Source organism: Lepeophtheirus salmonis, chromosome 10, assembly GCF_016086655.4.
Source record: "Lepeophtheirus salmonis chromosome 10, UVic_Lsal_1.4, whole genome shotgun sequence".
NCBI lineage: Eukaryota > Metazoa > Arthropoda > Copepoda > Siphonostomatoida > Caligidae > Lepeophtheirus > Lepeophtheirus salmonis.
Genome location: NC_052140.2, coordinates 821,287 through 893,375, shown reverse-complemented (window position 1 = coordinate 893,375; position 72,089 = coordinate 821,287). Strand labels below are relative to the sequence as shown.

Sequence of the window (72,089 nt, the reverse complement as noted above, 5' to 3'; positions counted from 1 at the left end):
CACGGAGATGGTCTCTGCCTGTATTCATATAAAATTTTAGTTATCTTATAATATAAATAATAAAGGGTATCTGTTCCAAATCCTAGACCTTATTTTGATTTCCGTTCACTAAAAGTTTTCAGGTATACAAATCTGTAAATAAAATTAATTTGGACTAAATATGTATTTCTTTATTTTCTGTTGTATCTGATGATGTAAGCATATTTGTAAAGCAATTAAATATTATCCAATAATTCATATTCATAGAATACTACTTTGATGATATTAAAGCATGTACGAATTAAATCAATACAAGTGGGTATCCAATCGTTCCATTGCTTTAATAAATAATAGTCTAATTGATTTTTTTATTACATAAAAGAATTGAAGGAGTTAGTATCCCCCCCATGAAAATGTAGGGATCATTACTAAATAAATGAATAAAAAATATTGATTTTTATCATCATATTTATGTACTTGAAGTACATTAGGGTGTATCAAAAGCCCTTATGTCCTTGAATTGTCTTACCTATTAAAAAGTACTCAAAATCGGAGGCTGTCCTGTGTAGCCACAGGAAAATCATAACATACTTTTTTGTTAACACATTATGAAGATTATTGTTTGTCAATTTTATTCATAAGCTTCAATTGCAGCCTCCAGACGAGTTCAGAAGGTAACTTTAGCAATGTAAGGCCTGGATATCGTCCTCTAATGAGACTCCACAGAGGCTTTGAGGTATGTGATGTAGTTGTGGTGGACTCAATATGCCACCATATTTCGACACCCTTACTTTATTGCTGTCCTAAAGTAACGGCAGTAGTACAACTGTGTAGTCTATAAGTTAGAGGAAAGCTTGACAGCTGGTATAAAAGAAATTGACTAGGTCATAGGAACCAGTCCCTATTCACCAAATGTTTTCAAAGTAGAAGCAATTTTATTGAAGAAATAATTTATTTTACTAAATACCTTCAGATTCGTAGTCGTACATAGAGAGCTCGATATTTTGGGGTACTTGTGAGATAACAGACAACATTTACTTCATACCAAGAATCTTCAACATCTAAGAATCAAGAACACGAATGAAGAATTTCAAAGTTTTCATAAACAAATGTATTTACCTCTGTTTGTTGGTTTGTCACCAAGATTACACCAAAGGTTACATATCGTAGCTAGCCTTCTGTATTTTTCTTTATTGCCAACTGTTAATTATTATTTAGAGAATAGTTATTAATTATTACATATGTTACCAGCAATATGTATTATTCGGCATTATATAGAATGCCTAGGTAATGTACATCATGCCTGATAGTGTCAGGCAAACAATATAATAAATAATATTTTTCCAAGGTATTCTATTTAATATCTAGGTATTATATATAATGACCAGTAACTGTTTAGGAAAAGTATTAAATGTTGACAAGATGGGGTTATAAAACTTTATATGAATTAGGCATTTGAAATAATAAATCTTAAAAAGAGATATTATTAAAACTGAAACAGAAAATGGAAAAGCTGGTATTGTACTTGTTAATATATTATTCGCAAAAAACTATTCTGACACTCTGATGTTATACACACATACATATTTCGATTAAAAAATCTTGTTACATTCGGAAAAAACTGACTTAAACATTTTTTTTTTTTTGTACCGAGGTACGACTTTATTAATATTCCGGTCTGGTTTAATAGAGGAAAACGTCAATATAAATATCTCCATTCAAATACATAATCGTAAGTAAAAACAAAACAGAAATTCATTCCTACTAATTATCAAAATAAGGTTTGCAGATTTTAAGATACATCTGTAATCCTAAGGATAATTAGGGGGCTTTAAGTGTCACTCATAGGTGAGTCTAATAAAGTATGACATGTTTGTAATAAAAAAAAAATCATTAAAAAAATGTAACAAAAAAAAATTACATCCATTGCTCAATACTTTTTATTGTGTTTATCAGAACGTCCTCTTTGTTCTCTGGTAGGGGGATCTTTGTCAATCTAAATTTATATAAAATTAATATAAATTTGGTTAACATATAGTTTATTATGCCCTGTTCTGATCCTATATATATAAAAGAAAAGTGACTCGGGTTTAAGAGTGTTCTGAACTTCTGAAATAATTTGTTGGGCAGTTGAGCACGGATCTCTATTGTCCCTTCGGATTTTGTGAGCAAGTGACTTGGTGTTTCTCTACATACCTTGCAGAAGAAGCATTATTGCATCTCTTCCAGAGATCTACAAAATATATTTCCTCTTGTGAGAGTATTGGTGACTATACGGTATTTCATCCAATATCGAAAAGTCTATTAGATAGACTTTTTATTATGGCGGATATAGAAGCTGTTTATCAAAGTGCATCTCTCTTTCTCTCTATCTGTCGCAAAAAATGCTTTTTGACCTCATCAGGCAACTGTAATAAGCGCGCATTTGAAATAACACGAATTTTAAACATAGGCCCTTGATTTTGTATATCAATATAAAAATCTTATTTAATAACTTTTTTGAGTTATAATACGTAGAGTAAGTCGTACAAGAGTAGTGTTGGATCCGTCTAAAAAGACTGCAGTTCTGTTAGTCGTATCCTAATAAAATTTAGTTGTACTAGGAACGGTCGTCCTTATCGGTCTTTTACGGTAATTACAACGGCTGGAATGACGTTATTCTATGTTTTTTTTTGTAGCTGTTCAACATAACCCATTTCAAAGATACAAGGTATCTGAAGTTTAATTCAATATTTTCTTCGTTTTTATATTATACATTCCTAGCTAGGAGGGAAGAAAATAAAAAAACCGTACGACTGAAGTATCAAAGTATTGGTTTTTAGGTCCGTTGAATGATAAAAAAGTTTGGACCGTTATTAAAATTGTAGACGGGCGAGGGGGGAGACTGATTTGTAAATCATCAGCTCTAGGACCGATCCAACACTATACAAGAGTCAACTTATAAAATGTAATGAAATACTGCTCAAAGGAAAATACACTACATCAAAAAGCGAGTCTTGAGAAAAGCAGCACGTCAACCAAATGAAAGTCCCAAACAGCATAAAGAAAGAACAAATGATATTCATTAGTGATGGGACAATTAATCGGAATCGGAAAATCGGGGTTTTATCTGGAATAGGGATAAGGAAAATAATGTTCAATTTGTGATTCAATTTCTTATTTATTACTGGTATTAAACAGTTTTTTAATTTTCTAAGTTATGAAAAAAATAGCCATCCCAAAATGAAGCAATTTTTACCTTTTTCAAAAAATTTTATATATTTAATTTTTGAAATTTTTTCCAGAAAAAAATTAATATTTTAAATTTTTTGACAAAAAAATTTATTTTAATTGAACAGCTGTGGATTTTTGAAACAGTTTTAAATATCAATTTGTATATTTGAAAAAAAAAAATCAAAAAATTTAATATTTAAATTTTCATTTTATAATTTTTTTTCTTCAATAAATATCAATTTTGTGTCTTTTTTTCAAATTAATTCTGATAGCCAAGCCCTCCTTCAAATATAAGTCTGATAGCAAAATAGAGTGTACTTTAATTTCGTATTATTTTGAATATTAAAGAATCGGAATCAAAATCTCTAATTTTTATTAGAATCGCATCGGCATTGGGATTTTTTTTTTTTTGGAACCATCCCATAACGAATATTCATAAAGATAGATTATTAATACTTTATATTCAGTGGATAGCCTCTATTTCAACTTTTAAATACGCTACAACACAAGGTGTCCATTTCATCTGACGTGATATAATAAAAGATACATCTTGCTTTGACAAAAGATATCACGACGACCAGGTATATCTTCACCCTACTTTTTTTTAAACTTTACACAGAACCACCGGAAATATCTATTACTTTTTGAGTCACATCTGAAAGAATAGGAAATAAATTCCAGGAACACCCTAAAGTATGTACATCCATACCTTGGATGATATATTATGTATATATATCTTACAAATGTAATTACCAAATGAACATAGTCCATCAATACAAATTACATTGATCCATTTCTAAAAGGATATTTATTGGTTGTTTTTCTTTCTTAGTATTTACCATGAAGTAAACATCTTTGCTACGATTGAATCTCCTCAAATAATACCAAAAATCAGTTTCACACTTCCCCCATAGAGGGAAAAAACATAGAGATGACCATAGTGATCATATATGTTGGTAACAACTTTTTTGATGACGGCATAAAGGAGCCAAGCTCAGTGTTCCTGACTAGTGTTAACTCCTGTTATTACAAGACCTATGTTTTCTTCTAGAGGTACTAGGCGTATTTGTCCTGTGGCAACCTATAGAAAGCCATCAAATGACCATTATTTTTGTTTGTATATTTATTTGAAAATGTATGTTTTGACCTATTTTTCATTAAAAACAACTATTTTTTTAAATAATTTTAGTACCGAAATCGTTGGAGGGTAAAAAATTTACACTAATAGTATAGTTTGATGATAAAATAAAAGACTATATGAAGAATCGAAACAATTTGTTCCATTAAATTACCTCCTAAATTGGCTCCTCTGTAACGTCATCAAAATAGCGAGTGCAATTGCTAACAAAAGCAAAGGAATCTCTTATCAACACACCTTATATATATAGTCACCTTGGAGATGACAAGGTTTGTGAAAGACCGGTCCATTGTCTTCAGTTGTTAACTTTGGAATAGTATTTTGTCGAAACAGCTCTGTGAATTTAGTAGGTTCCTTTTTTTCACTCCAGAAACAATCTGGAACACAAATCAAGAAAAATTTATATTTGACTTCATTCCCCATGCGATATATTTAAGTATACACATAAAAAAATACTCACAGTTTGAGTTTTGATACAAATTTTATCAAATCCATTAACTCCTGGAACGGAAAATTACAATAAACATATACCGTACAAACTTCCATGATTATCTGATCCTACGTGGAAATTTTTTAAAGCAATTGTAATCGATTGAGTCCAGATCCCTCTTCTCTTTATCCAAGAATATATTCTTCGCTTTGCAAAGTTATTTAATTTTTATTAAAAGGTTGCAATAATTGATTTTCAACTATGCACTATTGCTGACTCCAATTTAGATTATAGAAAGATGACTTGCATGTGTATCTTCAAAGACGACAAAATGGAAGCCAAAATCATTCTTGTCCTGGAAATACTCGTGCGCCAGAAGACCCTAACCGATATACCTTTTGACTTCAAGATTGGCCGTGTATTGTATTAAAAAGCGATTTGAAACCCTAGAAACATTTTGGCAGAAAGTCTAGGCATGGTCAGAAACGAACAGAAGGAACAAATGCCATGATCATGCATGTCAAAATGTTATGTGTCTAAGAACATGTGGCCTCTAGGGTCTCCGATCTTAATCTTTTAGATTACTCCATCTAGGCAAAGATCGAGGAATCTGCCTGGAAAAGGCCTCACGGGTCTGCGAGATCTTTGGAGTACGTCGTAAAGGCTGCATGGGTTGACTTGTGAGAAGATTACTTATTACATTGAGGCTGATGGAGGCAATATTGAATCAAAAATGTCAATTTCAGTTATAATTCACTAGAATTCAACTTAGTTTTGTTCTGACTGTCATCATGAATTAATTTCAATAAAATTTGAAAAACAATCTTCAATGTAAATTTAAATTTGTCCAAGAACACATTAATTTCAGAGAGTGTCATATTAGCAACATTCATTTGAGTAATTATTTATTTGGGGGAGCTTTATTTTCCGCGTCGTTCATTTCAGTGTAGTTTTCATATAGCTATTATACAAGATGTATTACGTCATTATTAAACGTCATCACTCACCAGAGCAGTGTTTAAAATCAAATGGAAGAAATCTATCAAGAGCAACTGAGGCTCACCTTGGATTTCGTCTCAACACCATAAGCTTTTGTGGAGGGATGAGATAACAAAACTTGTTGAGTTGGATGGCATTAAAACACTTCCATCGATAGGTACGTATGGATCTTTAAAAAAGGATGTGCATTCTCCAATCATTTTCGTTATCATATGTTATGATAGTAAACCTTTGATTCATGAGCCATTTTTGACTTTGTTCAAAACTATGTTTATTTAGTTTTTTTTAAGGAAAAGGTGTGAAGGGAGTTGGGCCGGATATTTTTGAATGCTCCTTTATCACCCTGTTAGCTTCATTAAATGAAGAAATATTAAGTATGCTTAAAGAAAAAAAATAAACCATAGATAGTCCCTATGATGAATAGCTAGTCTTGCTTTACGATATATGAAAATGTAGCTGAAATGAACGACGCTAAAAAGAAGTTCGCCCAATGAAATTTTTTTTCGTTTTTTTTTTTGTTTGAATTAATTTTCTTTTCCATAGCCGTTGACATTATTATTTCATTCCAAAGTAGTAAAAATTATTTCTTAAAAAGATTCAATCATATTCAAAACCTGATTGAACATTCCATGTGCTCATAAAAGACGGAGCCATAACCTTGACTATTTGTTGTGGAGTTATAATTGTAAGTCCTTGTTGGACTAAGAGGTGAATTGGGGATTGGCATCGGTGACATTCTTGCCAAATTCCTTTTTATTTCCTTCTCCCCTCCTCCTTTATTGCAGCTGATTGCTCTCCTTCCAAAACATTCTACAAATTTTCAGGCTGACCATGTAGATTTTCGGTTTCTTTTTTTAACATACCCCTGATACACACGATTTTCATAACTACTTATAGTCTACAATTACTCTCGGTTGACTATATGAATATGTCGCTGAAATCAACGACGCTTTTAAAAAAGAAGCTCGCCAAAATAAATACTTGCTCAAATGAATGAATTGCTAACATTAAACTCTCCGAATTGAATGTTGCTCAAATGAATGAATGAACACCGATAATATATATTTTGTAAGACATAAAAAAGTCATTACCCTAATGTACTTATTACATATTTCTCCGCTTGATAATTATAAAAGAAAATCTCTTGATACCTCTTCACGAATACAAATCTTATTGATAATTTAGAGGGGAATCCCTAATGGGTATTTGTACAACAACAAGATCTATACATTATGTAAAAATATATCTAAACATAGGTCTGCTAATGACAGTATTAATATAAAAACCCATATAAAAAGTTTATTGAAAAGTTAGGCTAATTTGGAATTATACCCTTCAAATTATTTTTGTTATAATGTGAATTTATTATTCCATAGAAGCAATTATTTCTTAGAAAAGAGTCACTTCACACTTATTTATTCTAAGTATAAGAACTGTTTAACGTTCTTCACGACTTATTTGCAGATGTACGTACGTATCACGGTAATACTCATTAGGATTTTAAACGAAAACATTATGAAATATAAAAGTCCCAGCATAAAGCAAAGTTTATATCAAAAGGAAATGATGCCATGTAATCATTAAATTTTCCGAGGGAAATACAACTTCCAGATTTTGATTGGATAAAGGGCGCCATAGTAGCTATTCTTGAGCATCAAACCGTCCCTATTGAACCGCGTTCCGTAGACCGGTACAGGTCATTGGATCAATCAGCACCGGGTCACACAAGAATTAATTATTAAATTTTCAGGTTTTATTTATTATCTATGTCTGAGACGATAATAAAGAAGGACTTACTACTCCATCTACAGTTGGTAGAAGAAATAGAAGTATTAAGTATAAATAGGTAACACATCGGTCAATAAGTCCCAGGCCTATCTACCAGATTGCACGATTAACAAAAATATTTTCCGTAAGTGCAAACATTTCATGACGTTTGGTTTATTATTTATCGAGTTACAGGGGTTTAAGTGAGGCTACTTTTGTGATTCTTAAAAACTATGGATTCAAAGCAATTTCGTGTGTTGATTTATTATTGCTTTTGATGGGAAAAAACTCCGTTCAAGCCCAAGTTTGGCTTGAAAAATGCTATCCGGACTCTGCCTCATCGAAAACGACCATTAAACGATTGCTTGCCAATTTTAAATGTAGGTGTACAACACAAATAATGCTGAACTCCCTGGTCGGCCAAATTAGGCGGTTATTCCCAAAAAACATTGAAAAACACCCTGAAAATCATCATGGGCAATCGTAAAATGAAGTTGCAAGAGATAGCTGACACTCTGAACTTATCAAAAGGTAGTGTTTACAGCATCAAACACGAATATTTGGGTATGAAAAGCTTTTTTCCAAATGAGTGCCGCGTTTACTCATACCAAAGCAAAAACAATTACGAGAAGATGATTCAAAGAGCTGTTTGGAGATGTTCACGCGAAATAAGAAGAAGTTTTTACGTTGGTACATCACAATCGATGAAACATAGATTCCCACTTCACTCTAGAATCAAAACGGCAGTCTGCTGAGTGGTGTGCACACGGAGAAAGCTATCCAAAGACTCAAACTTCGGCTGTGAAGGTCATTGCCTCTGTATTTTGGGATTCAGATGGAATTTTATTCATTGACTACTTGGAACATGGAAAAACAATCAACAGCGACTATTATATCGGTTTGTTGGATCGTTTGAAGGCCGAAATTACCCGGAAAATACCTCAATTGAAGAAGAAAAAGGTGCTCTTTCTCCAAGACAATAGACCGTGTCACAAGTCAATAGAAACACCCGCAAAATTGGTGGAATTGCTACTGCACCCACCATATTCTCCAGATCTGTCCCCCAGCGACTATTGGCTCTTCGCAGAACTCAAAAAGTTGTTCCTTGGAATGATATTTGGCTCAGATGAGGAAGCGATTGTCGAAACTGGAGCATATTTTGAAGGTCTCGATAAATCGTTCTACACCCGTTGTATGGAAAAGCTAGAGAAACTACATGACATGATTATATCGTCCTGAAAGGAGATTATATTGTTGAATAAAAATAATTTTTGCCAAAATATGTTGTTTTCCTATATAGGCCCGGGAGTTATTGACCGATTTGTTATGTTACAAAAGAGGGAGTGCTCGAATCTTTTTTCTCAATCACGTATTAAGTTGCTCCAACAACTGTTCGATAAGAAGTTTCGTGATGCATAAATTGCCATAAATGTATACATCTTTTAAATCATACATTTGATGACTTTTTCTTAAAGACATTACAAAAAAAATTCAATAATAATGGGCTGGAGGGCTTAAACTATATTGGCATTGCAAAGATTCAAGGAAAGGCGAATATATACAGTTTCATTTAATAACTTAAAATGACCTCTGAATTTTGTTCAACGTTTTTGGGCTAATAATGATGCTTCTAATTAATAAAGATTTTTTTTTTAAACTTAAGAAAGGTCAAGCATTTTTTCATTCACTAGTGAATAAAATAATAAAAACTGAGAGCATCAGTTTTTATGAGATGAAATAGTTTGTAGTCGCTAATAAATTAGGAGAAGAGTGGGATGTTTGTGCTATGCTCATTCTTTTCTGGTCACTGAACCTCGTACAATTTACATATAGGAAAGTGTAGGTTCTGTAATTGAAACTAGGACAGTTTTAAATATAGAGGGACATAATTTGAGGTAAATAATAATTAATATTTAATATGACAGTTTTAAGAAACCAGTTCTTAGTACGTGTGACTCAAGGAGAAGACGGATTAAATTTTCGACCACGAATCTCCGGATTTCTCAGTGTAAAGACAATGGATCTTAATAATTGAGGGGTTTAGGGGAAGAAACATTTCATACAGAGCAGCGTAAGAGCCCATTTTTGAATTCATGTTTTGACTTTTTTCAGACTTTGTAACATACCTAGTATAAATGCAAATCACAAAAAATAATTAATTGTGAGAGATAGTTGTTAATTATTTTTAGAGTTGATCATTTTTAATTGACTCATTGGATTTCCGAGGCAAAGAGAAGCTACAATGCCTTTTTTGTTATTTGCATTCATACTTAATGCTTACCTCTTCTTCGATCAACTGTAGATAGAGTAATAAGTAGTGCTGGGCATCGAGCGAGTTTGAAAAAACCGGGGGAGCGAGGCATATGGTACTAATGATTCATGTTGTGGTTTTGGAGTATATAATATCACGTGATTCTGCTATAGAAATGAGAATTTCAAGTAACACGAGAACAGTTCATATAAAAAGTAGTCGAAATTTTAAAAATTCAGGAATACCTGATTTACGTACTTCGTGAAACTCATAACAAGAACTTTCATATTTCTATATTATTGGTCTATTAACACTGAGTTCTCCTAAATTTCTTTGCTTCAAGTCGTTCATATGATATGTTTTATAATGAGTAATCAAAAAATAATGACTAACACTTTAGCCAAAGTAGTAGATTACTATTAAATTAACAATTTAAAGTATTATAACGTATATTTGTGATATGAAGTTAAAAAAGTATGAGTAAAATAGAAAGCAACTGAAAAAACAATTCACTATTACAAAAAATATTAATTAGAAATTTGAATAGAAGTGATTCATTGAAAATTTAACAAATTAATAATGACAAATGATACAACATAGAAATTATTAATATTAATTATTACAAATGGATTCAGCCAATTATTAGCGAGAAATGTAAATTATATAATGAGGCATTTTTACTCAGAAATAAATATACTAATTATTAATGGAAATAAAATCCGTCTTCATCCTATCATACTTCAAATACACTCAAAATACATAAAATTATCTTAAATTAATGTATACATCTACATGTTTGAATGCATGGAGCATACCAAAGTGTGTACCCTAAGAAACAGATCTTAGACAAACACTTTGTACACCATTTGAAGTTAAGACCCCCTTTGAGACCATTCAGGCAGTTGTTCTTCGTTGTTTGTAAGTCCAGATACAACTTAACTTACAGCTGCGATAATCTGGGCTTGTATTTTGGATGGTACGAAAATACAAAACTCTTTAGATAAGTTCTCCAAGAGAAGGACCAAAGCCAGATAGAGGAAATCGAAGGAAAATGCTTCTAACTTGATTATTTATCTCAAGAGAGTAGATTGGACTCCGTCCTTGCAAAGAAGATTAAAAGATAGTACCATGGAAGAGTTCCATTCACGATGAGTAGATAATTTCAATATTTCAAATATATCGCATTATTATTTACTTTATTTGAATTTGTACGAAGCACGTTATTATATAGAAATATTAATTATTACGGAGTATGACGTCTTTATCGTTACATTGAAATAGTGAACATAATTTTTGAAAGTATTATAACGTATGCTTATAATAGTAAGCTAAATAGTTATAGGTAAATTAAAAAAAAAAACTAAAAGAACAATTATATAAATTATAAGTAGAATTCATATGCAGAGAATCAGATAAATTTAAAAGGGCAAATTATACGATAAACAAGTTATTAATATAAAATAAAACAAATAGTTTTAACAAATTATTAGGGACATTATATATATACAAAATGAAATAAGACACTTTTATAAGGAAATAAATATACTTATTAGGAGAATAGAACATGTAGACAAAACTATCGAGAAAATAAGGCATATTATCTTTAGGAGTCTAGAATTATATTCCACTCGTTTTCCAATGACAAGGGTCCAGGTTGCATAACTATCCATATAGACTATACATCAAAAACTTCAACTTAGAAATGGAATTATGATTGAGATATGTTATATCTGCGTTATATACATCAAGGAAACTGAAGGACTCTTATAAATGAAATACTTTTCATACAGTAAGAGACGAAGCAGAGTTGACTTAAGAACAATAGGACTTCAGAATGTCAATGAAGGTGCAGCGGATGGAGGACTAGAACTTTTTCTGTTCCTCACTTGGGATTTCAGTGGATTATTCTGTCTTTTTATAGAACTCATGAGTTCTTATTGCAGTATATGATTATTCCGTAGAAGATTTATGAGGAATTTATGGATTTTTAAGTATAGATGCAACTATTCACGATGTCAGAAGTCACAATCAGAGACCTTGATGAGAAGGAGTATCAAAACAATGTACGTCCCTTCCATTAAAGAAGATAAGATCCACCAAGTGAGGCACACAGAGACGAGATCCCTTGAACAGAAGGAGGATCAGAAGGCGTGTGGCTAGGATATCCAAATGGAAAATATTAACTCCTAGAGAAAATGGATAGATGTAGATCCAATGAATTGCAATCCAGGCGGAGGGGAAACTTTTTTAAGGCTCTTGATTTATAAAATTAATTACATTTAATATTACACTAATGTAAGCGGTAAACTATAGTCTTTATTAGAAGGAAATGTTGTACAACATTTATAAATAAATAATGAATAAGAAAATAAGAAAAAAAAAAAAGGATACGAAACAACCATTGTTGACCTTTTCTAATCTCAAAACAGTAATTTATTTGACCAAACGCAACGAGTCTTAAAGATTATATAGTCTTTTTTTTTTTTAAGTAACAGTAGTAGTTTTTAACAAGTCTCAAAGGCGTGCATTCATTGGAGCTAGGTTATTTTCAGCGAGTGCTATGTTAGCATTATTTATTTGGGGAGCTACTTTTCAGCGACACTTTAATTTAGTAAATATTAAAAGGTAAATGACGTCTTTATTAAACGTCATTACTCACCAGAGTACTGACGTTGGTCCGACTAGAAATTGAGAGTCCTATGGAATTTCGTCTCCATTACACAAGCTTCTGTGGAGGGACGAATTTATTGAGTTGAAGGGCGTTCAAACCCTTTTATCGATGGGTTCTTGTGAAGTAGGATCTTTTAAAAAGGATGTGCATTCTTTGATCATTTTCGTTGTCGAAAGTACAGCTTTGATTCAACAACCGTTTTCCTCTTCTAATCTCCAAAAAAAGTAATTTATTTGACCCAACGTGCCCAGCCTTATTTATAAGTCCCCCTCCATTACAGTCCCAATCTACTAAGTCAAGTGGGTTTTCCTTTCTTTTAAATGATCGTATTCTCCTCACTTGCACCCGAAAATTAAAACCTGGCTAGCAAAATGAGAAATAAACTGACCTCCAGATGACACCATCTAGTTGCAAAGAAACAATTTCAGGCTGTTCATTTATTTAGCCCTACAGATAGTTTTTGATGTTATAGTAGCGTTGTGTTGTTGGAGCAATGGGCTAATAAAGCTCCATTTGACTAAACAGTGGAATCACGTTGGGGGACCACTACTATGGAGCGTTTTGATGTGACGTCAGCATTTTTGATGTCGGGCTTTTTGTGAGAGGTATAAACAACCAACTGTATTAATAATAAAAATCCCATTTACATTCCTAAGGAAGGAAAATAGTGAACTATTGAATGTCAAAACAAGACCAACAAATAAAAGGACTTCAACCTTTACTGTCTATCAAAAATATATCTCTCTATCGCCTAATTATATTAAATATGTATAAGACCAAATTATGTTTTAAAAACATGTCATAATATCGTTATACAATCTTACGATTATATTTACATTGTAGACATTAAGTTAATGGAAAGAATACATTATTTGATAGAAAATAAAGGCTTAAATCCTTTTATTTATCTACTTAAGAAAGGCCCCATATATTTATATACATATTATGCCTATGTGTATATTAAAATGGAGGATAGTCTCTTAGAAGTCATTTTACGTGATATTAAAAGAGCAAGAAGTCGTGATGAAAATTGTTTGTATAATGGGCATGCTCAAAAAAATCAACCAAAAATCAACATGGTCACCCTGACAATTGGAAGAATGTCTTGGACGAGATCAGCTAGAATCAGCTGTGACAAGGGAGAAGGAAATTGGCAAGAATTACTCCGATGACCATCCTCAATTCTACTCTGAGTCCAACAAGGACTTACAATTATACCTCCGCAATAAATCCTCAAGGTCCGTCTTTTATGAGCACACACGAATGTTTAATCAAGTTTTGTCACAGCCAAGCTAATCAAACGTCATGGCAGCTAAGCTGCTGTCTTTCAAAATTGGCTACAAATTGTAAGGGGTTACAATGTTTATTTTCAGTTTCAGTTTCTTTTTTAACATGATCAAAATACATACACAAGATTTTCATCACTGGATATATATGGGTAAAGTAGAAATCGTTTCTATATGCATTAAACATTTAATATATGTATATTGGATCACAAGAGGGGATTGTCTACTTCATTTTAAGAAAGTAGGCATTGTAAAACAGAACAGTTTTAATACAACCATTCTACTCTAATCAATTTCGGAGAACCTATAAAGGACATAATATATCAGTACACACAAACTGTATAATTAATCCATAAATAAAAATACAAATATTATATATTATAATGGACAAATCCGAAAAGTTGTTCTAATGCTTTAAGTGCTTTCCTAACTCATTAGTTTTTTTTATTTTTATAATGTATTTATATCTTTTCGAAAATAAATCCATTTTTGAAGAAAGTTATTACAAATAAGTCTTAAAATCGATACCATTATCTATCTTTGTTTCTATAATACATGTCGCAATTCCTCAACTCATCAGCATTTCCTCAAGAGCAGCTATAATTACATCTCTTGGTTGCTTGAAGGGGAGGGTGGAACTTTTCTTAACATATGACATCGTTATCAATTTTTTTAAGCAGTATATTATTAGACTTAGAATGAGTGAGCGATCACTCAGTCCCTCAAAAATTTGCTCACTTTGCACATTTAATGTGAAAATTCCTCATTTTTCTAGACTGGTATGGAAATAAATAGAGACAATTTGGGTTCAATTTAGAATACACAACACCTTTTGATGATTATTTTATAATATACTTTAAGAGGGGAAACCCTCCTTCCTTAGGTTCTCTCTAAAAATATGTATTGACTGTTTAATAATCTCCATTGGATCTGGGAAGAACGGAAAAATATATAAAATGATGAGATTCCTCTATTTAACAAAACTCCTGAAGATTACACAAACTTCGAATTCAGTCCTACTACTAATGTGGACGTTGAAGGGTCTTTAGGTATGTTTAAAACTGCCATTACTGATGGAAGGCAACATTTAACGAAGGAACTAAAATCTTTATTTGTCGATATAATATAGCAAAATATATGAATAAATTATGATAATATAAAGTAACACTAATAAATTTAAATTATTTTTATCAAACTGTATTTTTGTTAAGATACAAATAACTCAATTTTGTCTATACATTATATATGTAAACAGCTGTAGGGAATATAAACTCACGAGGTCTTGAGTTCCTTCAAAAACGAATCTATATGTTGAGGATTTCCATTTCTATCTATTGAAATTGTTGAATCATTTTATGAGCTCCTGCTACAACATTTGGTTCCTTTTTTGGAAATGGAATGAACGATATATTATACCCAGCAATAAATTAAATAATATTTTTTACAATTGAAACTTTATTACAATCTGAGATATCAAAATGAGATATTGTAGAAATAAATTCTGCCTTATCATTTTGGATGATATTAATGCCTTCTCATTTGACAAATTGAGGAGGAAAAAAAAATCTGGAACAAGAAGTAACGCAAGTTATAAACTTATGAACAGAGTGATGATGTAGGTCTACAACTGTAAGTAAACAAAATAACCTAATCCTTAATATTTCTAGACCTCCATGAATAGGGGGTGCGATTAAACTTTTGTTAAAATTACACCTAAGATTAAATTTTTTTGTTTTTGCTAAATATGGAAAGATTTAAAAGAGTATCAACGCTTGACGTGGGTTTGCTGGAAGATGGTCATCGCCAACCACCTGAACAACAGCCGTAATTTTGTATACAACTTGGAAAAGCTAAACAAGTCAATTTCAAGATCTCCAACAAAACCCCACTACCATCAATAACTTCCTAAAAAACTACACGAACATGGATTTGGGTCTTCATAAATCCCCAAGAAATGAAGAAAATGTATAGTAAAACTCTCAGACTGGTTGAAAGGCCACTATTCTAAAAAAAAGTCAGTGCTAAACAAGGCTGAATATGTCAAAGAAGCTCTCGAGCTCCTTGAACTCAAATGGAGTGCGTATCACCTTTCATCTTCGTCTGTAGCATTAGTCGTCAAAATTATTGTTTGTTTACTGGTACGTCTGCAACGACTCTGCCAACTTCAGAACCCAATTTGAACTAAAGGTGGCTGCAGAAGAAATCTATATTGATTAAAAGTTAAAACCTTTAAACATATATATAGTATTTTTGTCAAATTTTATTAAATATATTTTTGTATGTGAACTATTAATTTGCCCATGAACATTTACAATTTTTCACAATATACAGAGTGGAACAATGAAATCCGACGCTTTAGATTTCCGGATTTTTCCGGTATATATAATGACAAAATGACTACAGAAGATTTCAAGCCTTTGACATTTTCAGAGGCAGAACGCAAGTACGCCGTTGTGATGATTTTGGTGAAGTACTGTCTGGATAGCATTGAGGTGTTTAATATATACCTATTATTCTGAATATATTTACCTATTATTCTGATAGCACTAAGCTTCGAACATGGTTCCTTTCAATCCAAAATGTGTAAATCAAAATTTGATGAGTAATTGTGTCGACATTAAATCTTTCACGATAGGATGAATTTGATATTTATGAAATGAATGTTGTCAAAATGCACATAAACAAAAATATCATGGGGAAGTAAAAATAGTGGATTTATTGAAGCAGAAACGGCCCAAGATGAAAACTTATAATTTCTCGACGTAAGCTCTCACTGTCCTAATGATTGGATACTTATTGTAATTCTGATTAATTTTTCGTTACTACCAAAGCTATAAAACTAATTTCGGCGATTCAACTGTTAGATATCTGTTAGAAAATACCCTCTCCGCTACAAGATGTTGCTTTTGAGATACTACAAGCGTTACTTTATCATTTTCCTTAAAGATACTCAAAAATAATGTCGTTACATTTATTATATCACGAAACCTTTCCTTTAAAAAAGGAGAAGGCTAAAATCAGTTCATTTTCCATCCAAATTATTGAATTAATTATTATTCAATATTGGGGGATGATTAGTGATGATAATCGTATGTCTTTTGGGCAGCTTCAATCAGCTGTCACAAGGGAGGAGGGGGAGGAAGATATAAACAAGTACACTTATCCAATTATAACTCTGCAACAAATCCTCCAGGTTACTCTCCGTCTGTTATGTCAATCAGGTTATGGATATAATTGAATGTAGTTGAAAAGGAAGTTCATTACTCAGGAGTTAAATAGCAATGACAACAGCTGAGGAAAAGAAAATTCATTCTTCACATTACCAATTCCAAAAAAATGGGCTAGCTAAAAAATAATCATGAGTTACATTAGACTACCGTGCCAATCGGGATTATTTACCCATTTTAAGACGCAAAGTATTGAAGTTCATGCCAGGACCCTGGGTGAATTAGAAAAAATGTTTATTAACTATTAATTGAAACCCAAAGAATATGTTTTAGTCAATGTATCTGCCCTCAAAATTAATGATGAGCTCCAGGTGGTGGCAATCCGCTACAGCCCCTCTAAATATACTTGTCGCTCATGGAGGCCCAACTCTTGTTAACAGAGGTCTTCAGGGTGCGGGTGCTGTTGTGGGTGCTCCTCAGGCCCTGGACTCCACGTGCACCTAGATGGAATAGTCTAGGGGGTTGATGTCTGCACTATGCAGTGGCCAGAAGTCCTTTGCCCAAAAGTGCATGGCTGCCTTGAGTCACTCTTGGACTTTCTTTGTAGTGTGGTCAGGTACTCCATCTTAATGGAGCACACAGGGAGAATTGCCAACGATGCATTTGATTTACTTTAAGAACTTTAGTGTCCATAACTTTGACGTACTCAACAGCCTTCTTCCCGTATCCTAAAAGGAACCAAATGGGACTCAAGGCTCTCCCGCTGAATGCAAAAAGGCCTAACATCATCACTGAAGCAGGTGTTTGGTGTTGAAAACTTATCGGTGTTCCTCTGCTACATCCTCAAATGTCACAAATCCACTATTCTGCCTGTTCAAGACAGGGTCCACAGTATAGATCTTTACATCAGAAAAGATCACAATGATTCAACAGGTTCACTTGAGGTGGCTCAGTATCTTTTTTTCATGCTCCACACGGACTTTTCTTTGATGTTCAACAGAGGCCATGGAATACACCGCAGTCTTTTTTCCTGCCCTTTTTAGAGCCCTGGACACCACTATGGGGAACTTGTTCATCTTCCTGGCGAATTCCTGGTAATGAATTAATTCGGCTTTTTCTTGAAGGGCGACTTCAGATAGTTGACGAACAAAGAGGGTTTCCTGCCTGCTTCTGGAGAGTGGCTGAGCTCCTCCCAGAACTTCAACTTCATAAAGACTTTTTAAATCGTCTTCCTTGGGGCTCCAGTCAAGTCCCAAATGGTCTTTTGAGACAATCCCGCGTGGAGGAGCGCTTCAATCTCAATTTTCTTCTCTTACTGTGTGCTCATGGTGGCAACTAGGACAATATTTTTCTTAACGGTCGACAGTTAATTATATGCTCTATAACATTGCTTATCGGAACATTGTAAAAAAAAATTCCATAATAGTGATGAGTAAATAAAAATAGTTGGCCCAGTACGCATGAGAGCTGTTCAATTGTATTTGCTTGTAAACAAAGTGGAGGAGAGTGGTGCCGTCTATTGGCAAAATAAAACAACTCCCTCAGTTTTAACTTTCTACGTCCCCCAGCTACAGACTGTCACACAACCGTGTAGATAACATTGTTCATTTTTTTGTTTTGGTTCAAATTTTTCGATTATTCTGCGAATTAGAGCAGATTCTGATTGTCGATTATGTGGACCATAAGTTGGGCGTAATTTGCGAAAAACTTCTTTAACAGAACGCTGATTTTCATAGTACAATAAAACAATTTGTACACGTTGTTATGGCGTATATCTTTCCAAGATGAATTGTAAAACAATACTGAGTACAAATGACGTATGAATTTGACAGAACTCGCGCGCCCCTGTCAAAAAATCCCTACTGAAAAAACCCGCTCGTTTTGAATCACCCGTTATATGCTGTATCAAAAATATGTTATTACATCATTATAGAATCTCATTTTCGTATTACAGATAATAAATTAACAATCATAACGGAAATAATAAGATATTTATAAATTAAAAATATATTATTTTCCTTCTCCGTTGTTATTAGGCTTCAACGAACAGATAAACGTATTAATTCATTCAAGTAACTACGTTAATTAGTGAGCACACTCACACGTAGTTACTCATTAATTAGATGTTCTCTCCTCAAGAACGAAAGAATATTAACCACAGCTTGAGAAAAAATAATTAATATGATCTGATGAGTCTAGGAGTACTTTAGTATTAGTGACTAAAGTATTATTTACATATATATTTACTGTCCTTCATAGAACTGACATGCTCGATTAAATTGTTATGCCGTATTTCAAGTCCCAACACAATCCTAATATACATTCAAAATGACTTTACGAAGTATATGGACACATACACACAGATAGACTTTGCTCTATTTTTTTTGATCGTCTCGATGTGTTTGGTTTTTCCCAAAAGCAAAGGAAGAATATGGGATTTTTCTAAAGATATATAAATTTTAAAAGAGAGGGATTGAGCAAAAGTGCTTAGACTATTTTCTATCAAAACTTTCATATGCCAGAGATAAACCATATTTACGTTTACATATGTCATGGTTTGAAGAATTGTTATAATTTAGACAAGGTTGATCTGAGAACAGGAAAGTTCACAGCGCCCTTTTCACCCTAAGGCAAGTTTATTCCAGGACAAGTTCATCGCGAGAACAGTTCATCCCAAGACAAGTTTATCCCAAAGAAAGAAAATATTTTTTTATAATAGAGGTAATTAATAGATAAGATAAAATGAGTACTTTGTATAATTTCCTTCTACAAGTATTTTAAAAATATAAAATAAAAGTCTAGATTATTTGAAACAATCGTCACAAGAACTGATAATTAAGTTAGCAATACACATATATAATATATATAATCAATTTATGGAAAAAGCAAAATATCTTAAAGTTGTATTGTAATCGGTTGTTAAGGGTTAAATAAAGTTTTTTGTTAAGATTAAGTTCTTACTCAAATTAAGAACTTTTTACTAGGAGAATGAGTATGTTATTGAATCTTTTAACCTATGTATTAAAAAGTTGATTCTTTTATTTAAGATATATTCCAAATATTTGTATTGTTGGGGATGAATATGCCTCGGGATGAACTTACTTCGAGTTAAACTTTCCTCGCAGTGAACTTGTCTTGGGGTGAACAGAAGGAGGTGAGCTTTGTAGTGGAGAAAAAAGACGGAGGAACTTTCTTTATATGGCTTTAACTAAGGTATATCAATTGGTTGATTTCCCAATAAATTTATAAGTAAATAATGTTAAGTACTTGCTACGAAATTGTTATTTTATAATTATGATTTAAAACCTATTTATTGAAGTTTAAGTTTAAACTACAATTTCTTCATAATTAAAATTTAAAGTTGGAATAAGCAGGATTGTCTCAACTATCATGAGTCTAAGATCAACCCCATTACCACTGATTACTTACATATGTAATGGTCTGAACAAATGAAAATAAAGATTTAATGAAGATGAATGGCTTGATTTCTCAATCTATATATAAATAAATAATGGTAGAGTAATGTATTTGCTACGACATTGGTTAAATGAATTATAGCAATACATATTTAATGAATTCCTCAACTGTATTAAGAAATATACCTATAAAATTATTATTGAATAACAAAAATTAGTATTATTATACTTTTTTATTCTTTAATTTATAAATTATTTTCAATTCATGACACATCGTACTTATTAGTTAAAATACTTTAGTTAGTTATTTGAATTAATATAAGCTTTTTGGGAGGTAAAATCGAATTCTACTCATTATTATAGAACTCATTCAAAATTCAATTTATTTTGATGAAGAGTACAATTTCTTAGAATGAGGAAAACTTATATTAAAATACTTTGTTTGCTTTTTCTTAAATGACTACGATTATCCAATGAAAAACTTATATAACATTGTACTATAAAATGTAATACATTAAATTTTAAACCTTGTCCCGTTGTTTCTTTATTGAGCCACTCAACCTTTCATCCAGAAAGTAACAAACGCAAAAAATGACCAGAATTAGTTTGCAGCAGTGAAAACTAATAAATTAAAGGGTGGTTCTTTTGAACGTTCGCAATTTTCTCTGGCCTCATCCTATCCCCCTACATATCGGTCTTAATACAAACAAACACCAATGGAGATAAAGTACTTTTGTGCAATTTAAATGATAAAATAAACAACGTGGTTTTGGCTAAAACAGTCGGGTTCACAACTCCATTTGTCCAAAAATCAAAAACATGTTAAACAGGATAGTGTGGATGATTTTCCGTAAGCTTTGTTGAGGAAGCCTAACAGAAAAGTATAAAAAAGTCCTGTGAATCGTTCAATGTAATTGCAATTAGCATCGACATAGGGTAGTCACTATCTTTTTCATTAAATATGTCAGTGATGTAAATCCTGTGAATTTTTTAGCCGTCCCGTTGTTTTAGAATTGTAAATATAAGAAAGGAATTTTCTTTTCCTTCACAGTTGTCATTATTATTTAATTCCTGAGTAGTGAACTTCCTTTCAATTATATTCAAAACCTGATTTAACATTCGTGCCTGCTCATAAAAGATGGAGAGTATCCTTGAGGATTTGTTACAGAGTTAGCATTGTAAGTCCTTGTTGGACTCGGAGTAGAATTGGGGATCGACATCGGAGTAATTCTTGCAAATGTTCTTGTTTATTTCCTTCTCTTCTTCCTCCCTTAACAAAGAGGGATGAAGTTGATCCCTTGAAACATTATGAGCGTTATTCTTCCTCTCCTCAAAAAACATTCTTCAAATTATCAGGCTTACCATGTTGTTTTTGTTACATTTAAATGCTCACTATACCCAGGGGTTTTATCACTAAGGTATATATATAAATATATATTTCAGTAGATATGTCGCCAATCAAAGTTGCCAACATATACTTATTTATACAATTTTCCCATCTTTGCTCATTGACTAATAATTCATATAACGTTTGCTCATAAGTAAAAAAAAAATGCTAGTGAGCTTAGATTTTACAACTCACTAATTACCATATTTTTGTATGAATCATATTGACTAATGATGACATCTCAGGTGTAGCTTTTATACGAGTTACGGTAAAGGGGGAAGGTGTATTATGGATTAACTTCCAAAAATCATATCATATCTTCAGTCGTCGAGATGCTATCAAGCTCTTCAGATCTCATTCCTTTGAGGGGAGGGCAAACTACTGAAGAATGTTTCTTCTTAATAGATTCATTTCAAATTATTTTGGCGGGGACTTACTTGACTCCACTTTGCAAATGAGGGAAGTGAGTTATATATGGCACGCCATTATTTTTGGGGTTCACAATTCAATATGTGCTGTTGTAAGATAAAATTATTATTTTTTCTCTTGCAAATAAATATATATTTTCTTAAAGAAAAGGCCAATTTATTTGTAAGTAGTTGAAGATGTGGAAATGAAGATGAATCATCTTTTACGGATATAAATGATAATCATTCTGTATATATTTAAAACTTACATAAGCACTTTTAATAATAAACTGTTTGAACATTGCATTAAAAAATATCCATAATCTTTTAAATATCAAAAAGATATACGTCATACTTTGATATTTTGTGACTAATATTAAAATCAACACTTGGTTATTAATATCTTAATATTTTTGTTAAAAAATTTAAGACTATTGTACGGTTTTCTATGACGTCACCATTTGTTTTGCAACTAGTTGGTGATGTACAGAGCCTAAAGTTCTAATAAGGATGTGAGTACTTTCATTAAGCTTTGGTTTGAGAGTAAGGCATCTTTTTAATAGAGATTCATCAATATATAAGCTTATCCGTTGTGTTTGGAGTTCACAACTGAATACGTCTTCGTTGCACGAAAAAACTATTATTTTGTGTTTTTTTATTCAAAAGTTAAAATTGTCATCAATGTGATTCGGTTCTTTTCTTTCGTATATAAGTTTCAATTTAATCCTTTTTACTATGTATGGAAAAAATGTTTATGATTTTAAATGAAACTATTCAATTATAATATAAAATTTAACACAATCTTACCCAAAAAATATACTTGAGAGCCTCAAAAATAATATTGTAGATTTATACGATATATGGATTTGAGTGTTGATAGGATCTGAAGTACATTTTGTTTCTTACTAACGATAAATTTAGAAGTAATATTATTTACATGAATTGTTTATTGTGAGAAAGATTTAATTTTCAAATAACTCTTACAATTTTTTTGAATTAAAGTTCTTAAACTCTAACATTAAGAACTTTCACAATTTATGATTAATATTTATATGAAAAGATATTGAATTCAGTTATCCATTTTCATGTTTTAAATATAATAAATGGATGGGACTTAGCTCAATGAACAAAGCGCTCTGGAGAAATCAATCTCTTGAAATCCATTTGTGTATGATTGATACTCGCTCGCTCATAAAGAAAGTCCTAAATAATTATTTTTTGTTATGGGTTAATTCAAAGAAAAACTTTTTTTTTTTTTGCTTGTTCAAAAATTCATTAAATACTAGAGTATGTTTTTCCAGCATAGCCCGGGAAATTAAGAAATTTAAATTAATACTGAACTCTTCTGCTTTATGTCAAATAAAAAATAAAGACTTTAAAATTTTAAGAATTATTCTTGCTGCATTTTTTGCATTCATTTTTAAAGGAGATAGAGAAGGTTTGCTGGCGTTGTTCGGGGGACATAAAGAAATTCAAGGCTTATAGAAATACAAGATTGGGTCATCATGTAATTGGGCTTGCCATGATTTTCAATTTGGTGTACCGTATCGACTTTTGGGCAAGACATACATATTTTAACGTCATAGAATATAACAACGGTACTCTAACAGTAATAATCAAGGAAGGACATTGATTGCTACTCTTGATAACAGTTATACTCTTTGAAGTCACTATTAAAAAGCGTTGTGGAAGTCAAACATCAGTCGAAAAGCGTTAGGGGATAACCTTGTATTTCTATTAACCTTGAAGAAATTAAAATTAATAATATAATATAACTATAAGGTTTAAGGAAGAAAAAATATTCAAGTTGAACTATCGATTGCTCATCTTTCATACTATTGTCCAAAATCCTGTGTTTTATTTCAACATTCATTCAGGAATAATTCTTAAAAATGTACGTTATTTATTTTTTTGTTTTATATGAAATAGTCATTTGTTAGTGAGAAAATTGGTTTTTTTGAAAGATGCTATTTATAGGCCACCATGGCCTAAAAGACTAGCAAAATTGATACCAAAAACGTTTCCAAATCCTTAAAAAGCTACTCGATAAATTTCACTAAAGTCAATTTATTTGTTTGGGCGTTATTCTCGAACAAACACACATATAGACATTCGCATTTAATATATAGACATTAAATAAACATTTTATTATAAATTTGCATTGTCATTGCAATATTTTGGTTTAAAGAGCTTCAAGAACGCCGTATGTTTTTGCGGAAACTCAAATGAATAACATCATATGTGGCAAATTGGAGCAAATATCAAAATTTCTTAGTATTTTCTCCGATACAATACAGATAGTGGATATTTTGTTAGATACATTGGTTGCCGATTTCGACCCACGTCTAACGGTAAATGGAGGGACCCAACATATTAATTTACATTGTTTAAAATATGTAAACCTTATTTTTGCCTCTTCCTTTGCGGCTCCAAGAAAGTCCTACCTCATATGTTTACATGCATCTTCTTCAATTTGCTTGATTTTATACTAAGTCCATCATCTAGTCTTAAATTAAATCCATATTTTAATCAAATGTTAAGCAAATAAAATAAGAAATGAATTATGAATTTGCACTCTTACTTAGTGTTGGATACTATTTCTTCCAGTTCATTAACATGATGAGTCCTTCGTAGCAGTTCTTAAACATGTAGGTCCTTCGGATTATCAGTAGAACTAGAACTGATTAAAAAAAAAAAATTTAAATTGTGTCATCAAGGACACAAATTTAAAAGTTTTAGAACTGATATGAAGGACTAAATTGGACTGGACCTTGGGGTGTCTGCAAGGGGTGGGGTGGAGGGGCTGTGCCCCTCCCCAATTAAGGAATTTTGCTTTTTACGAGAAAAATTTATATTTGAAATTTAAGCTTAGAATTTTTTTTTCCAAAAAATCTAATTTTTATTAATAGCTAGGGATTTTTGGAAAAAAATAAATATTTTTTCCCGAAATTTATATTGTTTTCAGGCAATCAAACTATTGTTTATAAGAAAATATCATGAGATACTCTATTTATTTTGCAAAATACCCCTCAGCCAACAGGTTGTGCGAGTAGACAGCTGGCTCCTATGGAGAATCAAAACCTATTGCCACCATGATCTAGAGTATCAAGGACCCTTTTAATATCCTATAATACACCCCTGCCCATGGGTTGTGAACTTTTGCATGGAAAGCCCCATCACTCACAATCTCAGGAATCATAGGAGAGAGCCAATCGACTAATAATTATGAAAACTAGCGACGTTCCTGTCTATAAGTCTTACTATTGTAAATATAATATATATCCACACCGACATAGAAAACTAAATTTTGTTATTGAAATATTTTATATCAAGAGAGTTTTGTGTACACTATGTAAGTAAACGTATAATATTCAGAGAAGTTTATTTTTATAAATACAAAGGAATCAATACTGAATTTCAATTAACGTAAATATAATTTAAAATGAAATATGTTCAGTACTACTCCAAGCAAATTAATACTCATTTTGAAATCTTGCTCTTTGATATACAACATTGAAAAAGTCTACAAGGTATAAAATCCCTGTTAAAATCGTCATAACGCCCAAGGAACCCGCTGCCTCGTAGTCCCTTCTTCCAATGTTCATATTGTTCATATTGGAGTTGCTATTCCAATTAAAGCATGCAATACCTGGAAGGAATCATATGTGAACTAACCCTAATCAAAGAATTACTCCAATTACCTCCTGAAGCAATAAGCAAGACAGCTCCAACCAGGGTTAATAATCCATCCAACGATGAGGATTGAACCATTCTTCGTCCTTCAACAACATAAGCAATTAGAAGCATAGGAGTAATGATCGTATAGGCCATTGTCGTCCCTTGTCCTGAAAATAAATATACAAATATAACATAGTAAGTTGAATATATCCGGGTCTTTCTTATATTCGAAGTATCAAGAGCTTAAGAAATTTTTTTTTAAATCGAAAAATTACATTTTTTTTGGAAAATAATATGAAAAAAAAAATTAAATATTAATAAAAATGGGTATTCTCCAAAAATTAAATTGTTTTAAAAATATACAGCTTGAATTTGGCCGGGTTTCAGTTTATTTTTGGAGGGGAAGTTTCGAGTTACAGTAATTGTAACAACATGTACAATGTTATTATAATAACAATTCTTATCATAACAGTCATAACATTGGATTATTTATTATTTTGGGATCAGTAAAAATGTAACCGTAATCCGGATCCTATATATTCAATGTCCTTTGAACTTTGATTCAAATGTGTATAAAATTCCAGACAAGTATTCGTCTAATTATAGTATTGGATCTTAATTTGAAAGTTTGTGTACACTATATTTATTCGAACATGTACTTCAAAAAATTCTAACCAATCCTTATTCTATCCAACACAATATAGCAAATTTAACCCTCGTTGAATTCAGAGCTAGTTGTTAGGTTTCCGGTTTCCCTATTCGTTATCTTTGATAAAGCAGGGAAACTGCAAGTCATTGAGGTCCTATTTATGGACGTTGTAAGTGGCATTTATTGACTAATTTCGACCAAAAAATCATATTTAAAAAATAAAACAAATTGCTCAAGCATTGCCAGTCATTTTTTTTTTTTTTTTCCAGCAGAAGTAGTGTTTGGTCTGGGGTGATATTAACCTCAAAAATGGGGCAGTCTAATGAATGTTCATGAAAAGAAGAATCTCAACCTCATTTATAATTATTATGATTATAATCACTCATAACTAAAGATAATAATTATTTATCAATATTTCCGCACTAATGATTGTTATAACAAATAATGAGGAAGAAGATGATGTTTTGAATGTATCATCATTCATATCTTATTATAGTATTATATGATAAATTTGATGTGTCAACACAAACAAAATCTTGAACCAAAATTGCGAAAAGGAGCCATTTTTCTATTTAATGTTTTAATTCTTGACATATGTACATATATCTGTCAAGTATGGGTTTCTAACCGGATGGTCAATTGAAATCTGAACACTTACTAATTCAGTAATAAATGAAGGTTGAATGATTATTATTAATTCATATTTCGATATATTAAAGCATCAACAATTAGTTACAAAACAGAACAAACTTGAGTTCTCTAGCTTACGTACAAGTTGAGAAAAGGACACTTGGACGTCATTGACGAATTTCAATTTGTGCTCTCCAAGCAGTTGGGCGTCTACGGCTTGGAGTTAAAGAAAACAGCCAGGGCAATCCTCTCAAGTCCCTGAGGACCCAAGCAAGAGATCTCGGAGTTTCACACCAGAGTGTCCAGAGAGCAATCACAAAAGTGGGTAGAAATATCCCTTTGACACCAGCAATGAAATACACCTATCGCCTCCGTTGCAAGACTCTTTTGAATGAGTCTTAAGAGTTCTTTTGAACTCTTTTGAACACCTTTGTCCCCCTTAGAGCCCTGATGCTAACCCCCTCGACTACACCTTTTGGGTGCATGTCGAGTGGAAGGTCAGCAGTGCCCGTCATCCAAACTCAAAGGCCCTCAATGCCTCTGTCAGTCAGCACTGAAGCACTATGACAGAGGACTACATCCACAGTGAGTGCCAGACCTTCCACCGCCGACTGGAATCCATCATTTCTAATAAGGCCACTACATTAATGATTAAGAGAGCACAGATACACATCCATTTAAAGTATTAATTTTTGTTGAATTCTTTGGTTAATTAATAAATTATATCTTCTTGAACTTTAACATTCAAAGTGTTCAGATTTGTATGGACCACTCGGTATTATTTATTGTGGGATGGGTTGAGATACCTAGGAATATTAACTATAGTCTGGAGTTCTTTTTGTTATATGAGGCATGGTTTCCTTCCAATATAGCCCCTTTCAAATAACATAATTTTTTTTTATAATTGATCGAACATTTTTACAATATTTAACTGCAATTTTCAGTACCTCCAAATGATTTACGGAAAAAAAAACAAAAAAAAACAGTAAGATAATTAGATTCAAAATACAAATATAATACAGGCTCACTTTTGAGAAAAATCACCCAAGCTTGCTGTAGTGTTAACAGGCCCCACAAATGTATAAGAACTGTTATACCGGTTGTCCAGAAACATGCAGTGGACTTTTTTTAATACAACTTTATCAAGACCTATCGCAGTTCTAAAAGAGCTACAACAGCAGTATTTATACATAAAAGTAAGGACTATGTCTCATCTATTTATCCGTCAAAGATTCCAACATTCTCACAGATGCAGTGGCCACAACACGGTGATGGAAGGACTTGCATGTGGACTACAGGCTGTCGGTAGACATATTGTTCTAGTGGAGATCAATAGCTGTTGTTAGAAAGACCATATTTAAGTGTAGTGTAGCAAAGGCATTTTGCTCTACGTGAATCCATGCATAAAAGGCCATGAGATTCAGGTTAAGACTTGAAGGTGGCCAGAAGTCTTTTCACCAGAATTCCTTGGACACCGTACTGTTCTTTAAGTAGCTTCAAACGGTGTTGAATGTGTGAGAGGGGACCACATCTGGGGTCCCTATCCAGGTGCCAAATCTACGTTCTTTGGGTTCTCAACCATTTTTTCTTTGACATTTTCCACCAAACTTTCATAACGAACATATTTGGGTAGCCCTGCTCTTGCAGTACATTTGGCATAACCTTCAGTGCTGTTGTAGATGCCCATGGCCCAGTAGACGGTGATGTGGGAGAAATCTTTTGGCTTGTCTCCAGCCAAAATCCGCGAAACATTTTATTGAAAAATGTCAGCCATGGTTGATTTTCTTAGTAATAAGAAAATCAATGTAAAAAACAACATTCTGAAGTATTTAGTTTAAGCATCCTGCAGTCTCATAAAAAAGGAAATTTTCCAATTGCTTTAATCGTTTACGAGCTACATCAACTTTAAAAAGTGTTTGTGGACCCCGGAACATATGTAATTACTAATCAACCACATATTGAAATATTTTGCCCATTAAAGCACTGCACTTCATCTTTTTAATATAATTATTATCAACATAAATAGTTTAATTTACTAATAGGATCATTCTGTAGTAGGTTTGTTTAAGCGTGGCCAACGTCATCGTGTTTAAGCGTGAGGGGCCCTTTTCTTTCTTTTCTCTTTTAATATTTTTTATATAAAACGTTCACTTTTTTAGAAAATAAAACGGAAATATATTTTTCAAAATACCTTTTTTTTATTAATTGAAATTAAATCCCTGGGTCAGAAGAAGATATAGACTGAAAAGTCCTGGCCTTCACACATAAATGGCACTAAGGGAAATTAATTCACCTTATTTTCAGTTAGTACCAACCTTCAAAAGACAGTGTCAAAATTTCATGAGAATCTGTTCTTTAGTTTGTGATTTATTTGAGCTAAGTAGCCTCATACTTTTGATAGTTCCAAAACAATGGATCAAAAACAATTTTCTGTTTTAATTTTACACTGTTTCTCTGAAGAGAAAAAATACCGTTCAAGCTAAGCAATGCATATGGTTTGAAATGTATTATGGAGGACTCGTCTCCATAAAGTGAATAAAATAATTTCTTTAAAAAACCAATTTTAAACGAAAAAAAAACGTGTTTTCTTTTTTAACCTCGTAATATTTCAGGCCATGTGTCATTTGAAATTTAGTGTAAACCAAAATTAATAGAAATACAAAATTATATCAAAACGCTTTTCCGTCTGATGTTTGACCTCCACCACGCTTTTTAATAGTGACGTCAAAGAGTATGTATATACTATTATTATTAATCATATAATTTCTAGTATTATATGGTCTTAATGTATCGTTGTTATTCTCTATGACGTCGAAATATGTCTGCCTTGCCCATCCGTCGGTATGGTACATCAAATTGAAAGTTATAGTAAGCCCGATTACATGATAGTTTAACCTTGGTGTATTGGTGTAGACCCCAGTTTTGTTAAAATTACAGAAATAATGGCCTCCATACAGGCCCATTCTATACCCCTCCGATTAAAATCTTGGTGTCAAATTTGTTGAAAAGACAACATTTTTTGTCAAAAAACACATGTATGTTGGGGAAAAAAAGACAATGAACAACTTTAAAATAAGACAATTTGTTAATTTTGTCTTTTTTTTTAAATATGTAATTTGGTCACCCCCCTCTCCCCTCTTCCTCAAAGAAACATCCTAAAAACGGCACGGACTCCATATTCTAAGGCTTGGGATCCAATCACCTGATTTGGGGAAAAAATAGATTTTCTGTTTGCAAGAAAAATCCCCATATAAACTAAATGGTGTGCAATTCTGAGTTGTTGATGTGAGGAAAAACATTTGAGCGAATTAATGAAGAATGACCCAATAGTTTTAAATTTATGGATTTACGTACCTAGAATCTCAGCATCCGCCTCTTTGAATATAACGTCATTATAATTTAACTCCATATCATTAGCGCCAAAGAAAATCTGAAAGTAGGGTATAAGTAATATGAGATCAATCCTGTATCTAGAAAAAATCTACTATAATTTGTATCTAAATCTCGACCCAAGTGATTATGATCGTGGATATTTAAGTCTGAATATGGATAAATAATAATAAAAGATAGACAGTATATTGGGGCGCCCAAGGATTTTATTTTTTTCATTTGATGTTTATGTTTGATGTACACTTTTAGCTTTACAAATAATAATAATTATTATTAGGCATAAATATCATATGTTCGTATTAGTGTGGAATCGGTCTAAAAAAAAGAAGATAAAAAGACTGTAATTCTATCAGCTCGGTCCTAATAAAATTTGTTAGTCCTAGGACCGGTCCTAATCGGTCTTTTATGGTAACTCTACAAGGTTCAAATAAAAAATGGCAATTCCTGACATATTTTTTTTAAAATATTCAAAACCACAGCTGAAATGACGTAGTTACTAACTATATAACTTCATCTGTTCAACATAACCTCTTTTGAAAGACAAGATACCTTAAGTTTAAAGTAGGAGGTGTGTGTCTAGAACTTATTATTGTACGTTCTAGCAATTATTCATTATTTTCTTTGTTTTTATATGATTCAATCCTAGCTAGAAGTGAAGAAAATAAAAAGATAGCTAGAACTGAAGGAACGACGGATCAGGCCTTAGGAGCGTTGAATGTTAAAAAAGATGGGACCGATAAAAAAAAGACTTAATGGGATGAGGAGAATACTAATTGGGAAATTTGTCGTAGGACCGATCACACAATAGTTGGTATTATTAATAATGTGTGATGTGATGTGCGCATAATTTTGATACTCGAGTATTTTTGAGTTGGAGCTACACGCGATCCTCGCACTAATACCCATTACTCACCCAAGCACTTTTTGCTCACTAACCATCTCATCAGTCAAAAGAATGCTTGAAATCGTGTCATTTCATACAAACAATCTGGGTGTATCACATCAAATTGGATATTGTGTGCATTTGACGATTTAAATATATTTTTTCTGATGTTTATAATAAAAAACCTTGTCAACAAAACAATATTTGATGATTTGTTCCAAGTCTTATCAGCAAACAAATATAAGACGGAGCAGCTGATTGATTTACATCTTTACCTCAGCAACGAATTTAAACAGAGGTCATGTTTTAGCCTCTGTTTGTTTGTTTATTAATCACTAGGATTACAGCTAAAGTTACGGATTGGTTTTGATCAAACTTGGTCTGTACATTATGGTTCTAGGTAATTTTGCCTCGAACATTTCGCCAACGATAATTTTGCCACCTACATTTTCGCCGTTGGTGATTTAGCCTCGGATAGGTTTTGCAGCAAGACAAAATCGCCGCCTTTTATTTATATTTTTTAATATTATCGGTTCGAATTTTACTGTTGTATTAATTATTCTTCACAATTTTCATTTGTCCTTCTTCTCATAGATAAATAATTAATCTGATCGAGATATAACAGTAAAGTTCGAACACAGCAAAATCTTCTCGGAGCAAAATTGCCAACGGCAAAATGTTCGCTGCAAAATTAATGGTTATGGAAGATTATATTAGGTTGGGATAAAATAATTTTTTATATTTTTTGCTTTATTTTAATGCTTATATGGGAAGTATTACGATCATCCAATTTAAGTCCCTATTGGTATAAAAATCACAATTTTCACAAGCATCTATCGAGGACAAATTTGTACCCCCAAGCACGTTGTCCATAGACAGGAACAGCTGGTAGTCACTTGGTACAAGTTTTGGACTGAAGATTGGATACATAAAAACTTCCCATACGAGCTCCCAGAGCTTCTGGCGCGTCATTAAAGATGTTTGCGGCCTGGTGTTGTCTAGATGAAACACTATTCCTCTCCTATTCGAGTTTATTTTGGTTTCAGTATTCTCGATGTTTAGCTCCTTGGCGATACTACGACTGCCAACATGACGGTCTATCTCGATTATTTCCATGACTTTATCGACCTTACCGACGACAACCCTGCCATGACGTGGCGCATCATTCACTTCCACTACACTAGAACTAAATTGCTCGAACCACTGTTGTCCAATACGAACCGAAAGAATATCCGCCTCGTATACATCACAAATTTTCTTTGTCCCTCTCGACGCGTTTTTCCGTTTCAGGTATTAAAAGTCTAAAATATGGCGAATTTCTTCCTTTGATACCTCCATACTCGACGCACAATAATTCACAATTGAATAGGCTAAGTGCAATACTTCCGGGAAAATTTTTGTAGTATACATTTATAACTTTACAGCTCCATATCGTATGATCCGATGTGACCAACAATGAAGAATATATAGTTAGTTTTAAAAAAGGGCGGGAAATATGAAATTACTTATTCCCCAACCTATTATATGGTCATAATAAGAGGCCATTACTTTCTAGGATGTCAAGCTCAATGTAACACAAAACGTAATAAAAGGCATAATCAACCATAACTTTGAACAAATTGCGATACATTGCTCAATTTTATTTTATTTGGGGGTTTAGTGTTCTACCGAGCGTTCTTTCTAGTTTTTATATACTGTCCCTCTTTATTATATCTCAGTCTGAGTCCGACTCGAGTTGCAAGTTTTTTAACTTCAAGTCCGAATTGAGTCGGATGTTGCAGATCAATAAGCCAACGAGTCTCCGGATCTATTATATGCAGTTGAATTGACAGGGAATACATAACAGCTGAGAATATCTTACCTGATTTCCTCGATTTCCAATCCGATGGAGCATTAAACATATAAAAATACAGGCAGAGGACATGATCTTTAGAAATCCTGATAGGGTAAAACAGTCCCCAATCCCACCTTCGTCATCCATTTTTCTTTCCAACTATCAAAATTTAAGAAACAAAACCTTTTAGAAATTCACAATTAGATACTATTTTTATCGTACAAGTATAAGTGATTCATAGGTAAGAGCCAATGTTATCTTCCTCCCGTCTTATCAATATATGTAATGTGTATATATTGTAGAGATAAGGGCTACAAACCTCATGGGTATCTTCATTAAAGAAATAGGCAAACTTCTTTGTTGAATCATAAGACTAAAACATGTAGAAAAATGTTGGTTCATTAATCATTCACTTCTTTGGAAATAACAATTGATATCTATACTTGACGTACTTTACCCACGATTAACCATAGATTACTTAACATCTGGAAAGGTACTAAACACGCAACCTCGTCAACCTCGTGAATAGAGCCTCGCAAATAAACAAATATTCCTATAAATAACACCTGTAAAAAGAAAAAAATATTTTTTGTTAAAAAGTGATTAATCATGAACACACAGGAAAGGAACCTCATTTGTGATTTAATTAAATAATCATGAAGCTGTGGAAAAGTCAAAGGTTTTGGCGGAAAATTTCATTTTTTCGGGTGAAACAAAAAGTAATTATGAAGTATGAGTTAAATTAGTCAAAGAAAATACTAATTTTTATATAGAATTTCCTTCTATTCATTTCAAATAAAACATATGTATAATCTTATATCTCCCTAATTAGTAAATATGATAGAAAGACCTCTTATTAAATCACATAAAAGGAATACTTTTTTCGAGAGAGTAAACTTAGCATAGCTCTTAATATGTATGTTTCTTTGCAGGTCTTCATATTTTGTATCTACTGGAGAAGTGCGTCTCTTGATGAACCTTTTTATCAATAGATTACTTTACATCGAGTAATTCGTGGATTATCGAAACGATGAGATAAAATAATTTATAGATGATATGGAAGTTTTTGATATTAAATAGAACCAATGAATTTAAAGAATTATTATCTACAAATGTTAATTATACATATACAAAATTAAATAAGACATTGGTGTACAGAAATAAATGTATACTAATTATGAGTAGAAATAAAATCCTTCTTCTTCCAATCATACTTCAAATTGCTGGAACATAAAATTCTCATTATTCGTCTTGTATGTCATTTATAAAGCTAAAAAATAAAAGTAAATTAATGAGTTCAGTATTTAAAACGACTAATATTTATCTTCAATGGCACATCAAAATGTAATAATCACTGGAGCATACCCATCTATTTACTATAGATAACTGATGTTAAACTACTTGCACATCATTTGAGCCAATACCAATTTGAGACCATTCAGGAAGTTGTTCTCACCCATTTTTCTGTAATTTTCTATTTCCTTTTCCCGGAAATTATAAATATTTAGCAATATGTTAATCCTAAATTTAAAAAGTTGTACTTTAATTAATTTGAATACATGGATAACTTACCCAAGTCTTTACAAAAATAATCTTATGATAACCAAATTATTGATAAGTTAGAGTTTTTTTATAGGTCTCTTCTCATATTTAAACCTATTAATTTATGAATAAATGCAATTTTACGAGGAAAATGTTATTTGATAAATACTCACTGTTACAAATCAGTTATTTCTGCGTTTCATTTTATAATTAGCATGGCTTCAATAATTGAGTCGATATTATAATAAATTATTGATAATTTTTTTTAAATAAATTCATAATTAATAATCTACTTAGCTTTAAAAAATATTGTCTGATTACGTCGAAGTTGTTGAAATAGTAATCAAGTGATTATAGCCAAGTTCCCCAAAGCGTCTTGATACGTCATAGATATTATTATTCATAATTTATTCATTTTCATAAATAAACAAGTAATAAGTGAAGTTGACATATTTGTAACAAAAAAAAGAGCGCAAAGAGAAGGAAAAAGAAAAGGGTGTATTATTAGGAGTGATGTAAATCCTATGAATTTTTTAGCTGGCCCATTTTTTTGGAATTGGTAATCTGAAAAATAAATTTTCTTTTCTTTAGTAGTTATCCTTATTATTTAATTATTGAGCAGTGAACATCCTTTCCTAAATAGATTATATTATATTTAAAGCCTGATTGAACATTCGTGTGTGCTCATAAACGACACAGTGTAACCCTGAGGATTTGTTACCGAGTTATAATTGTAATTCCTTGTTAGACTCTGACTAGAATTGGTGACCCACATTGGATTAATTTTAGCAGATGTCCTTGTTTATATCCTTTTCTCCTTCCTCTATTATCAGAGCTGATTGTAGCTGAGCTAATGGAACGTCACGAGCATTATTCTTTCTCTTCTCCAAAAACATTCTTCAAAAGGTCAGTGTCACCATGGTGATTTTAGGTTGTTGTTTTTTTTTAACATACCCATTATACTCAGGATTTTCATCACTAGTTATAAGTATAGAGTTGTATAAAAATGCTGGTCAACTCATACAACTCTACACTTTAAAATATGAGTTGAGGGCTCATTTTTAAAGAACGAGCGTGTGTAATTAAAGTTCATATTAAATAAAAAGGAAGTACATTACATAAAATAATAATAATGAATGTGATTTAGCAGGAGGTGGATGTACCTAAAGCTCAGCCAGGAAGTACTTTAGTCTCTAGAATGTCAGTAGAAGACGTTAGAAGATCGTGCTCTGTCTGTAATTCCAACCAGAAAATATTTTTTTATTTACCAAAGCTATTTTCATTACTCTTTTATTTATCTTGAAGAGAGGACAATAGGTATAAAGTAACAACAATCAGGGGCGTTTTTAAAAAAATTCCATTTTGCGGAGGCTAAAGCCCCTCAAGCCCCCCTGCGGACGCCCCGGGCTAGTGCGTGAAAGACGAAGAGTAACTATCAGGGTTTTTTTTTTGTTGAGATATAAGTGTAAGCCCTTGTGGGACTCAGAGTTTAATTGAATATCGAAATCCCTGTAATTCTTGCCTATATCATTGTTAGATACACGGAGTGGGGTTTGTGTTTATTTCCTTCATCTTATAGCTGCTCAAAGCTAATTGATTGAAGCGTCATGACAGCTAAGCTGCTCTCCTACTAAATATTCTTCCAATTGTGGGAGTGACAACGTAAATTTTCAGTTTCTTTTTTTTTTTTTAACATAGCGGCTTTTCACATGTTATTTGAATATATGCCAATAAAGTAAATTCTTAGTGGAAGATGAAAGGAATATAATATGCTGATTGAAAAACATACCTATGTCCTAGACTCATACGACGGATTTGAAAAATAAAGTCCGTGATGCATGGCTATTATTCTGAATATTTTAGTACTTGTTTATTGATGTGAAGAATATAAACCTACATTGAAATGTGTGTAGAGTGCTTAAATGACTAACTACATATTGTAAAAAGAGTTTAAAAAAAGTATGACATATGTCTACAACAGTTTGAGATTAAAAAACCGTCATACACATATACAATACAATCATAGGTACACAGATTTTCAAATAAGAGGAGCCAGGTGATTTATTATTTTTTCTGATGCTGACACTTGAACATTCAAGTGATTTTAAAGTTCCACATATATTGGATATATTATATATGTTAAAATAAAAAATTAAACTCGTCAACTGTTATCCAAGTGGCTCTGAAGAAGTAGGATGAAAATTAACACTCTCAAACCTATTCTTGCACTATGCATACTTTGCTTCTTAGGCCTTGAAAGTGTTCAAGCGTAAGTATATATAAATATGGCTATAACTGATCTTTTAATTTATTATATGTAAAACAAAACAGTTCTTGGGCAACTGGACAGAGATGTGTTTTATTGAAAGATAAATATCTTTCAGGCCAAAAGTAAGTCTATTCTCAACTTTAAGTAGTACATTTGATTCGCAAATTGCCTGAAAACATTTTAATTGCGATTATATCTGTCTCATTTGAATCAAAAATATCAAATCTATGTACTATCACATCTTCAAGATTGATAATAGTTGCATTTAGTGTTGTGTTGGTCCTTATTTGTTCGGTTCGGTTCAGTCCAGTCTTAGGACCAGTTCTGTCTGTCCTTGATCATTTGGTCCATTCCAGTCTTAGAACAGATCCTTCTGATCTTTTGGACCAGTCCTTAATTGTGGATCCTTGGAACTCTATAGTTTATTAAGCCTAATCCTATTGTTATATAATTATTATATTATATAAGAGAATAACTAAAACAGGGGAAATACCCTCAATGACGTACCAAGGGATCGATTTTACCTACTTCAAGGACCAGAAAGTAGGGCTGGACTGGAATGGACCGCGGTCTAAATAAGGACTGACACAATAAAAATAAAATTGAGTGACGTCATCAAGAACCATTAACTTTTTAAGTTAGTAGGACTTATATAGAGGTCTGAACTGAACCGGACCGAGACTGAACTGGACAGGACTGGAGTTTTTAGTCCTAAATAAGGAGGGCCACAACATTGTTTGTATTATTTCCTTATGTAAGTAATTTAAATCATTGAGTAGCTGCATCCTAATTAAAAGCATTTCATCGAAAAGAAAAAGAACTAATTTTGTTTGTCTTTTTCCTTAGGATGATACACTGTAGACCAAAAGAATGTAACATTTAATGGATGCATTGTCATCCATTGATAAACAATATCCTGAGCTTATTAAGGAAAAACGAATAATCAAACAAAGGTTTGTAATGGAAATAATATTGACAGAACTTAAAGTATCAATTCTGAGGAAGTAAGAACGTGGTACTTATTACCATCACAAGACTCGTTTTATACAAAAAATAATTAAAGTATCATTTCATGTTATATATTTATATGAATAACATATATGTAGAAAGTCTTTGTTATAGAAATACATCATTTAAAAGCCAAGGAGCAATCCCTTCTTAATTAAATGAAATAACTTTATTAGGACAAGTCGCAATATGCTCTATATAAAAGTAAGATTAAGTCAATAATGATCATAATTATAATGATTATTCCCTATTTATTTTTAAATGGCGAATAAACAGACTAAATAGGTGAGAAAGGGCTGCGTTTGGTGGGGTATACCAAGAACATATATGAGAAAGACAGACCTATCTTCCTATCTTAATTGCATTTCTACGAACTCAGGCCTCAAGTACATTATTAGTGATGAAAATCGTCTGTATTTTTGGGCATGTTAAAAAACTAAAGGAACATCAAATCAAAATGGTAACCCTGATCATTTGAAGAACGTTTTGGATAAGAGCAGCTTAGCTGTCATGATGTTACAGCTACAATCAGGTTTGACAAAGGGGGAGAAGGAAATAAAGAAGACCAAGGTCTAGAATGTCTCCGATGTCGATCATGAATTCTACTCTGAATTCAACAAGGACTTAGACCATTCAACGCATATTTGGAACGACGCAGCATTAAAATACGTAGCCAAGAAAGCCTTAAGGCAATCACGAATAAGTTTTTTAGTTCGAGCGAAAAATGGTTTAAATACAGAATATTATCTGGGACTCTCGAGGTTGCTACCAAGTATTTTAATGACGAAAGGGGAATGGGCTTCTTCTGCCAACGCTCAAAAGAGACAACCCATCCTATTTAGTGGGAATGTAAATTTTTATCTAAAATTTATGGGGACATTATTAAAATGGTTAGTTCTTTACTCAAGATACAACCGGGTAATGAAGATTTCCTCTCTACTTCAAATAATGAGAGGGTTGATGCAATAATTATTTAAACACAATATATAGTCTATAAATTACGGACAGTAAAAGAAAACAACCTCGATGGAATTTTACATATTGCTAATCTTTATGCGAATGTTTTATTGAAGATTTAAACTCTTTTATTTATTTATTTTAGTTCATCGTCCAATTGATGTTATTTCTAAATTATTCATTTTAAATACTCTTGATTGTGCCATATTTTATAATGGTCTTTTTAATTTTCGTTTGTCTACATGTTTTTAACCAATTATTTTTCGAGCATATTGTGTTATATATTATAATAAGATTCTAAATTTTTAAATGCATGCCAATAAAGGCCAGTAAAAAAAACAAGTACTTACAGTTATAATTGTACAACCAATCCTCAAAGTTTACTCCACACAGGCTTGGACATTGAACAGAAAAACGAACGGCATTCACTCTTTAAGTCGAAAAGTAAGTGAACACTACTCAGGAGTTAATGTATGTTGACAACAGCTAGGGAAAATAATATTCATTCTTCAGATTTCCAATTCCAAAAAACGGCCATGCTAAAAAACACACCGGATTTTCATCACTATATTATAGTCTATTCCTATTTTTGTTTATTCTAATATTTTATTGTATTCCTTGAAAACTGCGTGTTATTAATTCTAATGTGCTGTAAAATTGGAAGATACCCCCACCGTGGATGTTCAAGGAAGGATTTGAATCCAATATTTTCATCGATTTCAAAGGATCAACATCGGAATTATATGTGAGAAGACCAGGAAATATTTTTTCATGAGTCAATATATTTCATTCTTCCACCAGAGGGACTGGACTTACTTAAGAGTTGTTATTCCAAAGAGGGATTCAACATATTAAACAGTACTCCTCGCCCTTTGCTCAGCCCGGAGTGAGACATTTCTTTGTGAGGGGCGTGGCATATATCCGTTAGTTATAATGGTGAAATTACTCAAATTTTGTGGGATACACGTGATTTAATCATTTAAAATTAACCTGTGCTTACTTAAATTCAGTATATACAGCTGAGAAAATAAAAAAACATTATTCGGGTTATACAACACTCGCACACTAAAAATACTTAGGATTTACATCCCTATGTATATGTACTCGCCTTTTCTTTTATAATATTAGGAGCTGTTGATAAGCCTTATCTAAAGTAAAATTCATTATTTTTTCTATATACTTCCTATATATATATATATAAAGGTTCTAGGATGTTACGCCTCGGCCAGTTTCGCCATGAGAAGTTATGTCCTGGGAAGTTTCGCCCTGTGGAAGTTTCGCCCTCATACATATATTATAGCATAAATGTATCTTTTACTTATAATTTAAGATTTAAAATTAGTCTCCACCGAATTGAAGTCATTTGTAATGCATTGTTGTAGTGTAAAATCAATGCATTTAATCCCATTTTAAAATAGAACATATCAAACGGTTCGAATTCATTATAATAACAAAAAACAATTATTTCATATTAATTACTCAAATGCCATAATTAATTATGAAGAACTTCAAGTTGAAGTAAAGGAAGACCTAAAATTATATGAAGAAGCTACATTTAGGCTATAATATATGAACAGGGCGAAACTGCACTTCCTAGAACCTTATATTAAAAAAAGAAATCGAAAATTCACTTGGTCACCCTGAGAATTTGAAGAATGTTTTGAAGGAGAGCATTTTAGTTGTTGTAACATTTCTTTAGATTAACTGCAATCAACTATAAGATGAGAGAAATAAACACAAATTCCACTCCATATCTAGCAATGATATAGGCAGGAATTGCAACGCTGTGTTATGTATTTCATATGAAATACATAACACGCTGTCAATCCTTAATTATACCCCGAGTTCAATAAGAACTTACACTTATAATTCTACAACAAATCCTCAGTTACTCTTTGCCTTCGACACACTTATGATTGCTTTACACTTATTTTTCTCTCTTTAAGAATAATGGTTTGGAAAAAAAAATCATATTTATATAAGAATTTCAAAATGAGCACAATCTTCCAATTTTTATATATTTTTAACCCATATTTATTAATATGTACTCCTTTTTAAATATAACACGCTGTGTCTGCACACGCTACTCATGTAAACGGACTTGCCAGAATTTTCAATTTGATATACCATACAGACTGTTAAGTAATAGACAACAGTTCTACCATCATAGTCCATAATAGAGTGATTATTGGCGCTGTTGTAGCAGTATATTGCGGTGAATATTGTCCCTAGCTCAGTAAGGGCAACTTTCTATATTTAACAATGAAAGCGTGTAGTAAATTAGTTATTTATAAAGGAGATTCGCCAATTAATAATCCATTGAATATCAATTGAGAAGAAGGTAAAGTTGTTGTAGCTCAATTAGTATTAATAAATTAATTAAGGGCAAATTATAAGAGTTGCTGAGAAAGAGGCAAAGGACAAAATGTTTTGATTTTAGTAATTTATGCTCAAAATACAATCTAAAACGTCAATTGGAAATCTTATTGCTTTGATTAATTTATCTTATACATTTGTTGGTGAATATTTCAATTGAGAGCAATTCTTTTGAATATTGGACCAATTTCTTAATATATGTTTTACTATTTCAGCCTGTAATTTTCAAGAGAATAAGACACATATTTTGATAATCAACTTAAGAATATATTTATAATTAAAAAATATTATTAAATAAATTTAAATAGATAATTTGACTATATCTCAACATTATAAAATACATAAATAATAGTCCAGTGCTGATTATTTTATACATCGGAGAATATTCTTAAACGGTGAATATTGTTCCCAGAACGTTTTGAAATGCTTCCAAACTCTTTCAGGGAGCTCTGTAGGCGTATATTTAAATATTTTTTAATGACAAGATGAGTAAGACTCCAATAATGATTATCTGCTCCTATTGCAGTTTCTGATATATGTGACAAATAAAGTGTTTCAGCCAACAAAATCTTTTGCAACAATTTGTCGAGAGCATTTTTGTTTAAAGCATGAAATATTTAGCGTCGAAATATTTTCTGCGAGTGATACAGTAATTGGCACATACTTCCTCAAGGATAGCGTAGTCCTTTATCACTCATCTTGGAAAAGACGACATAACTCTACAAAAGAATTAACTATTCCTCCTTGCAGGGATCCCCCTCCCAGTGAATAAGTGCTAATCATTAAGAATACTTTCTGCAAAATGAAAGTGTTTCTTATTCAGTGCCTTTTTATACCCTGGAACCTTCATTGAGTGACTGTTGAGAATGTCAAACACTTCATCATGAAAAAGAATAAACTCAGCTGTAGCGAGTGTATCATCTGTTTGAAATCCAGGAATTCCTTGGGTGTGACCCCATTTTAGCGCACGACCAACACGACTGTTCCACCAAACAGTTCATCTCCCATGCCAATACAGTTCTTTGAAGTGTGCTAAAGCGCCACGGATATTTTTAAAGCAATGAGGTACATCGACTATAGCAACTACATTACTATTGCAATCCTCATGTGATCAGAAAAAGTCATCAATTGCTCATTAATAGACTTCGTTAAAATATTAACTCTTGCTCCATCCATTGTAACAGATCGGACCGTGATACCTCCTTCAAATGTACGTAAAATGCAATCTGATGAAATGAAATATGGTTTAATTTCACAGTGTCCGATCCATGGCGATTACTACATTTTATTGCACAGCAACTTCGAACCATTTTGCCTTGTTCCACTAAAGTAAAATAATCTATAGATTATTATTTATTAAAGCGCGTAGTTTCAAAATAATTCCTCTTGCCCCCACAAGTCGAGCCAGGTGAACAATTTTTCATATATCGTTCTTTGATAGGCCAGTAAAGAGGAGAGTAGTCACTCTACTCATGTATATTCTCTATGGGTAAGACAGACAGTTTTGGGGTCATAGATTAAAACTGGCACTCGAACACTCAATTAAAGCGTTATATAGCTACTCTTGGTGACAGTTATACTATTAAAAAGCATGGCAGAAGTCAAACATGAGTCGGAAAAGTGTTATGGTATAACCTTGTATTTCTATTAATCTTGATATAGACTATATTTTATGAAGCAGAATTTTGCTGTTCAAGTATTTCTGTGTTCATAGGAGAATATATAACGAAGAAAATAAGTAATTTTGGCCAGAACGTATAATAAGAAGTTCAAGTCACACACCTCTTACTTCCGTTAACTTGTCTCATTGAAAGAGGTTATGATATAACTTCCCCAACTAAAATGATGTTGTTAGTAAATAAGTCATTTAAGCTGTTGTAGTTACCATAAAAGACCGGGCCTAGGACTGACACATTTTATTAGTACAAGACTGGAGTCCTTTTAGGTTTTTTAAAGACTATTCCAACACTAATCGTAAGTTATTTATTCTTGTTTAACGATCCAACACGTGACTCATGGCTTTGGGCCTTAGAACATGATGATTGACGATCTATCTTTCTTGTTACAAGCTCATGATACAACCACACTATCTATCTATCCTTGCAGACAGTATTTCTTAAGCTCTCCATACAACTCCTCATTAGATACTAATTTCAATTATATTTAATGTTAGAACAGTTCTTGAGATCAGATGTCGTCCACGGCTATTTACCGTAGAAACATTTTCGTACCGTAATACGAAAATTTAGAAGAAAAACCGTACATATTCCAAGACGATTTTTATTATTTTTTAAAACATGACATAATTTATAATGGTTTATAATGGTCATTGACTTTAGCTAACATATATTGAATTAAATAGTATTTTGGGACGATTTCATCATCTAAATATTCCCTCTGATGCATAGCAAATTATACGCGAAGGTCTGAAAACGGTCAACAAGAAATAACTTGGATAAGTAATCAACGTTATTTCCATCGAATTACTTAAGAAATCTAGTAATCAGTCATTCTTTTTGGTTTCTTCACTTTTTTCACTTTTAATAGCAGCAGGAGTTTCATCTCCACTGGCTTCCTTGGGAGTTTCTTCCATGTCCCCAGAAAAGCCAAATTCATTCACACGACTCTTATCGACCTTAAATAAATTGGATAATTGTCTAAATTTCATGCAATATATATAAATTAAAAGAGGCTCTTACTCTGTAAATGTAGCGTTGATACAAAAATATGAAGAAGACGATATCGTCTCTAAAGCAGCCAAGGCGATAAGCAGTAGGCATTTTGATGACAAATGCAAAAATATCATCAATAAATGTATTTAGTGCCTTATAAGTCATCATCCTCCAGGGAAGATGTGCCACGGATTTAAGTTTATAATTGATAAATAGTTGGGGGGTCATCATGATAAAGCCTAGAGAGATAAAAATACAAAATAAACCATTTGAACAAGCTTCAGAAGTAATGATGGATTCCGGGTCCTGATTTTAAATTCAAGTAGTTGCAATTATTTTTTTAAATTCAAGTAGTTCTTCGGTTCTCATTGACAGAACCGAATATTGTATATGTTCTGAACTAATTATTTGAAAATTTAATCTTTCAATGTGTTGAATTATTAACTTTAAAAAGTATTATTGGAAATAAGCTAGAGATTTGTTCAAATATCTCGAAATCATCAATGAATGAGTAAGTTTTGAATTTAAACTACAAGTACACAATCATTTGATACGATTTCATGAGATTGAAAATCGTATCAAGATATAAGTATTCCGTCTTTTTACGGTTACTCTTAACTATGTAGAACAGGAACCCAGTTTTCGGTTCCCCTATACACCAGAGATCCATCACTATTCCCAAGTCAATAATACATACCAAAAGTTAATAAAAACCCATATGTACTGCCTAGTATGAAGGAATACCATCCTTTGTGCTCGTTGTACACAGCCGAGTAAATCATAAATCCAATCACAAATGGAAAAAGGAGAATACCAAGATATTTAAAGGCGAGTCTATCAATTTCCTTGGTTCCAGAGTCTTCATAAGATCCTTTGTCTTTAAATATGAGATATGGTATAATTCCAAAGAGTTTACGAGTTTTATCGAATTGTATGTCAATCACTTTGTTGATCTTCCATAATTCGATAAAAAATCCAACAAAACAGCTAAGCTTGATCATGGGATTTGTATCGTTATCGAACACATACAAAACAACAATTAAGGACTGAAAGACATTGAAGAATACTGAGCGCACCGAGAGACCTTCCAAAGTTTTGCGATTTTTCCAAAATTGAATATCTTAAAAAGAAAAACAGAGCAAGTTGTTATATGTGAAACAAAATATTTTATGTGTATTACCATTTTTGAAAGCAAAAAACTCAAAAATAGAGTGAAGTATCGACACAGCAAATGTCAGACCTAGAATGTAAATATTTGTTTCCAAAATGGCTTCCTTCATAGAGTCCATATCCTCATCATTTTCATCTCCCATAAAGTTGGCCATGATATTATAGCGACTTTTCATTTGTTGAGCACAGTATATTTGCCACTTAAATAACGAAATGGGTTGAAAAGTGATGGTAAGGTTTAATGACGTGACAGTTTCATTGATTATAGTGAAGTCTTTGTTCAAGTTCCAGTAATCATTGAGGTACATAATGGGCTTATAGTTCTGAAGTGAAGGAGTGAATTCAACAAATTCGTCGAGAGGAGGAGGCACATTCCCAGGCGTCCAGGCAGTAAAGTCATTGACAACATTGATTGTTAAGTTGCTATGCCAATGAGAAATGATTTCATGCTTAATACCTTCATTGGCTTTCCTTTGCTCTTCTAAAGTAGCCTCGGTCTCACCAGTGAGAAGATTGGCAGTTTTCTTATAAATTTTCTTCTTAAATCTAAAGTTAAATGGATATGATATAGCTCAATAATGAAATTCGGCATCACTTTTCAGGACCGTCCGCAGGCTTATATTTTGGGGAGGGCTTGGATTTTGGATTTTTTCCCTAAAAAATCCAAAAATTTCAAATATTAATTTTTTTCAAAAATCTACAACTATTTACAAAATTGAAAAAAAAATTCAAAAATAATAAATTTTTGGAAAAAAAAAATCAAATTTTATATTTTCTAGTAAAAAGAAAAAATTACTCAATTTGGGGAGACCACAGCCCCTCCAGCAGACGCTCCTGCTTTTATTATCAATGCTAGAAAGAAAATTCACGAAGTACTCAAATATAAATGAATGAATTACTTGTTTAATTGGAACATTTTATGGATTGTCGATTTACGGGAGAATACACCTTTACCAGCATTGGGGTTAGGAGATTTACCACTAAAAACCATGAATGAATGCAAGTAAATGGATCCATTACTACGTAAGCTCTATAAAAAAATGAGGAACGGAAATTAACTTATTAATAAATGAAAATACCAACAAATTTATACCTCAGATGTTGGAAATGTAGTGGAGAAAGTGTAGATTCCATCATCATTTTCTCCTCCGCTATAACTTCCATAATCAAGTGATTTGAGCTGCCATATCAAAGAATCCGAGTTATTGAAATCCCCAAATTCTTTCTCTTCTGATAAGTACACAAAAACATCCTGAAATGAACAAAAGATAACTCTAATTAATATTCCATCATTTATAAAAAAATAACCAAATTGTATCCATCCCTAAGAATATAAATTTAAGAGTCAAATAATACAATAATTAAATAGGGAAATTAATTTAAAATAAAATGTTTATTTATATAATACAAATTTCCTTTATTTAATTATTTGTATTTTATAATATTAAATGGAGTAAATACCTTCAATTAATAATATAAAATGCAAGGAGTTTAATTGAGAACAGTTGCAACAGGCCCTTTATTATAATATCAAAAAAGCTATAGTCACAATGTTACAATTATATAATATAACCAAGATTATTTTGAAATGAATAATTAATCATTTTTATCACCTTTTAAGCTTTTTTCAAAGGATTTTGAGAGATAAAAGTAATTTTTTTAATACTGCAGTCATTTTATGATTGTTTTGTTTTAAAAATATATATCGTTTGAATAATTGATTCTTTTGTTATCAGTTGATATATAATTTGGCCAAAATTCAAAACTTACTCATCATTGAGGATACATTTGAGATACTTTAACAAAGACGACAATTCCAAAAATATAAATCTATTAATTCATTAATAATTCAAAACCTTGGAAATGTTTTATTTGTACAAAAAACAAAAAGGGTACCGAACCAAAATTTAGGACTACATCTCCACTAATATATGTCTTAGGAGGTTGCTTTAAAAATCATTTTAAAGTTCTGATATTTAGTTTCTTGTTTGTTTATGACTATGTAGTTTGCGTAAACTGACGACTAACTTCTGAGCAAAAACAAAACAACGTGCGTCTGAATTTCTCAGGCTACAAGTTGCAGCAGAAACGGCTGGTGTGTCCTTGGGACCAGTCTAGAACATCAGGATAACCCCTGGATGTAGGTAAAAACAGATAATACAGTCATTAAGTGGTGGATAAAATAAAAGTCAAAGAGTTTTGTGCCCGGAATTTGGTCGATTTCTAGCCATTTAACTTCTGGCCCAGTAATAACCCCAATATTAATCCATTAGATTACGCTGTGTAGGGCATTTTAGAATCCAATGCCAACAAGATATCTCATCCCAACTTGAAGTTTGTGAAGTCATCATCATGAAGAAGAGGTACAACCTTTTTGAATAGTTCATGAGCTGCTTGAACTTCAGACCTCGTATGGAGGTTGTCATTGAAGCAAAATGGGGATATTTGGAATAAAAGTTCTGCATTGTGCATTCCTCTATATGTCAATTCCTCAAGTGCAATTTGTAGAAAAATATTAGTAACTGCTATATTTCTAAATATATTTGAACAATAGCATATATCTGTTGTCTTAAATTTAGGAGTGCTAGGGTCAAATCAACTCCAAGTAATTGAACCTGAAGCAAAAAAAAAAAATGCTACAAATGTTATTCATTTATCCGACTATATTTGTTCTGATAAGAGACTGTATCAGGGAATCGCTAAGGAGTACAAATCAAATTGAACAGTTAGTGTTAGCATATGAAAAGTACGATACGAGACAATATAATATTTTGTAGACATACACTTTTGAGTAATTCAATTTAGTATATAGTCAAAAATGTAGGTAAAGTTTTTAAAGCTATTGATAATATCGTTAGACACCAGAGACAAACCTTTTTTACTACACATGACAAAATATAGCTTTACGGGAAATATTTTCTTATATAGTTTTTGACATATTACATTAATATAATTTTATCGTTTTTAATGGGAAACTATTGTACAATGCACACTTGACTTGTATTCCTTTGAGTATTCCTTTCAAACTAGAATTACCAGAGATGTCATTTTGATATCATTTCTAAAACATCAATAGTATAAGTGACGTCAAAATCAAGATCTTGTCCGTTTTAGGTGGCAACGTGAATTGCGCCGTTATTTAAGAACCTACATATTTTATATTTGCTTAAGTAAATGGTTAAATAAGTAAAGTCACAAAAATAAAGCTCAATAGAAAAAAGCGCTTTTTATTTATTTGGCATTGAAGTATTAATACCCCTTAAAACAACCAGTGTTGATTTTGAATTCACTTATCTTGTGGGTGTTTAAGGAATTATGTCAAAATTACGATCCCATGGCCCACCAAAGAGGTACACAACCGACACCGTTCTAGACTTTTAATGGTTATATTACTTAAAGTACTTAAAAATCGACAATCTTGATCTATAACTTCACTGTTTAGCCTCTCTTTCTTTATCAGTTTACAACTGTTCTTTATCATTGTCACAAAAAGAGGAAGTATTATATTTGGACATCCTTTCCTTATAATTGACTAACTTCAGTCTTTAGCTACTCAAAATGTAACCCATCAGAGTATCACTGATAGATGTTAACTAAAGCAAACCAATATACTAATTGTATTTTATGTTCAACTATTCATCAAAGGACAAAATTCGGTATTAATTGATATCCATTTTGTCTTTATGTTTAAACTAGAGCTGAAGTTGTACGTATTAAAATATATACAAAACTAGTGGGCAATAATTTGAAACACACATATAGTTTCATTAATATGGAGGTGATATGTAGAATGAAATGAAACTATATTCATGAGCACGAAGTGTTCTTATTAATGAAATTATAACTCATGTTCCATACACGAGCAGGAGCCTGAGTGAGGCACTTACAAATAGAGTTCCAGTTTGATATAAATTCGATGCTGGAACATGAGTGGATCCTCCCGGATTACTACTTGCTCCAGTTGTATTTTGAGGCTGAGGTCGGCGAAAGAATTGACTTATAAAATAGATGATCATAACACGAATGAGCAGGGATTTGAGGATGGCAAAAAACTTTTCCAGCCCGGTGGGTTGATATCTTTCTCTCTCAGCATTGATTTGATTGTTGAGGATTTCCTGTTAAGGAGTAAATATAAAAATGGTTCATTTAATTCATTAAGAGCAAATAAAGGACTCTAAATATTTTAATATTAGAGTGATAAATATAGTCAGGGACATCATGAGACTAGTGAGGTGGGAATAGGGGGGATTTCATATCAAAATAATCACATTTTAGGCGATAGAAAGGCAATCACTACTACACTAAATAAATCAATATTTGAAGATATTTTATTCTTTCTAAAGGAACACATAATTTATGGAGTCAGTGAATTCAAATAAATAGAATTACCTCTCCAACACTTCGTCCCGAGTCGGATGGAGCGACTTGCAGATCATTTTCTTCATTAGCCATGCCTTCAAACCTTCTTCAAGTGCCGACACGATCTCCCTTCCTTCTAGTCACTAGTCAGTAACTCTAAAACGATGACAGTAAAAAAGAGAAGAGGAAAAAAACGATGATAAAAGAAGGAAAATGAAAATCACGAAACCTTTCTCTCTCTTCTCTTCTGAATAATTAATTTATTACCTCAGCCTCTAGCTAGCTCTCAGTACTAGCAGCTCGGCTCAAACTTAACATATTATCTAATAAAATATTTATTATCATCGAATCATGTTATCTTTCAACTATCATATTATTCTTAACAGTTTTTTTTTGCCCTCTCACTCTTTACATCTGGGGTGGTGAGATAACTCCCGGATGTGTGTTTTATTTCTAAGTAGATCCCTATTATGTTACTTATATTAGTATTAATCCACGTGGTAGAAAAACTTTTTCCTCCGGGGGGGTTAAATATTACAACTGTTTCCAATATATGTAGATGACCCGGGGATATTATTACCTCTCCACTTAATATGTGTAACAAAATACAAATCAAAATGGTTAAAACTCTTGTGATGCATCGGCATGTTCGTAAATCAAAGAACTTTTATTATATAATGTAGTTTCATACTGGTTTCAATATGGTTGTTCATCGAAATGAGTCCCTGGATAATGCGGTTTTATCCGTTTGTGAAAGTTTAAAGACATATAAAACTGTATGTTTAATATGAGTTCTTTAAAATGATATGAATATTAGAGCATTTTCGATGACTTCATTTTGGGACTTAGAGTTGATATTATTACCACATAAGATGGACAAATATTATGAAAATATTGACGAAACTTCATCAAATGGCTTAATAAATAAGAAAAGACTTAATACTTAACAACATTCCTACTTGATGCCAATAATAAACAGTAATTTTTTGTACATAATCATAGTATTATGTACTAAAATAGCTAGATTTCTATAAATTTCCTCTCTCGAGCGATTAGGGCCGAAAACAGTAGAATAATAAGAGTAAAATTCTAACTCGTTATAGTTAAATTTTATCAGTAACACATATATAAGGTTGTATAACGGTATGTAATAACATATTTTTAATGGATATTAAGGTTAGATGTATAATAAAACTAGGTAATATATATATTGATTTTTGAATGATAGACAATAATTTTTAAGGCCTTTTATATGTTGGTCCTATTTTGACATCTAATAGGTTAATAGTTCATGAAAAAAGTTTACCATTGCTATATAACTCGGTTGTTTAGGCCCCCAAAATGGCCGACATCATGTGAAAATGCTCTATGAACCTTAAATTAAGACAAAGTACTTTCATATTGCGCAGTAGTAAAGATTGAAGGTGCTAATATCGGGTTAAAATTTACGTACATTGCACATACAAATTATTTAGAAACTTCACAAGATACTAGCATTATAAATTTATTAACGTCCATTATATTCTTTATTTGATCCATCATTATCTATTTGTAATTTTGAAGATTATTATTTGGAGTTGACTTATTTTCCAGCAAATGGTAAGATTAAACAACGCAACGGATTGCAATAAAGTTTAAACTGGGGGAAATATTTATAAAAGTATTTACATTAAGTATAAATCATGTCAAATTGATTTCCCCCATTTAAGCAATAAAAATCCAGCCTCAAAACATGTTTAAACTTCTGCAAGCTTTTTCCTCGCTGTATATCGGCATTTTGTAACATACGTAAACTGAGCAAAGTATTTTCAGAAATTGATCTTTTAATTATTCCTTTTTAAGGGAAAATTTGGCAAGTAAAACGCATCCGCAGCACTGTGGTCTCCATTTTAGGTCAATTTTTGTATGTGTACAGAATCCAAAGTGCACACAAAGAGTGAAAAGATATATAGAGAAGCATATAATACAGGGTCGATCTTATCTAGTGGTATACATTTAATTTTTTTTAATTTTTCAAGTGTTAAATGTAAACAAAAGGTTTTGAGAGATCATTTATTTAACAAAATCATCTAAAAATAGTCCTTGACACAACTTTTATTCAATATGGGAGGCCCCAGCTTTAATAATTGGCTCAATATGAGGCCTAAATCCCTTGCAGATCTTGACTATGCTGTTACCCTAGAGCTTGGTTCCCTTATTCTTGATGGAATCCTCTAGAGACTGGACGACACTCCTTTGAGGAGTAGCACTCACCCTCTCCTCCAGAAGGTCCTCCATCTTGGTGGTGCGATGACATGGAGCTCCGTCTTGAGTAAAAAAAATGGTTGTCCCCGAATTTTTCGGGGCAGCTCCTTCCTCTCCACAAAAATGGGTGGGCAGAATCCACAACGCCCAAGACCATGGCTCTGGGTGGATTTTTTATTTTGAAGACATGTCTCACTGAAGCTGAGATACTGTCTGTATGTTCGGTTGTGATGTAGCGGCTGTTTTGCTTATTCAAAGTGGGATCAAGGATGAAAAAAATTACATCAGAAAAGATCAGAAATTTGACCGACAGTCAAGGTCTTTGGATGTTTTTCCTCTGAGTGGAAGGCGAGCTTTTGAAGACTTTTCCTCCAAGTTGCTCGTTTTAGAGGGGTATCTTAATAGACTCTAATTTAATTCATACTATTTTTTTCCTGGGCCTTCCTCTACTCCACTTTGTGAGTGAGATAAGTGAGCTCCATGATTAATTTTTGGTTCATTTAGTTTATTTTCTGAAGTTTTATTTTTCCTTGGTTCTTTCATTCGGGGATTTTGATCTGGAGAGTGAGGCACACCTTTTTAATAGCGACAAAATAATAAATTAAGTACTGAAAAGGCTTGCACAATGTCATCCTTTTTATTTAAAGAAACCATAACTTCGTGTGTTCTCATTTGATTGCTTTCATTCTCTTGAATAGAAGTCCTCCCTTTTCTTTTGTATTTGAGTTTCAACTTAATAAGAGAGGAGGAAATCTTTTGGTTCTAAGTAAAACTTCTTAATTATAATAGCAAATTTAAAATTTAACAATACTCATAGCTAAAAACATACTTGACATCCTTAAAACTAATAATGTACATATATAGTGCATTTATAAAAGGATTTGAGGATCCAAAGTCTTTTGTTTCTAAGAAAAATTGAGTATTTCTATTATTTAGATGGATTGCTCATTTTGATACACGATCCAATTTTTGATAACTTTTGATATGTTCTGAATTAAACCTCTTAAAACTATACGACAAGGAACTTTTACAATTTAAAGAGATGTTTAAGTATTTTTCAGTGCTGAAAATACAAAAGTAATTTATTTTAAATATCAGACTTTCTAATATATTTTAAAAAATAACTACCTACTTATAAATAAGTGGTATGAATGATTTTCCTTCAATAGTATAGTTTATCCCTACAAGTGGTAGCACTGCAAGACAGGAATTAATCCAATATTGATCCTCATTTCTACTTTGAGTACACAACTTCCCATTAGTAATGAAAATCGTGTGTATTTTGAGTTAAAAAAAAAAAAAAAAAAAAAAAAACCGTTAATCAACAGGGTAACCCTAACAATTTGAAGAATGTATTGGAGGAGGACAGATTAGCTGTCATGACGAGCTACAATCAGCTGTGACAAGGGAAGAGAGGGGAAAATAAAATAAATGATAATATTGGCAAAAATTATTCCCATGTCGATCCTCAATCCAACTCAATCATGTTTTGAATGTAGTAGGAAACGAAGTTGACTACTCAGGGGTTAAATAATAATAGTAACAGCAGGTGAAAAGTTAATTCGTTCTTCAGATAACCAATTAAAAAAAAACAAAAAAAAACAACAAACGAGTAACTTAAAAATATACCAGATTTTCATTTCTACTATCCAACATGAGCACACGCACTCTATATGTACTTAGATTTGCTGTCCTCAAGAATAATATAAAAAATAATGATAACAGCTATTCAAAATAATAACACAGTTCATGTTGCAAATAAAAAAGGAATTAACTCGTTTGTTTCATGTTTTAACCAACTCTATTAATGGATAACCAGATGTTCTGATGATACTTGCAAATTAAAACTTGGAAATACCTTCAAGCCTACATATTTTTAAGTATAATTACCACTGCATTATACAAAAATGTAGATTCATTTACAAATTTAGTCAAATGATAATGGGCAAATAATTAGCTAATAGTGTAGGTATACCATAAAGCATTACCATAACGATAAAATAAACTTGGTCCATTTTTGGACATTTTACATTGACTTAGAAAGTCATGATAAAAACTGATGTCATTTATCGCATATAAAAATGAGAAAGTCAGTCAGACGAAAAAACAAACATATGTTGATTGATCATTTAGGTAGAGGTGTTGTTAACATTTTTTCTATAAAATTTTTGTGTTAAAAGGATCTCAAAGGAGCTCAAAAACATTTAGTAATAAGTGAAACGTATAATGAGAAAAATAACAATTTAAAAATTAGAAAAGACCAAATTATGTGTAATCGTTCTTTTTTGTTCATTCTTTAACAGATCGTCTTAGCCTTATCAATAAGTATGATTATAGGTATGAATGAAATGAATATTATCCGCCTTATGTTAAAAAAAAAAGAAACCGAAAATAAACCTGGCCACCCTGACAATTTGAAGAATGTTTAGGAAAAAAGCAGCATAGCTGTCATGACGTTTCATAAAATTGAGAGTAAGAAAATAAAATAAAAATCCTACTCCGCATTTAGCGAGGATATAGGCAAGAATTACTCGATGTCGATCCTCAATTCTACTCCGAGAATGAATTACTACATTTATAACATCCCAACAAATCGTCAGTGTGTCTCCTCGTCTTTCACGTATTTATTATAATTACTTATTTATTCATCAGAAATAAAAGAGCAATACCAACAGCTTTGGATAATAAAAACCCTTTTCAGGTTGCTATTCGTGGTGTTACGAGTAGGGATGATAATATTCATAAATGAAAAGAATATAAGAACGCCGGTATGTTAAATAAAAGAAACCAAAAAGTATCGTGGCAACCCTGACAATTTGAAGAATGTTTTGGAGGAGAGAAGCATAGGCAATGATGAAAATCCAGTGTAGAATGGGCATGTTTAAAAAAGAAACCGAAAATCAACATGGTAACCCTGACAATTTGAAGACTGGAGAAGAGAAAGAATAATGCTCATGACGCTTCATTACATCAGCTACAATCAGCTGTGACAAGGGAGGAAGGAGAAAAGGATATACACCAGGACATTTGCTAGAATTACTCCAATGTCGATCTCCAATTCTACTCTGAGTCCAACAAGGACTTACAATTGCAACTCCGCAACAAATCCTCAGGGTTACGATCCGTCTTTTATGAGAACACACAAAACGTTCAAACAGGGTTTGAATATAATTAAATCTATTTAGGAAAGGAGATTCACAACTCAGGAATTAAATAATAATGACAACTGCAAAGGAAAAACCAATTCCTTCTTTATACTCCCAATGGCAAATTAACGAGCCAACTATCCTGGATAAGTTTGCCCGGACGTCATACTTTATCTTTCTATCTCGAAATTGGAGATAACAACAGAGAGTAGTCCAAATTCAATTCTCGCAACCTTTTAATAATAAGTAAATAACATGGTACATCAAGCAAAGGATCGCAAAGGGAAGGGAAGGATATATTGACGGACGGAGAGGAGAAGTATCTCTACTTCTTCGAGTTATTTGGATAATAATCACAATGATATTCATTACTTTCATCTAAGATGATATCTGAATATCTGAAATATTATTCCCAAATTGGACTTGTTCGATAGCTTTGGATCAAAACATTTTCTTTTGGAGGGATTGCAAATTAAACGAATTGGAAATTTGGACTGCTTTAATTGAATGTGGTCAAGTCATTTGAGAATATTTCTTTTCTTTATTTAAGTATGCTTTTCCACACAATGAGACCTTTCATCTACTTTCGTAACCCTTCAAAGTGCTAATTAACCGAATAAACTAGAAAAAGTCGAGATTCTTCTTTTTCTTTTCGCTTCGCGTTCCTTCACTTGAAGTACCAAAAATATTTCCTTTTTATTAAAAGGTTGCGAGAATTGAACTTCAACTATTCTCTCTCGCTGTCTCCAATTTCGAAATAAAAAGAGAAAGTATGTCGTGCGGGTAAACTATTTTTGATACCCTATTTTTGAGTTTGGCCGTTCTTTGGAATGATTCATTTGTAGAATGAATTTTCTACAGCTGTTGTAAATATATTTTAACTTTTGTGAAGTACAATTCCTTTTTCACTATATATATCATTCCATTCAAAACCTGATTGAACATTCGTGTGTGCTCATAAATTCATATTTTGCTCTTACTAAAAAATACATTTTTTTAAATTGACGCTCACTGCAACTTAGACAATATTCACATCCCTAGTTCTCTCTGAATGATACATTACAGCCTACTTTTGATGTATTTTTTTTTTAAATGTTCGTACTAAAAAATAACAATATACATATAAGTAAAAGTATAATTGAATCTTATTTTTCGGAAAAAAAATTCAAAAATCCACAATTTTAATTTTTCGGGAAAAAATTATAAATAACATTTCTACGAAGAAAATTTTAAAAATCCTAAATGGTTCTCAAAAAAATATTTCTTTTGCATAAAAATTTCAAAAATTAAATTTTAAGTCAAATTTTTTTTTGAAAAAAAAAAATTCAAAAAAATTATTATTGTTTTTTTTTATAAATTTCAATTATTAAATTTTCTATTAAAAAGACAAAATTCCTTATAATATTGAATAATAATCGGATTTGCAAATTTAACATTATTTTTTCTACAGCGATTCCCGAAAAAACATCAGATTCTCCAATTCCGATTAATCGTCTTATCACTAGTTCTCCTCTCTATTGCAGTAATACATTATCTACTTTCAAAATTATAAAACAGGCAGCTGATGTTAAAATAGGCCTTCAATACACACGATATCCGGAGAATTCCCCTCCCACTCCGGTGAATTCCCCCAGTGAATTCCCACCTCTATTAATCAACCAATTTCAAATAAATAGACAAAAAATTAATTAAGTTGATTTTTTTACATATTTATTTTTTATTAAATTTGTATTTTCGATATGTTTTTTTTTCTGAATTAACAGCAAATATAAACATAACCAAAGAAAACATAAACATATATCAATTTTAAATGAAATAAATATTCAAAATTCAATATTATGAGCAATAGCTCATAAATAATCAAAATTTTAACAATTTTCATAATCCTTGAAAATAGTTAAAATACGTTGATAACAATCAGGACATAGTTTTCTTTAAACTTGTAGCTGTGAAATTTTCTCTATGCGATTAATACACAAAATATTAATTTTTTGATGAATAAAAATAATCATTCTAATATTTGTAGAATATGAGTGACTTCTCTTATTTATTTATCTCCTCTATGATATACATATCAAGAAATGATGTACTTCCTAAAGCCGCTTTCTACCTAATAATCTTAATCAATATCATTAATTCCCATGGATAAAGTTGTGAACGCTTGCCTCTAAAATCTACAGAGTTACATTAAGCTCCTAATAAAATGGAGTAAATATTTTTAGACTTAAGAAAAATCATTCAATTCTATTGTAGCTGTTTGTTTGACTTGTTTGAAATTGGCTTATTAATATAGGTGGGAATTCTCGGGAAATCGTTAGACACGGTGTTACTCTGAATTTTGTTGTAGGCTGTCAATGTCTTGCTTCTTTCCTCAAATCAATATTTTGATGTTTGATTCTTGAGTAAAAATGTCTTTGTTTTAAAATGAGTACATGACCTCAGGTCCAACCCCCCCTCTGACCAAAAGATTGTTGTCAAATTTGTTGAAAAGAATACGTTTTTTATCTATTTTTTTTTTCTTGTCTCAATTGTGAACTTAGAGTTTTTACATTTAAAATTTTGTCGTCCATTAAAAAAATCAGTTCTCTTCAACAAAATTTGAGCAGTAAAATTTGTCAAAAGAGTATTTTTTTTTTTTTTTTTTTTGTTAAATTTGATTTTCTTAAAAGAAAAGAAGTTAATTTTCATTTATAAAAATAAAAAAGTATGTCAGAATTGTCGAATATTGGACAAAAAGACTCACCCTTTTTAGATTAGGAGTAATCAAAGTAGAAACATGATGTCAAAAAGTATCAAAATTTAATTTAAAAAGGTTTGATTTTCTAACCAATGACTTACTTGCTTGGAGTTATTAGGGGTTGATTAACTTTGCTTTATCCATGTAGATTCCTACCCCCTCTTCCTTTCTTTTTTGAAATAACGCATTGAGCTTTACAAAACATTTTTTTGAAAAATATTCTAGAACGTACCCGTATAATATATTTTGGGTGCTCCAAATGCAATATTGGGCAACATCCCCATTGCTTTTATAATTTTTACAAATAATAATAATTATCCAAATAATATATCTCTTAAATATTTGAGTAATAAATAAATTAGTTATATCTTCTCATTGTTTCTAACAGTCCTAAATAATTATCGCCAATAATGGGTCAAGACCGGCATAAGTGCACAACTGTGTTCTCCAAGAGTTAGAACCAAAGGAAAATAAAAGAAATTTACTTTTAACTTGATCATCTATTTCAAGGGATGCTCGAATTCGGAGTTCCGTATTTCGGACTTGCTGACAGCGGTCCTGGAGAGCCCCACTTCTTAGAGTGTGCTAATATAAATTTGTCAATCACGTTCAAGTGTATTTTTCTCGACTTCTAAGTAAGCTAGAGGGCTCAAGTTTGGTTTTTTGTAACTAATTGTTTATGCGGTAACATATTCAAATATGAATTCATTTCAAGCACTCTACCTTCATTAATTATTGAATTAGTAAGTGTTCAGATTTCAAATGACCACCCGGTAAGTATAAAAATACTCCAAAATTTCAAGTCGAAATTTTGGAAAAATCAAATTTGATGTAAAAAAAACACAAACCCTAATCAGAGTGTCAATTGAACCTGAGCGACGTTTCTTATATTTCTTTCTAACAAAGAGGCAGGAAATGGCACCGTCTTGCAGCAAAATAGTACAACTTCCTGAATGATAATATTATTCAATACAAAATATAGGTATCTTACTCACAAAGAGGATGCTGTTAAAAATGTATTTACTTTGCCTATAATATATTGTTATTGATTTAATCATGTTGTATTCTATTACTAGAAATAGATATGAAACTTATTGATTTTTGTGGGATTAATGAATATTGAATCATCCTTTGTTTATTTGCACATCATGCTCCTTTAAAAGCATTGCTTTCCCAATAAGCTCAAGTAGTTGAGGTTCCTCTCAAATTAATCTTTGGAAATCCATTGAAGTGCACTTATAATTTATACATATTATAAACATACGTAGAGCAAAACAAACATAAAAGTAGAAGCTCTTAGTTTGATTCTAATTTGTAAGCATTTTAAATATGTAAAAAAAAACTTATAAATACCTACTAGTAACGTCAAAATCAATTAAACTCTACCTTCAAAAAGAATACTTCAATTGAGGACAAATTATTTTCGTCCTTGAAAGATAATTAAAGTGTTTAAAAAAAATTTAATTGGTAAATTGAGGTACTTACTTATAATTTTAATTAAAATGAAGCATTTAGAGGGAGTTCTAAAACTTGGAACCCCTTATTAATGACTAATAATGGAGATTGGAGTTGACCAATTCATGTCCAATATTAAGGATCGATACAACCCAAAACACATGAGGCAAATATATATTAGTCAATATAAACTATAATTGATCTTAGATTATTTACTTATTTTATTTGGATTTAACCCTGCGTTAGTAAACATTTTTTTTAATATCATGACTATTGATCTGGTAAAAATAAACCTCAAAAATAAAAAGTATTAGAATACGTTTTATTTTTGGGTATGTTCGTTGTTTACTTATATTCGTTTGTAAATACATCACCAGGGAGTAGCACCACATTGTGGAAAATAATCAACCTCCCTGAATAATAATTATGTTTATCCGACTAAAGAATACTAGTTAAAGAAAGACTTCAGACGAAGTTGATTCACCTGTTGACAAAAGTCCTTTAATTTTATTACTCATTATTATTTGAGACTTTATGAAGGTGATTTTATTAAGTGATAATTAAATTTTCTAATCTCAAATTGGTTCTTCCAAAGATGAGTTGGACACCCCAAGAAGTTAATTTCAAGAATCTACTCTCTTCAGCAAAAGTCCTTCTCGCAAGTAGTCATTGAATTACAATTTGGATTATCATCCATTAAAAATAATCCATCTATTAGTCAATGTTACTATTACAAGGTTAGGCAACAAGAAAATGCCTTCTTTTTCTTCGGAAAGAGTTTCTAGATGAGTATGGACAGCCTACCCTCATTTCGATACTAATGTCAAATAATTTTAATCCTCGGAATCTGTTTATTTAGTGAGCAAGAGCTATCATCCTTTTGGATCAGGATCTTTCAAGATATTACGAATATAGTCCATTCATGTATTACTCATTCATATTAATAATTTTAATTGAGGAAGGATTACATTCTAGCTCCTTTAAATAAAGACAATAACAATAGTCAACATTTATAAAAAAATTATCTTCATATAATTTATAGAAAACTAAATACTTTTATTTTTATCGGAGCCCTCTGATCTCTTATGCAATGGAAAGAAATAACTATGTTTTAATATTTTGTTGTAAATTTTCTAGCATTTTTATATTAGATACACAGGACTGATAATTATCACTTTGTCTTTTCTTTTTTATGTTAATATTTGATAAATACTCAATGATATCCTCCATATGGGCCCTTTTAATATATTTCTGTATTCTGAAATCCATTTCAGAATGGATTCTTTATTATTTACGCTATAATTATTTTTTTATTAAATTCGGGGTTTAAATGCAATTATTTTTTTTTAGAATTTATTGGTTGTGGCTAATATCAAATTATTTGATTTAAGCTTATTTCGTTCCTTGTTTGAATATTAAAATATTATAGAAAATTAGTAAAAATAGTGATTTCCATACAACGGGTACAATTTCATAATTTAGGAAGATGAAATGCATCAGGAAAGTGATGATGATGATGATTACAATAGCTCTTAAAATATTTGATTAGAAACTGATAAGAACATTTTTGAGCCTAAGATTGAGAGTGAGATTACTGATTATTGTTTATCCCATGGAAGGAGCGAAAAGACCATAAGTAATTTGGTAAACCAGCTGGACTTTATTGGCACTCAGACTAACTTTCCACGAACATAGACTTGGCAAAGAACTGAACAAACGATGCGAATACAAGCAGGAGGAAGTTCGATCTGATAGAGCGTCTTGTATCTTATCAACGAAACGCTGACTTCAGAGACCCAGTTGTTCAGATCCCAGAAAATGGTTCCAATGCCAATATGGCGTGATTCTTGGGATTTTAAAAGTATTGTTTAATCAGATAGGACGTCTATTTCTTCTATAACTAGGGCTGTGGATCGAGCGAGATTGTGTAAAAAGGTGGAGCGAGACATATGGTACTATTGATTAAAGTTACGGGTTTGGAGGATATAATATCACGTGATGCTGGTATACAAATGAGAATCTTCTATATTTCATATTACACTAGAAGAGTGAATATAAAAAGTAGTTGGAATTTTCAAATTCAGGAATACCTGATTTACTTTGTGACAATCATACAAAAAACTTCCAAATTTCCATATTATAGATTTATTAACAAATATTAATTAAAATTGCTAATATGATATGTCATACAATGAGTAGTCAAAACTTATGATTATCACTTAACCCGTAGCAGTAGATTACTAGTAAATTTAAACATTGCGTCTCCAGCCTCTCCAGTTTTTAATGAATTCTGATATCCGGGGTTGGCTGAACAATCCACCATCCCTAGAGCACCTTCAAGATGGACTGAAGTTGGATACCTAATCCAGCAAACTATTCCAGGGGTACCAAAAATTAATGTTATTTTTACATGTGCCCGTACTGACTGTATGTTTTATATGAAGTGTAGCAATAAATGTTGTTTTTTAAAAATTAATTACTAGGAAATTTATAAATTAAAGTATTATAACGTATATTTGTGATATTAAGTTGAAGAAGTATGGGGGAAATGAAAACACAAATAAAAAACGATTAATTATAAAGAAACCCTAAATATTACAAATGTATTCAACAAATTATTAGTGAATAATGAAAACAAAATTGAAGCTATAAAAATTAAATATTACGAATGGATCCAACAATTGTTAGGGACAAATATAAACTATAAATATACAAAAATAATGAGACATTTTTATACAGAAAATAATATACTAATTATGAGTAGAAATAAAATCTGTATTTTTCCTATCCTACTTCAAATTCCATGTAGACTCCTCATTTTTTGTCATCTAAGTAATTTGTAAAGCTAAGAAAGGAAAAAGTAAATTAATATGTTGAGTATTTAAAACAAACTAATTGCACGCCATTTGAAACAAAGACTCCCTTTCAGACCATTCATGCTGTTGTTCTTGACCATATTACTGTAAATCTCTAACACCTTATCTCGGAAATTCTCGGAGGCTGTTGTCTCTGACCATATTACTGTATTTAGGAATAAATGTAGTTGATTCTTAAAAAAGTTATTTGATAAATTCTGACTCTTACGAATCTAATATTTAAATATTCCATTTTATAATTATTAGCTTGTTCCTGACACTTTTTACTGATAAACAGGATCATATTTTTGTATGAATGGCTCTCAACATGCTGAAAATCTTCTCTAAGTTACAATAGGTGTGTTTCTGTAAATTGTCTCCTCAGAATTTGATATGTCTCGCAAATCGTTGTAAGCTGGATTTTCATCTAAACATGTATTTAATTTTGTTTTAAATGGCTGTAACTTAGTATCGACGCGTAAATGTTCAACAATAGTCAAGCTAACAAGTAAAGGGAGTCTTCCTTCTAACGCGGTAATGACCTGATTATGATTAATTATTGACAATTCTTCATAAATAAACTCATAATTGATAATCTCCTTAGCTTCAACGACCATTGGTGTTTTTTCATTGAGGTTGTTTAAATATTCCCTGATTACTTCGAAGTTATAGAATTAGTAATCAACTACTTTCAACCAAGTTACCTAGCGTGTGACGATAGGTGCTGGAGGTAAGGGAATTTGGTAAGTAAAAGAAAAATGGTAAACCTCATCTTTTCTTATGTACATTTAATCATATTTGTTGAGGAATATTTATCCATTTTTTTAATATTCATGACCTATCTTCAAAATAACAAATACGGATTTAAAATGCAACTTTAGTATCCTTCTATAGAATATCCCTGGATATATAGTATTTTATTCATCTATCTCATGAATTATTAACAAAGTTTTGGATCGATAATATAGGACGAAGGAGTTCTTCTTTAGAACAGGTAGTTTGAACATATTGATCCTTTGTGGTCAAGAGATCTAATTGGTCAATTTTGTCTTGCATTAGAGTTAAAATACCCTCGTTGATGTTCTCAGTCTGTACCTCCTCCACTAACACATCCAAGTATTGATGAGGAGTCATCGATATTAATTATGTTACCATTCTATAAAAATATAAATTAAAATTTCTGATGAAGATTTAAAAACCTTAAACTTTTTCCCTTTTCAATGTTGATCAAATAAATATTATCTCCCAACTGGATTTTTACTTATTTGTGCCCAAGGAAAAAGAGATAGGACAGCATCTAGTACCAAATGCATATATGCTTTTCCTCCCATGGAAGCTAGAGTTTGCCTTGGCACTCGGAAATCTTCTGGCTTAAAGTGTTTTTGACATAATACAGAGTATGGTAATGACCTTCAGAGTGAACACTTATCGTCTTTTCGTCTCAGAACAATCTGTCATTTAAGAGATGTAAGTTCATTTGAAGGGAATCAAAATGTTTCTCCTCTCGAGCACCCAGGGACAACACAAGACGATGTCATATGTGTAAATTTTAATAATAACTAACTTACAATTTACACATATCGCAATATTGCAATTTATAAAGATGAAATATTATTAATTAATAACTTATAGTAATATATGTATAATTATTATTAATATTAACTATATCTCCTATAAGTTATTACTTACTATTGATTAATATGTAGATAAAGAATAAATCGGCGTTACACAACAGTTGACGTAATCGTAAGCGATACTCAACCAATCCATACTTATATTATTCCTAGCGACAATGAGTCCGACCCCTTGCAGATAATATATATTTTTAAGTTTACTCGTCCCTAAATACGAGATAAACAGTTGAACAATATATATTATTGTAAATATGATAAATATTGGATTTTTTTCCAGTATTTACCTAAGCATCAGTAAAGGTTTAGATTGTAATTAATCAATTGGAGCTTTGATGATAATTAAGGAAAATAAAAAATTATAATTTTGCTGATTTTGGTATATGGAAATTTTAACAATTTATGAGTTTTCTTTAAAAAAAAATTAAAGTAACAAATAGTTTTGTTAGTGGGGGTCGCGAAATATTTTTGGGTCAACAAACTTTTAATATTGAAGGCCTGGGCTTCATGCTTCCTATGCCACTTTATTCATTAAATGTATTTCGTTAAAATTTATAAGTTGACTTATAAAATTACCCAATAGGGTGGAGCTTTTTTTAAATGTTTATTTTGGTTACAGGAAAGTTCACCGTGCTCTTTTCACCCCTTGAAAGTTCACCTCCCTCTTTTCAATCCAAGGTAAGTTCATCCCAGCATAAGTTCCTCCCGAAGCAAATCCATGGCAAGGAAAGTTCATCCCGAGGAAAGAATAATATTTTTTTGTAATACTATGACGTACCCGTTTTATATATTTAATTTAATTAATGCTTTAAATAACTCTAGAATTTAGTCAAACTTGTCGATAGACAACATAATAATTAGTCCTCTTTCATCAATAATAAAGTAACATACTAAGGCAAACTCGCTAATCCTCTTCCTAATTTCCTTTTTACTTCGTATTTAATATATGTACGTTCTCCCTTTTTACTCTAGTGCAATAACTCGTTTTTTGGATGCATAATTTTTGGTGTTATACATTAAAAAAACTTGTAGACACGGGGAATCGATCTTGCTTTATGAAAAAAAATCCACTTAGTAGCGAAAAAACAAACTTGCCCTCCAGAGCCCAGGAATATGGTCTGAACATAACCTTAGGCAAGTAACCCAGAATTCTGAACAATTTGTTATTTTATTTCTAAAGTCTGTATTTGTTTCCGTTTTTGAAATAAATACACTATGCTTTTTATTTAGGGGTCATACAGCTATAATATTATATACATACAAATCATTCGAATGGATGCATTTTAAAGGAGATTGCATCAAGCCATATGCAAAAATAATTATATAATGTATTTCTTTTTGTTCAAATATGTACAGAGTAAATGCATTAGCTCGTGAATATTAGTCTATTGCTTTGAAGAGGATATATTTTTATACCTGGCTTAGAGTTGTAAGTTTTAAGTATTTTCTGCATACTCAAAATACGATTTGACATAAAATTAACCATATTATGAATTTCAAAAAGTAGGAAATAAAAAGAGACGAGAATGAGTACTTTACGTACAAACCTCCGCCTATAGAATTTTTCCTAAATTTAATTTTTTGCTATATGAAACGTCTTTATTATACCTACATAATGATTTTTCATTTACAGCAGTTGTTTCCTTGACCTCCCATAATTTAATGGCATCTTACTCTGACCATGTATAATCTTCGTACTAAGTTTGATCAAAATCGATCTGTGTCTTTTGCTGTAATCCTGGTCACTAACAAAAAAAAACAGAGGCAATTGTGCGTGTACTCTTTTAAGTGTATATATTGGTATATACAATGATGAAAATCCAGTGTAAAATGGGCATGTTAAATAAAAAGAAACCGAAAGTCAACATGGTAACCCTGACAATTTGAAGAGTGTTTTGGAGGTGAGAAAGAATAATTCTCATGACGTTCCATTAGATGACTTACAATCAGCTCTGACAAGAGAGGAAGGAAAAAAGGATATAAACAAGGACATTTGCTAGAATTACTCCGATGACCATCCCCAATTCTACTCTGAGTCCAACAAGGACTTACAATTATAACTCCGCAACAAATCCTCAGGGTTATGCTCCATTTTTTATGAGCACACAGGAACGTTCAAAAAAGTTTGGAATATAAAGGAATCTATTCAGAAAAGGAAATTCACTACTCAGGAGTTATATAATAGTGACAACTGCACATGAAAAGAAAATTCTTTCATTATACTGCCAATTACAAATTAACGGGCTAGCTAAAAAACACCGGATTTACATCATTAGGTATATATATTGCAAAAATTATGTATAAAATGTTCTAAAATTGAAAATATTCCGATTCAAATTTACGTTGATATTTTTTTGTGCAAATAGAATCGTCTTCTGGCATTTCTTTAAAACAACAGAAAATTTACGTTTGATGAAAAATTGGGGGAAAAAGAGAGAAAAATGTAAAAATTATTCAGAAAATGACAGATATTTCAGTTAAGCATCAAGTTTTATTTGGCAAATTTATGTGTCTAACGAATCTTCAGACACATTTCTACAAACTTTATTATATATACTAATCCCATATCCTATCGGAAGTTATTTTTTTCCGCTCGAAATAAACGAAATTGCAATTTTCACCGATTTCTTTTTTTAGGACACACAATCTCTCTTAAATAAAAATATAGAAGATATATAATTTTTTTTTATGTATGTGGTCAATAACACGTCTACACGCACGATAAATGTAATAAAAAACATGCCGTTACCCATTAGTCATATGTACTCTTCTCAAGAATAATATTAACAGTTTTAGAAGATAAAAAACACATTATTTAAGTTGCTGACAATAACAAAACTCGCCCCCTCTAGAATACTTAGGATTCACAGTACCAAGTAAATTTACTCTTGACATATTTTTTTAGTAATATGACGCACTGAGCTGTCGCTACACATGCTCGTTGCTGAACCTCATCTAAATACACTTTCATTACTTTTTTTTTTTAATAGTTATTTACTCTAAATTCTTTTTGACATGTTAAAAATGAGTCATCTCCAGAAAAAAAACACTTTACTTTATCATCTTTCATTATAAAAAAAAGTTGCATTCCTGTGTATTTATAATAATATCAACTCTTGCTTCCTTTCATCTAAAAGTGTTCAGTGAATTGATACAATTTGACTGAATTGAGTGATACAAATTTTCTTTTGCTAAAAAACCTTGCTAATTGTCCTGAAAAATTATTTCAAAAGTAACTTTGATTCAACTTAAGAGGCATCTAGGCAGTAAAAAATAATTTATTTATGTATGTAAATAAGTCACCGGGTGCACTATATATAGTGATCCCTGATGTAGAGAGTTAGTAAGCAAAAGGTGGCTGAAGAAGTAGCAATTTTTTTTTCAACAATTATGAATTTTGATATAACAAAACGATATTTAAGATTGTACAAAAAAAATCAAAAAAAACAAACAAACAAAAAACCTAAGTGGAAATCCCGACAATTTAAAAAAATGTTTGGAAGGAGAGCTGTCATGGCGTTACATTCATAGACGTACCGGAGCTCTGACATTAAGGACGTCACACCCTATTTTAAGCCCGGTGGCCATTTAAGCCTAACAATCATATACCAGCTGATAAAAGAACAAATTTTTAATCACCCGGTATGTATGTGTGTGTATGTGTTCAAATTACAAAAAAAAACAACCGGGTATCCTGTACAAGTTTGCCCGCACGTCATACTTTCTCTTTCTATCTCGAAATTACAGACAGCGACAGAAGATAGTTGAAATTCAATTCTCTCAACCTTTTAAATAACCTCAAGCGTAGGGACGCGAAGTGAAGTCAAGAATATACTGACCGTGAAAGAGGATCTCTACTTTCTTTAGTTATTCGGTTAATAAGCCATTTGAAGGGGCAAGAAAGTAGATGGAAGATCGCATTGTGTAGAAGAAGGTATGCATTTGGCTCTTATAGAGTATTCGGAGGAGGGAAGGGGTGAGTTTGCTCAGAGTCCATCCGTTGACTGAGGGATGAGGCTGGAGGAGATCATATCTAATCATCTAAAGGATTAGGACTTTTTCTTATATCTACCATGAATGGAGACATTATAATTTCTTTGAGGAATATTTTGCACGAGAGTTGTAGATTGCAAATTCGTTCTGGGGCTTTTCTTCTTGGGCATCGATGACCTCGGATAAGAGTAAATTCAAAACCTAATTGAAGTATTTTTACCCTTAGTTTAAGTGTATAATCATTGTCCTAATTCAAAATTAATTATTTGTAACCTGCTAATAAGTCTTAATATTACATTATATTTGATTTTGTGAGGATTTTATTGATCATAATTGTTAGAATAAGTTTACAGGTAGGATGATACAATCATAGAAGCTTTTACTGTATATTTCTATACCTAACAACTATACAATAATAGTAAATCAGTAATAACTAAAAATTAATGCGTCTATTATTAATAATGTAATTTAAATTAAGTTTCTTATTCAAAAGATATGAAAAAATCAAATTTCATCATACTGACGCTTAGTTTAGAGTCTATAATTTTTTCCCTGTTCAAACTTAATTATATTTTTTGTTACCTATATGAAGTCTGAATATATAATATGTATCCTGAATTGTGTTATAATTTTATCGATCACAAGTATTTGAATAAGTTTTCATTTCCATAAGCCGTCATTTCTGACGATTGGGCAGCCTATCTCAACCTTGGGAATGAGTTAGATATGACAGACTTTACTGGTGTGCAAAAGTATAACTTCGTGGATCCATTATCTGGAACTCATATTTAGACGATTGAATCTGTGTGGAGTTATTTCTAGGGTATGCTCAGACCCTTAGGAGTAATGAATACCTCTAGAGGGTTTTTTTCAGACATATTTCAAAGAGTATATGTCTCAAGGATATTAGTCCTTTTTATAAAATTCTTGATGACATTATGAGCCAATATCCGATATGAGGTTCCCACATATTTTTCATTTATTTATTTAAAGTTAACTTATGCTCCGCTTTATTTTTCTTAGTGGATTTGATGGCATATATGTTCTTCACAATGATATACACATACCTTTCATCCAAGAATAAAAGAGGTATATCTGAAATATTATTCCCAAATTGGACTTGTTCTATATCTTTTAGAAGGATTGCGAATTAATCGAATTCGAAATTTGGACTGCTTCAATTTAATGTTTATTTTCTTCCTTTAAGTATGTCCTTCCTCACAATGAGACCTTTCTTCTACTTTTGCGACCCCTTCGAAGTGCTAGATAACCCAATAACTAGAAAAAGTGGAGATCCTTGTCCCCTTCTTCCGACAATATATTCTTTGCTTCACTTCCCGTCCCTCAAAAAACTCAAAATCCTTCTCCTCTTCCTCAGTCAATATATTTTCCACTTCTTGTCCCTACACTTGACATACCAGTGTTATTTCCTTATACTTACAAGGTTGCGTGAATTGAATTTCAACTATCCTCTGTCACTGTCTCCAATTTTGAGATAGAAAGAGAAAATAAAACGTGCGGGAAAACTTGTAAAGGATATCCCCTCAAAATAACTAAAGTTCAATATGAATCAGTTTTATTGCGGATAATTTACTTCAGTTAATTTTTTTATTTGATCAGTATTGGTAGTTTTAAACATACATGGAGACATTGAAGGGAATTTGAAGTTGGTGAAATCTTCTGGAGTCTTGTTAGACGGAGGCATCTCATCATCACCACAACTGATATTATGTCCAACCTTTTGCATAAATGGAAGATCAAGATTTGGAAGTTTGGCGCAAAAGTATTTCTCATTTGTTGAAAGATTCAAGGGGGTTTATTCAACAGTCAGTTTTGTGCAAAATCTTCCGTGCTTCTAATTTGCTGTTGTTGCCATCTAGCTCCATCACATATCCAATCATATAATCATAACCCTGATGTCATTATATACATATTTTACCTCCAATGAGATAACCTAATTAAGAAGGGGTTTGAAAAGTAAAATTTCCCTTGAAAAATATCATCAAATGCTGTTGTTTTATTTAACTAGAAACCAAACTTTCTGTATTTATTTCATACAGAATGTTTAGAAAAATGAGCATTTTCATACATAAAAAGTGTCATAGTGATCAAATTTTGAGCGATTGAGCGATCCCTCACAAATCCTTAGTTTACTGGGGAGCTATACTCGTGGATTTTCTGTAGATTTGTGTATCCAAATGTCAGAAAAGTCATTCCTGCCTATTTCCTAGCTTTATACAAAGTAGGAATTGTCTTTATTTCCAGCATCTTACAGTTTCTCAGAGCTAATTTAATAGTACGTCTTGACAGCTAAGCTGATTTTCTTTCAAACATTATTTGTCAGTTTTAGCATGTACATTTTCTTGGTTTCTTTTTTCATACCAAAAATGCTTACGATTTACAACTCATCATATTTGATAGATCTATACTTATTACTTCACAAGAAATTAAATTAATTATATTCCCTACGAGTAACAGCTCTGTGTGTAGTCTTTGTTCAACTTCATCGACTTTTGAAAATGATTAGTAAATTAAACGCAAAAACACAAATAAGTTAATTTTATTATTGGTTAAAAAAATATAGAAGATTCATTATTTTAATTAAATTTTCATTTTCTAATAAAGTTTTGTTTTCTTTGTATAGGTAAAGAATTTGAATGTTAAATATAAAACTAAGAAATGAATTTCATGATGATTTTCTTTTAAGTAGATTTTTCTTTTTCTCAAATATTTTGTATATTATATTAGTTTTTTTGTATACACAGAAGAGAATTTGATTCTTTATTTTTGATTGGAATTAATACTTCATTTCATTAAAATACTTAAATATAATATCTTAAAAGTTTGTTTAAAAAATTGAATCAGATTAAATATTTAAATTATGGGTATAAAAAAGAAAAAATATATATATTAGTGAGGTTTTAAGCCGTAGCAATATACAGGGTGAGGACTCAAAAAAGAGAATCTTCTTCGAGGCTGTTTAGGTTAGTTTTAAAAGTCTGAGAACTTTGTACTGGGCGCCATCAAAAGAGCAGACAACAAGCTATAATTTGATGTACGTTTTGTTTTTGTGCGATCAAAAATATCTGAGGAACAAGCAAAACGGCAGAGGGTGTACCATCTCCTCCGCGCACAAGTCGATCTCCGACAAGAAGATCTTTACAGTATCTGCTGTTCTGAACAGGAGAAATGATCGCTTCTTGGCTGAATAAAGAACCTCAGGTCGACGGAACCTTCAGGACCAAACATCCATTTCAGGTCATGGTCTTCGAAGTCGTGGTGTCTGACAGCAGCAAGATGCCTCCCTACTTCTTCAAGGCCAACAAAAAGTCAAAACGGACGTCTACTACAAGGTCCCCGGGTACCATGTCTTGCCATGATTAAAGAGCACGTTCCCCAAGGACAACTACGTGTTTACCAAAGACGGCGCCCTGCAAACACGCCCAAGAAGGTGCAGCATTTCTGCAGAGATAACATGGCTGCCTTCTGGCCTTCCACCTCGCCCGACGTGAACCCCCTGGACTTTGCTGTTTGGTGTCTCTTGGAGGGCAGAACAAACAAACGAATGTCGATGTCCTGAAGGATGTGATCATGGAGGAGAGAAATAACTTGGCATTTGACTTCGTCAAGGCCAGTTGTGCTTGAGTTCGTCACCGTGTTGAAGCCATCCTTGAGAATGGAGAGGGATGTCGTCATTAAAAAGTGTAGAAAATTGTTGAATTATCTACTTATGCTTGGAAAGTTTGACATAAAAATGACACAAAATAAAAATACTTAGAAGTGACAATGGCTTTTAAAATTTTCTAATTCTTGAGTCATCACCCTGTACATGAACTAGTGGTAGTACCCGGCGTTGGACGGAGTTATTGGGCGTTGAGAAACATAACTACCCCACAATGCCTTGATGTTACTCTCTGTTTTTCATGAGCAATTTCACACGTAGCTACTCACTCCATATTTAGACGTCCTTTCCTCAAGAATAATAAAATAATAATAATAGCTTAAGAAAATAAAACTAACATGATTTGAGGGGCCAGGGAGTAATTTAGGTTGTTGGTTCTAAATTGACATTCATAGTTAAAAAATTTATATAAAGTACTTCTATTTCTTTTTTTGATATGAGTTGAAATAGAGAGCGTGCGAGATTTTATTCATTTTATACAGTGCTCCCTTTTTTTCTTCATGCTCTATTGGTAGGGTTGTTGAAATCGTGTATTGCGCAAGCGCGCCCGCAAATACAACTTCAACTATTTGGTTCCTCTGTTTTCTTTCGGACATAAACAAACCTATATTCATAAATCATACATGATGGCCGATGGGTAATTTCGAACATTCTTATCAAGATATATCAATTATGATTTTTATAACACAACAACTTATCTGAAAATTTACTACATATAGAACCTTTCCTTCACCAAAATATAGCTTTACTGGGTAATATTTAATCAAAATAATATTATCTAGAAAATATCTTAATGTTAGTTATAATTTATTGTATGA

At 31.8% G+C, this 72,089-nt stretch overlaps 2 protein-coding genes and 3 long non-coding RNA genes across 6 annotated transcripts; 1 reads left to right on the top strand and 4 right to left on the bottom strand.

The window, feature by feature from the left end:
• Positions 1-15,972: 15,972 nt before the first annotated feature.
• On the bottom strand, positions 15,973-18,258 carry LOC139906528 (uncharacterized). The gene is made up of 4 exons (XR_011782109.1): positions 17,248-18,258; positions 17,134-17,173; positions 16,264-17,079; positions 15,973-16,211 (listed from the first exon to the last, which is right to left on the bottom strand). It is a non-coding gene; the product is annotated as an uncharacterized lncRNA (long non-coding RNA).
• A 7,218-nt stretch (positions 18,259-25,476) lies between these two features.
• Positions 25,477-33,423, bottom strand: LOC121125428 (uncharacterized). Its single transcript, XM_040720629.2, has 4 exons — positions 33,203-33,423; positions 30,423-30,498; positions 25,813-25,956; positions 25,477-25,760 (listed from the first exon to the last, which is right to left on the bottom strand). Exons 1-4 carry the CDS (start codon positions 33,320-33,322, stop codon positions 25,585-25,587), a joined length of 516 nt encoding a protein of 171 aa, XP_040576563.1. The 5' UTR covers positions 33,323-33,423; the 3' UTR covers positions 25,477-25,584.
• Positions 33,424-34,306: 883 nt separating this feature from the next.
• Positions 34,307-35,092, bottom strand: LOC139906477 (uncharacterized). Its single transcript, XR_011782023.1, has 4 exons — positions 34,891-35,092; positions 34,748-34,831; positions 34,541-34,696; positions 34,307-34,445 (listed from the first exon to the last, which is right to left on the bottom strand). It is a non-coding gene; the product is annotated as an uncharacterized lncRNA (long non-coding RNA).
• Positions 35,093-36,849: 1,757 nt separating this feature from the next.
• On the top strand, positions 36,850-39,290 carry LOC121125396 (uncharacterized). Its single transcript, XR_005866647.2, has 4 exons — positions 36,850-36,986; positions 37,049-37,108; positions 37,833-38,198; positions 38,271-39,290. It is a non-coding gene; the product is annotated as an uncharacterized lncRNA (long non-coding RNA).
• Positions 39,291-43,593: 4,303 nt separating this feature from the next.
• On the bottom strand, positions 43,594-49,972 carry LOC121125123 (putative lipid scramblase CLPTM1). Of its 2 annotated transcripts, none has more exons than XM_040720236.2 (9): positions 49,758-49,972; positions 49,559-49,684; positions 49,057-49,284; positions 46,263-46,421; positions 46,069-46,199; positions 45,180-45,715; positions 44,697-45,119; positions 44,027-44,238; positions 43,594-43,962 (listed from the first exon to the last, which is right to left on the bottom strand). In XM_040720236.2, the coding sequence occupies exons 2-9, from the start codon at positions 49,619-49,621 to the stop codon at positions 43,831-43,833; spliced, it is 1,884 nt and encodes a 627-aa protein (XP_040576170.1). In that variant the 5' UTR covers positions 49,622-49,684; positions 49,758-49,972; the 3' UTR covers positions 43,594-43,830. The 2 variants fall into 2 exon arrangements, with proteins under 2 accessions (XP_040576170.1, XP_040576169.1); XM_040720235.2 differs by having other exon boundaries at positions 49,796-49,972.
• Between the last annotated feature and the right edge of the window lie 22,117 nt (positions 49,973-72,089).

Coding starts and splice junctions, on each gene's coding strand:
- LOC121125123 (XM_040720236.2), bottom strand. CDS start 49,621: ATGGCTAATGAAGAAAATGATCTGCAAGTCGCTCCATCCGACTCGGGA. Junction 45,716..46,068: donor AAAATGTTCCAATTAAACAA/GTAATTCATTCA, acceptor ATTTAACTTTAG/ATTTAAGAAGAAAATTTATA. Junction 43,963..44,026: donor ATCAACGCTACATTTACAGA/GTAAGAGCCTCT, acceptor AATTTATTTAAG/GTCGATAAGAGTCGTGTGAA.
- LOC121125428 (XM_040720629.2), bottom strand. CDS start 33,322: ATGGATGACGAAGGTGGGATTGGGGACTGTTTTACCCTATCAGGATTT. Junction 30,499..33,202: donor TTGGAAATCGAGGAAATCAG/GTAAGATATTCT, acceptor CCCTACTTTCAG/ATTTTCTTTGGCGCTAATGA. Junction 25,957..30,422: donor GGCGGATGCTGAGATTCTAG/GTACGTAAATCC, acceptor ATTTATTTTCAG/GACAAGGGACGACAATGGCC.